A 70,746-nucleotide genomic window follows, 5' to 3' on the forward strand; every position below is an offset into this window, starting at 1 on the left:
CCATAAATTTTAAAATTAGGAGGAAGAGTATAAGTTTAATGGATTGGTGACAAAACTTGATTTCCTTCTTTTCTAAAAATAGATTCTAGAGTGGGTCGTCCTTTCAATAATATCTCAATGTTCAAACTAGGACCAACTTGACTTCCATGAGATGTGGCGGAACTTGATTTCCACCTTTTCCAGGGGCAGATGGTGGAGTGGACCCTCCCTTCGGTAACATCCCAATGTTTAAACCAGGACCAACTTGACTTACTTGAGATGGTGGCGGAACTTGATTTATACCTTTTCTAGGGGTAAATGGTGGAGTGGGCTCTCCCTTCGGTAATATCCCGAAGTTCAAACCGTGACTAACTTGACGTACGTTTTTCAGGGGCAGATGGTGGAGTGGGCTCTCCCTTCGGTAATATCCCAAAGTTCAAACCGTGACCAACTTGAAGCGATGATGGTGGCGTATTTATACGTTTTCTAGGGGCAGATGGTGGAGTGGGCTCTCCCTTCGGTAATATCCCAAAGTTCAAACCCTGACCAACTTGACGCGGTGGTGGTGGCGTATTTATTCATTTTCTAAGGGCAGATGGTGGAGTGGTCTCTCCCTTCAGTAATATCCCAAAGTTCAAACCGTAACCAACTTGATGCGGTGGTGGTGGCGTATTTATACGTTTTTTAGGGGCAGATGGTGGAGTGGGTTCTCCCTTCGGTAATATCCCAAAGTTCAAACCGTGACCAACTTGACACGGTGGTGATGGTGTATTTATACGTTTTCCGGGGGCAGATGGTGGAGTGGGCTCTCCCTTCGGTAATATCTCAAAGTTTAAACCGTGACTAACTTGACGCGGTGGTGGTGGCGTATTTATACGTTTTTCGAGGGCAGATAGTGGAGTGGGCTCTCCTTTCGGTAATATCCCAAAGTTCAAACTGTGACCAACTTGACGCGGTGGTGGTGGAGTATTTATACGTTTTTCGAGGGCAGATGGTGGAGTGGGCTCTCCCTTCGATAATATCCCAAAGTTCAAACCGTGACCAACTTGATGCGGTGGTGGTGGCGTATTTATACGTTTTTCGGGGGCAGATGGTGGAGTGGGCTCTGCCTTCAGTAATATCCCAAAGTTCAAATCGTGACTAACTTCACGCGGTGGTGGTGGCGTATTTATACGTTTTCCGAGGGCACATGGTGGAGTGGGCTCTCCCTTCGGTAATATCTCAAAGTTCAAACCGTGACCAACTTGACACGATGGTGGTGGCGTATTTGTACGTTTTCCAGGAGCAGATGGTGGAGTGGGCTCTCCCTTCGGTAATATTCCAAAGTTCAAACCGTGACCAACTTGAAGCGGTGGTGGTGGCGTATTTATACATTTTCCAGGGGTAGATGGTGGAGTGGGCTCTCCCTTCGGTAATATCCCAAAGTTCAAACCGTGACCAACTTGAAGCGGTGGTGGTGCCGTATTTATACGTTTTCTAGGGGCAGATGGTGGAGTGGGCTCTCCCTTTGGTAATATCCCAAAGTTCAAACCCTGACCAACTTGACGCGGTGGTAGTGGCGTATTTATACGTTTTCTAGGGGCAGATGGTGGAGTGGGCTCTCCCTTCAGTAATATCTCAAAGTTCAAACCGTGACCAACTTGACGCGGTGGTGGTGACGTATTTTTACGTTTTCCAGGGGCTCTCCCTTTGGTAATATCCCAAAGTTCAAACCCTGACCAACTTGACGCGGTGGTGGTGGCATATTTATACGTTTTCTAGGGTCAGATGGTGGAATGGGCTCTCCCTTCAGTAATATCCCAAAGTTCAAACCGTGACCAACTTGACGCGGTGGTGGTGGCGTATTTTTACGTTTTCCAGGGGCAGATGGTGGAGTGGGCTCTCCCTTCGGTAACATCCCAAAGTTCAAACCGTGACCAATTTGAAGCGGTGGTGGTGGCGTATTTATACGTTTTCCGGGGGAAGATGGTGGAGTGGGCTCTCCCTTCGGTAATATCCTAAAGTTCAAACCGTGACCAACTTGACGCAGTGGTGGTGGTGTATTTATACGTTTTTCGGGGGCAGATGGTGGAGTGGGCTCTCCCCTTCAGTAATATCCCAAAGTTCAAACCGTGACCAACTTGACGCGGTGGTGGTGGCATATTTATACGTTTTCCGAGGGCAGATGGTGGAGTGGGCTCTCCCTTCGGTAATATCCCAAAGTTCAAACCGTGACCAACTTGACGCGGTGGTGGTGGTGTATTTATACGTTTTTCGGGGGCAGATGGTGGAGTGGGCTCTCCCTTCGGTAATATCCCAAAGTTCAAACTGTGACCAACTTGACGCGGTGGTGGTGGCGTATTTATACGTTTTCCGAGGGCAGATGGTGGAGTTGGCTCTCCCTTCGGTAATATCCCAAAGTTCAAACCGTGACCAACTTGATGCAGTGGTGGTGGCGTATTTATACGTTTTCCAGAGGCAGATGGTGGAGTGGGTTCTCCTTTCGGTAATATCCCAAAGTTCAAACCGTAACCAACATTACTCGAATGAGGTAAACGAGGAGCATGGTTTATCCCATTGCCAAACCCTGAAGGAGAAAGAGGGGTGTTCTTGGGCAAAACTTCGAAACTAGGTTGTTGTGTTTGGTAAAGTTTTGCAGTGCTCGAGGAAATAACAAAGCTTAGAATTAGAATTACAAGCAGATAGGCAGACTTCGTGAATTCCTATATTCTTATTTGCTTCAAAAATTAAAATAGTTAAATCTAATTTCTTAATTGCCTCTATAATTTGATGACTTCTTTTGTCCTCTTAAATAGGTGTCTTATTGATCTTATATTTGGAAGCAAATCCAATTCAGAATCTCAACATTAATAATATTGCAGCAAATTGTTTTTATTGTAGATTTTCTTTCACTTTTTGAAATGATCAGTTTATAGATAAGTTTGATTTCCTATTTGGGAAACTTTCTCTCTACTAATTATGAAAAAAATCTATGCCTAAATGTTCACAATTAATTATAAACTAGTTACCATTATTCAACTAATTTCAATTAGTCACTAGTGTAGTGATAAACAACTTGTATTATTTAAGTTTTTATTGCAAATTTCGTGTTCGAATTTGGACAATCTCTTCATCCTACACTTAATTTTTTTTTAAAATCAACTGATGAAACAAAGTCAAATTGAAAATTGAGAACCTAGTTAATTTGACATCATACTAAAAGTATTTATGGGTCGAGTTTAAGTTAAGATTTATGCATGATATTAGCATATTTTATACTTACTCATACTTGGCTCAATTCAAAATATGAGCATAAAATTTTATCCAGATTTGCCCATATGATTAACCCAAACTCGTTTTAGGCTTGGTATATAATTTTTTAATTTTTACAAAAAAATGTTATTTCTAATTTTGCATAATATAGTTTTATACAATTTTGTCTTTTAATAAAATTTTAAGTATAGACATCTTAGAATATTTTTAATGTTTACACTATAGTATTGTATATTATTATAAAATTTAATTTTATGTTATATAAATTACATAATATAAAAAATAATACAATATAACTAGAAAAAAGTTAGGTTGAACCTCGAAATGTTATAGCCTAAGTTTGAATTTTAAATAGGTCTAATTATTTTTATAAACTTGTTTTTGAGCTTAATATTTTTATTTAAATTCTTCCAGATATTAGAAAATATTTTGTTGATATAGTGTACAAGGAAGAGTGAGGAGGAGTAAGGAGGAGTAGGTGGTGATGCTAAGAAGGTCGATTCACCTAGGAAGGTGGAGAGCCGAAAATGGACAAGGGGATATGCTGACTGTTAAGAAAGAGGGTGATTAATCAAAGTATAGGCTTAGGCTTAAAAGGTCAATCATTTCTTCATCGTTGGAAGGGTATTTATAGGAGGGATTCTCTTGTCCTATAGTGCAACGTGAGAGGCCATTGTAATGGATAATGGACGTACTGGCATAGTATATGTGAGGTTTGGATGTAGCGGTCCTAAATAGTACGAGATTGTTGTTATTCCCTAGTAGGGAATGGAGTGTGTTCATACTTGAAAGAGTGTTTGTACCTAAAAAGCGAGTGCTTGATGAGTTAACCTCCAAAGCATGTGGTCTTGTGAAGGAGCGGATGGTTAAGGCCGCCTTCGAGAGGAAGCGAGTGGTCAAGACCATCTTCGAGGAGGAACAGGTGATCAAAAGGGCCTAATGATGAAGGGGAGGTCTACTGGTTGATTTCCAAGTCTTATTACATTGACACATGTCTAAGCGCTAGAAGGATATAACAAATTTCGAGTTGGAGTGAATAATCTGTCACTTTAACTACATTACATCCTTTTATCAACCAGTGATTATAGGTTTTTCGTTTTAAGAGGGGAGAGCTATGCCTGAATATAATTCTACACAAGAAAAAATTAACCAATTTAGTTAATTAATGATTTTATTTTGAACCCTATTCAGGTAGAAATCAACTAAAAAGAAAAGCTTAAACGCGATTTCTTTACCACTCCATACGTGACTCATCAATACTAATATTATATTCTTTTTTAACGTTTCACAACTACAAATATAATACAAATACGAATATATATTTGACTAATTACAACATAGAATCTAGAGTTGTCCATGAGCCGGGCCGAGTCAAGTAAAAAAATTAAACATGTTTTCTAGGCCCGAGCCTGACCCGACCTGAAAAATTGATTTAAAATTTTACCCAAACTCTGCCCTAATAAAAATGCTAAAACTTAAGTCCAGCTCACTTGTATTAAATTTTTTTATATAAATATACATTCAAAAAATATAATACATCAAATACACTAGAAAAATTAAAATAAATGTTTCCTAACAAATAATTTTTTTTAAAATACTTAAATAACACTAAGATAGAAAAATTAATAATAAAACAAGATTTATACAATATCCAAATAATAACAATAAAATAGTAGTAATATAATAACGAAATGATAGCAAAACAATGAAAAACAATAAAAAAAACAGCAGCAATTTTTTTTTTTAAAATTCGGACCAACACTGGACCAAAAAAGCCAAGGCTCAACCCGTTTAGAAAAAAAGAGACTTATTTTTTGTTTAAGCCCATTTTCTGAGACTATATTTTTGTCAAAACTCTCCTACTTTTCAAGTGACTAGTACAGCCCAAGAACAAGTCTAATAGAATCCAACCAATATAAAACACAATAGGCAAAACAAAATCCACAATTAATATATGCAAATAATGAATTAAGATCCACACATTATAATTATAGATAATATAACTCAAACCCGAGCATTCAAAGTTGGAAACCTCAACTTTTATTACTATACCAAGGACTCATTCACACTAACATTACATTGTGTAAAGAAAAGTATTGTTTAATTAAATGAAAATTGAAAGATATTTCAAAGTATTAACTGTAAAACTTTCTTTTAAGAATGGTGGAATTAAAGGTACAGAAATAAAAATTAAAGACAATGAGCTCACATATAAAAAAAGAAAGAAAAAAAAAACATAAAAGGTATATATATTTTGCTGAGTAAAAGGGGTTTTTTTCTTTCTTTTTAGAACTTGTGTTTTTTCAACCTTTATAAATAAGGTCCCTTCTCAATCCCCTTCTCAATCTTCTTGTGATCCTTCAGGCGAATCATCACCTTCATCATCACTATGTTTCTTTGATTTCTGTCGATTCTTTTTCATCGATGCTTTTTTACTGCTGCTGCTCCTATGGCGTGAAGAACCACTTTCTTTCATTTTGCTACTCTTTCGACTCATTGATGTCAATTTCTTGCTGCTTTTATGTCCTAAGGATGACCCTTTTTGTCCACTTTCATCACCGGATGAACCCTCGGATACGCCGCTGCCGCTTTGTTGGCTCGACGAAGCTGCTGATTTCCCATCGTCGCTTTCGTATTCTTCGTCTGATGAAGTTTTGTTCGATTTTTTACGGCTCAATGAATGTGATTTTCTGCTATCATTGTCTATTGAAAACAATGACCTTCCACTACTCTTTTGGCTAAGTGTACGATCTCCATTTCGACTTTTTTGTTGCGTTAAACCTCCATCGGCACTGCTGCTTCGTGCGGAAGAACCGCCATCATCTTCGTCTTCAGATCCCTCTTCGGCGATGGAAGGTGTGACGTTGCTGTCGGCTGCCTTCGTCTTCCCTGCAGCATCGGCACCGTCTAAGAAGTTGAGCTTGGTGGAGATGCAGTTTAATTTGGAAGAAATGGAAGCGGGAAGAGTGGCCGGAATATTGTTTTCTTCGGTGGCGATGGATAGGAAACTTAAGACGGAGGCTAAATCACTGATTAATGGCCTAGCAGCAGCTTCTTCTTGGACACACATGGCTGCTATTGCTACTGCTTGATTTAATCCTCTTTCTGGGAATCGTTTCTCGAGTAATGGATCTGCCATTTGTGAGAAATGTTTTGGCTCTTTGAATATTGGTTGCGCCTAAATTCGAAAATTCCATTCAATCAATTTAATTAATAAATAACAATTAACAATTTAATTATTAAAAAATTCTAAATTTAAGTGTCAAATCTTAAATAACTTAGATTGACAAATATCTCCGACTCAAAATCACAACTTAGCTTCAAGTGTCAAGATTTAAATGACCTAATTAACAAATAGTCAAATCCAAAATAATCTGAATCTAAAATAATTTGAATAAAAATCTTGACTTAAAGCTGAAAAAGCAAGAACATTTAAAAGCCAAATTGACCTACTCCAACTTGCGTAGTTGATAAATCTAGTAAATTGTAAAATGGCTTGAGCCATACATAAAACAATTTGAATTTGAAATTACTTAGATTTAAAATAATCTCAACCAAATGATTGATCAAAATTTAAAATTATTTATATAAGTAACCTAAAATGACATGAAATAACCGAATAAGCAAACTTAAATAGCTAAAATTTGAAATGACTCAAACTCAAAATAAGCTGAACTTAAAATTTTTTGAATTTAAAATTGACCCAAACCCTAAATAACATGTACTAATAATCTAAGATAACATCGACCTAACTGATAAACTCAAATAACAAAACCCTGAAATGGCTAGAAACCAAAATAAATCAAACCCTAAACCACTTGAAATTGAAATTAACTCGAACTAAAAATGATTTCTAACATCTGAAAATTTTAAAACCCAAATTAATCTGCAACTCAACGTGCCAAATTCAAAAAGAAACAAGCAAATCCTTAGCTAGGTACTTACCCAAGCAACTAAGTCTTGCTGGTCCTCAGGCATGGAAGGATCAATAGGTTTTCTTCCACTGATAAGCTCAAGAAGGATAACTCCGAAACTATAGACATCGGTCATTAACGTGGCGGTACCCGATTTCGTATATTCTGGAGCATTGTATCCATGGTTATCCATCATCCTCGATTGCATCGGCATCTTGCTATCGGCCGAAGACCCGAGCTTGTCCAGCCCAACGTTGGAGAGTTTAGGGTTGAAGTTATCATCCAACAAAACTTTAGAGGACTTGAGGTCACGGTATATTATAGGAGGTTTAGTCTTTTCATGCAAATATTGTAGACCTTGTGCTGCTCCATATGCTATTTTCATTCGGGTTACCCAATCTAATGGCTGCCCTCCAGGTTTAATATCTACATTTTAGTTCCAATTACACAAATGTTAATTACAACAAAAAGATACGGAAAAAAAAAGTTAATTCCGCTTTAAAAACATCTATATTGTATCAATTAAGTCTTTTCAATAATCTATACATTAGATTCATCCTTAGATGTCTACTAAAATTGTCTACTAAAATTCAAGGGCATAGTTGGGGGCAATTAGGGCCTTTGCCCCTCTTGGCTAAAGGGGAAATTTCTTTTAATCCTCTCTAAAAATATTCAAACAATCAATTTAAGTTTTTTTAGCCTTTAATTAAATGAAAATTTTATAATTTTATCTCAACTCTCTAGATTTAATTTCTAATTTCATTCCGGTTTAAATTTGACATGCAGTATATTTAAAATATGTGAGGTCAAATTCTACTATACCCTTGTCTAGTTTACAATTTTATCCAAATATTTTCAAAAACATTCTACATTCAATCCGATTTAACATCTAAACTACTAACTAAGTTTATGGAAGGACATCGTTAATACCATAACAATACTTGGATCACTTATTCGGAACATTTTAAACTTAGGATCAAATGAAAGTCTAGACGATAATTCAATGAATATTTAGTGCAATTAACCCGAAAATGTTTTAGCATGAAAATGGAAGAGGAACCCCAAAAGTTCAATATGTACATACCATGAAGATGTTCTTGTACTGAACCCCCTGACATGTATTCATAAACCAAAAGCCTTTGGTCTCCATCAGCACAATACCCAATGACACTAACCAGATTTGGATGCTGTAAGAGACTGAGTTGCCCAACTTCAACAAAGAACTCATTGCTCCCTTCCATTGCATTCCTATCAAGTTGTTTCACAGCAACCTCCTATATGTCCAAAATTTCCAATCAATTAAAAATAAAAAAAAGATCTTTAGCAGCAAACGAGACGGTGTTTTACGTGTGCATGTATCTGATACATATTCAAACATGATATGATATAATATGATAAAATAAACACATAAAGAGAGGACCTGGCCGGTAGCCTGAATAGTTCCCTTGTAAACTTTGCCGAGACCGCCTTCACCCAATAGACATTCTTGCCGGAAATTCTTGGTGGCAGAGGCTAGCTCACGGAAGTTGAATGCTTTAATGGAGCTATTGTTGTCATACTCGGCTGGGGTACTAGGTGCCTCCTTATTTTCTGTCTCAGCTGTATGAGTCATTGAATTAGTTTATAATTTTACGGTTTTTACGAAGATTAAATCGTAATTTCTTCATTTTAAGATTTAAATACAATTTTATCATATATTAACTTATAATTCTATAAATTTTTACAAAATTTCCATCTTAAAGGGTTAAGCCCTCTACCTACCCCGTCAACTCCCCTACGGGGATGGCTATGTCCAGGAACAAAGCGTAGCAAGTGCTTTGGCTTCATGAGTTAAATGGTAGAATTCTATTTTTACTCCCTATTAAAATTCAATAATTCAATTTAATCCTTTTTTAAAAGTAAACAATTTTAATTTAAATTATTTTTAAATATTAATTTCATTATAGATTTTTATAATATGCACTCGAACTCATGTCCTTCTATACTAATAATAATATCAATGTTAATCAAATTAAAACTCAATCAGCTTAGTTTAAATCATTTTAACCCTTCAAATCCTTTTAAATTTTATCTCAACATCCAACACAAATTTTCTTACTTCACCTCTAACCGCCTCATTACTTTAATATTCAAATTTTTTTATTTGCCTTACTAGCTTTAGGTTAAGTTTTTTTTTTAGCTTCTTTTCGATCAAATCAATATTCATACAATCACCTTTAAAAGGTAATATCTAAAAAGAGGGCATACCGGTTACAGTTGGTTGAGGGGGCTGGTCAATGTTAACGTCGACATGCTCCCTTCTGCTACTACCTTCCTTCTTACTTTTTTGCGACGAGAAACATGGGAAGCAATTCATCTTATTATACCTTTAGCGAAAGAGCAGGGAAACGCGAGTTCGGTACGTCGAGAAAAATAAAAAACTATAATTGCATCCAAACTAGCTTATAAATATATCGATAAATTAAATTAAATTAAATCAAATCAAATCAATCAATGAATCGAAATTCCTAATTGAAGAGAATAAAATCGAACCTGCCGGGGACATGAAGGGGTAGGGTGGGGTGGGTAGCCTTCAACTAATTGAAGGACCCCTATTGGGAGCAGGGGGTTTTGCAACCAGGGAAAACAACAAAAGATCATGAGAACCCATGGTTTCGGAAAATAACCAAATTATAAAAAAAACCAAAAAAGGCAGAAACAAAATATTGTAGGTATTTTCCTCAAAGTTCTCGGAGAAAATTGGGGAGAATTGAGTGGTTCATTTTCTTTGAAATATATATTCAGATTCACAATTTCTGTTTTCTTTTTTAAAGCGTTTTAGGGCAATGGACCAAAATTTTTCTCTTGTAAATCCAGCTTATTAGATTGTTATTATTTTTATTCATTTGTTGAACCTTTCTATAACCATTTTTCTTTTGTAGAAAATTACAATTAAAACAGCTTTTTAACTTAGATTGGGAAGCCAGCTGAGTCTTCGCTTGATTGGTATGGATATTGTTGCCGATACAGGAGGATGTTGGTTCAAGTACGCTGAAGTGCATTATCCTCCTATTTATGGGTTGGGAAGTGATTATGGGTAGTTTTAGGTATTATGTCAAAAAGAGCAGATATGATCAAAACTTATAATGAGATTAACCATCGTTGTCAATGAAGGAAGATGTGAGTTTGAATGCGCTGAAGCACATTATCTTCCTATTTATGGGTTGGGAAGGGGCTATGAGTAGTTCTAGGCATTGTGTCAAAAAGAGTAGATATAATCAGAATTTATAATGAGATTGTTCAAAAAAATTATATTAAGAGAAAATTTCTTAATATATAATTTATGGAATAATAAAAATTTTAGTTTAATGTTTGCATCTTTTATCAATTTGACCCTTATTCTTTTTTTTTAAGTTAAATTTAGCAGTCTAAAAAGAGTCGGATTTGACCATCAACCTTTCAAAAAGAGTTGAATTATTATATATTTTACGAAAATACTGACTAAAATATTAATTTTTAACATGGTAGCCCTCATGACAACCCACGCATATTTCATTCTAGTTTTTAAATATTTTTATGATTTTTTATTTTTTTATTTTTATAATTTTTAAATTATTTGTTGATGTGACATATAAAACAAATAATGTTATATAAGCATGAAGTGCACATGGATTGCCATACAAGTTACCACACCAAAATCGTTAAAAGAATAATGTTTTAGTCAATATTTCTTTTTAAAAAAAAGCGATTTGATTCTTTTGAAATGATAATGGATAAACTTAACTAAAAAAAATAATAAGAATAAAATCGGCAATAGGTGTGAATGTTTAGGACTAAATTTATCATTATATCTTAATTTATTTCTTTGATACATTTTATAAATATATTGATTTTTAATTTTTAAGATTTAATTTTAATAACAAAAGAAAATTTTGTAATTTCAATCGTTTTTGTTTTAAGACCTTGGATAATAGATTTATATATTATGAGCTCATAGACATATAAACCTTATAAGGTGAATATATAAAATTAACCATGATAGTTTTTTTTTCTCTCAAAACTAGGGTATCTACTATCAGTAGTAGTGATTAATCCACTTGTCATGAGCAAGGACGAAGCCAAAAAATTTTTTTAAGAGGTCGAAATTAAATTTTAATTTTTATGATAGTAAAAATGCAATTTCACCATTTTAATAGCCTATATCTTTATCATTTTTAAAGGATTAAATCAATTTTTTATCATTTTTAGAAGTTCAAAGTACAATTTACTTTTACTAATTTAAAATTTTAAAAATTTTAAAAGACTTAAATGAAATTTTTTTTATTTAACTGGGAGCGGGACCCCTGCTAACCCCCTAACTATGCCCTTAATTGTGAGTGCTCTAAAAAAAAAAATAACTGGTCATGAAATATGCTCTATTCACGTGGATAGAGAGCAAACCTCGATCTTATATTTCATCCAACCTCTTTTATCTCAACAAATTATGCTTCCAACTTTAAACATTCTTCTATATATCTCATAAAACCAACAAACGTTATCACTTATTCTGATAACCTTCAAGCTAAAATTAATAAAAAAAATCAACTAGTTCCGAACCTAAAATTCTTAATAATAAAACATTAATATTTATTGAGTTTTAGCTTAGTTGGCATTATAACAATTGCAAGATTCTGGTTGTCGGAATGGCGGGATGCAAGATTCCCAGTCTCTTCGTGGTCTTCCATGTTTTCCTCAGCAGGGAGTCTCCTTTGTCTTTTGTCTCTTTTGCTCCGATTAAGTCCCTAGTGCTTTCCGTGGAGCATCTCCACTGCTTGACCTTCGATGGCTTGTGATGGATGCTGATTGTTGTCGTTGTTCTCATTGGCCGTGTCCCCTCCTCAATCGATGGTTTCGGTAAACTCCACGGTGGCGCTGTTGCTTTTTTTCTGGCTTTGACACTTTGTTGCTAACAGGCTTGCAGGCAGTGGGTATGACAGCCATGGTCTCTTCCCCTCTTTAGACCTAATTTGGGCCCTTGTTTTTCTTATTTTGGGCTTTTTGGCCTGGTTTGAGCCCTTGTTTGTATATTTCTGGGCTTGATTTGGGCCTATGCATGTACTCTGCTTCGATGAAATATTCCAACCCAACCATGTTCAAAGTGTTGCAACAAAATCAAAATCTTCATTATACCTTACTTCTTGGGACTTTTGTAATAAAAGGATTTCCACCTTTGTTTCTTGTAGCATCTAACAAATGCTTTATTAGATTCATCATTTTTTATTAGGTGATGAGAAGCCGATTGAATTGAGTAAAAAATTTCGAATTAACGAGTCTTATTTTATCACTTTAATTTGATTTGAATTTTTTTGAATCAAGCAGTATGAAATAAAATTCAAGCCGAGTCGAATCGAGCTATTAAAAAAACTAAACATGTCAAATTAAAATATTGTGATAAGCTTAAATCGTTAATTAACTTATTTGGGTCTCATAATTATTATTTTATAAAATTTTAAAATTTTTATTTATATATTCTTTAGATTTTTAAAATTTTTATATTCTTTTAAAATAATATATTTTTAAAATTTTTATAAAATTTTGAATTTTAAAATTATTTTGATTATTTTGTAATTTTTGTTGAGAGTGTGGTTAATTTGTTCAATTTCAAAATTGACAAAGACCAAAGGGGTATTTACACTAATTTGTTATTCAAGTTATTCGAACTGTAAAATTCAACTCGACTCAAACTCAAAACTCAAATTACTTATTTAAGTTGACTTAAAAAAAATCAAATATCTTAATTCGATTAACTCGAAATTTGATTTTTTTTCAAATCGAATCAAGTTTTGCTCACATTTACTTAAAATGTCAACAAGTTGAATATTTATAATGTTGTAAATTTTGAATTCAAATTCAAAATATGCTTTAAAACATATTCTGTTTGTTGTTCGTATTAAATTCAAGTATTATTATTCAAATCAAAATTTATTTAATTGAATTATTTATTAGATATATGAATCTACTAAATATTCAAATTCAGGAAGCTCAAAAAATTTTAAAATAAAACACTTTCAAATAATGAATATTTAAATTTGAATCTATTAGCCAATTAATTTCAAATAATGAATATTTAAATTTGAATCTATTAGCCAATTAAGTAAGACGAAATTGGCATAAATATTATGTTGAAGCGCATTATCCACTTATATATGAATTGAGAATGGGCTATAACTAGTTGAAATCTACCCAATCTATTACCATCTCTATTTGGCAACCTTTTCTCTCTTAATCCTGTATAAATGTAAAGATAATCGATTAAAGATGTAGATAAAAATAAATATAATTTATTATGAAATATTTTAAAATTTAAAATTAAATTAATTCAAAATAATTAAATGTTCAGCCTTTGAGAGAGGCATAGCGAAAGGTGGCAGAGAAGGCCTTCTCTTAGGTTAGTTTACCATTATTTTTTAAAAAAGTTTTCGAGATAAAAAGCACTTTTCACAAAAGTTAAAATTTTTATTTATATTTTTTGTTAAAAAAGTGCTTTTACAAATTTTTTTTGGAAAAGTATCTTGTTTAGTAATTTTTTTATCTCAAACAGTATTTTTGTCTCAAAAGTATTTCTTAAAGGCAATACTAAATTAGTCCTTAGTTATAGGGAAACTTTTCATAGCTCCTACCAAATTTAAAAAAAAAACAATTTATTTTTCTTTTGATTAAATGGAAAAATTATAAATTGAATTTTTTGAAAAATTAGTAATTTAATATGAGGATTTTATATAAGATTTTAGTTTTTATCCTCCAAATTTTATAATTTTATCTCTATCTTTTATACAAAATTTTTACTTCACCCCTCTTTGAGGTTTGTTTAAAACTTTATATTTGTGTAAAAATATATAAAATATTTTGACAAAATAAATTTTTTTCTAAAAATTATATAATATTCTCAATAAAAATCCTTACTTGCTATGTAAAGTACATGAAAGTTTAGATCACATTGAATGTTCATTTTGTTGTATTCAATATGTTAGTCAATAAAGTCGTTTTATTATTTATTTAAAATTATATTAAATAATAGTTTCTATTAATATTTATATACCTTTTATAAACTTATATAAAAAATTAGTAATTAAATAATAGTCCAACTATGTCGGATTAAATTGATAATATATTGAATTTAGAATGAAATTATTGTAAGATTTCATTAATTATGGGTTGTAAGAGGGTCAAAGGAGAATTCGGCTAACATGAATTGGGTTTAATTGTGATAAATGTGTAAGTTTCGATTTTAAGGACTAAATTGAATAAAAGGTAAAAATTTAGAGTATTAACGTAAAATATTGTTAAAGAGTCAAATACATGTATTTAGATATTTTAAGGTATTTAAAATGGTTAATTGAGTTAAATTATTATGTAGATCAAGAAATGAATCAACAGATCGATAATTGCGGAAAATGGAAAGTCGTCGAGTGGTCCTCAGTGTGGTGTTTATTGCTATTTTGGTTAGGTAAGTTCGTATTAGGTTATTTCTATTTAATAACTTTTTGGAATTAAATTATGTATGTGTATAAATGTATAAGTGTTGGTATGCTTTATTGACGTAAGAACTGATATGGAATTAAGGGACTGAGTTGCAAAATATATAAATTTTACATGTTAGAAATGAATTATGTCATTACAAGGTATGCAAATGTTCAATGTTGAATATGGTGTTATGTTATAAAGATAAAAAGATTATGGGAAAAGAGTTAAAGCGCATGTGAGCTTAGTGAATGATTGGGATACAAAAGACATGTCATTAGGGTTTATCAGGCACTATGTGCAGGTGATTCCAATTATCAGGTAATTTTTACCGGTGCTACAATTATCAGGCAATTTGTGTCGATGTTATATTTATTGCGTATCATATACTGGTGGTGGATACCATATCGATGGCTAAAATCTAGCATTTGTTGCAGATTCTCTACAGCTTGTGTGAACAGCATTGAATAATGGTTAATGTCCCAATTGCCAGCTTGTGTGAGCATAATTTCCCCGTGTATCCAAAGTTAATTTACTAAAGTCTCCAAGCAAAACAAGTTAATGAATTGAAAGGAAATGGATTATTGTGGCATGGAATATTATTCATTGATTGAATGTGAATTGGTAAGTGTAATATGTTATTTAAATGTTTTGATGCTAATAAGTGTTCATGACTAACCACTTGGTATGGTAGGAAACATGAAACATGGCCAGAAAATACTAGGTTGTGTGTTTATCGAAACATGAAACATGGCTAGAAATACTAGGTTGTGTGTTTATCTCAATTAGTATTTTTATAAATGACAGGTATGTCATGTTTAAATTATATGAACTTATTAAGCTTTAAGTAAACTTAACTCAATTTGTTTTCTTCCTTGTAGATTGCTAGATTCGTGCTGTCAATTAGATCGTCTTTGGAGATCACACTATTTATCAACTCTTTCGATAGTTATTTACTCATTTTGGCCCAATTATAAGTGACAGGTAAATAGGTTTATGACATTATATATGTATAAGTACTTTGGTTAAGTTTTGTGCCATCTTGATTTTGAATTATGTATTTGGATGTAAACTTTAAAGGTTGTTTTGGTTGGTCGTGGTGTTTGATAGTAAAAGCATCATATGATGCCTATAATGTATCTTACTTGATGAATGTGTCATTTGTGAAGTTATGTTTGTTTTGGTGAATGAATAGACATGAAATGTAGGTATGTTTATACATGAATGATTGATGATTAATGCTTGAATTATGGTGCCAAATGTGGCATATGGGTTAGGCACTCGGGTTGAATGATTTATTTTGTGTTTTGGTATGTTTTTGGTGTTTTTTAACAGGTTGGTCAAGGGTTCATTGTATAACTTGAGACTTAAGTGAACCTAGGTTGTGTTTTCTTATTTTGGAAGGCATTTTAGGCATACACGGATGTATGTCATACACCGGTGCAGGGCACAACCATGTGATCTATTGAATTTAGGTGCAGGTTGATCCACATGGTCATAGTCTGTTACACGGCCTGGCAACATAGCCATGTGACTCAGGGTTACATGGCATCAATTTGTTATACGATTTGGGGACACAACTGTGTGATAGCACCACACGGCCTCAGCCTTGTCACATGGCCGTGTCATTCCTATTTTCACTTTTTACCGATCTTTTCGTAAAAGTTTCAAATTAGTCCATATTTGATTTCGATTTGGTTTAAGAGCTTTGTAAGCTCGATTAAGGCTCGATTTAGGTTGTAAATCACATTATAATGATGTTTTTGAATGCTTGATGTTTTAACTTGCTTTTAATTGGAAATTAAAGATGATAAATGTTAACTGTCGTAATACTCTATAACTCAGGTCCGATGGTTGGACTGGGTATAGGGTGTTACACAATAATACTACTATCAAAGCCTTTTTTTTCCTTGATAAAAATATTATTATCAAAGTTAATCTTATACTTTTGGAGCCAAATACTTTATTAAAAGAAGGGAAATTATTTAGTACACTACCAATGAAGTTTTTAGACTTCACAAGCAGAGTCAAGGGTTGACAAGTGTTCCATAGGGGTATGGTAAAATATTTTAAAAAAGAGACATGTCAAAATTTCAAAATTGCTTGTGAAATAAAATAAGTACATTACCAATGTAGAAACTAACCCCTAAAAAGAAGTTAGATAGAAAAAAAAGTAAATAAATTTTAATATTGAAAAATTTAATATTTAGGGATAAAGCAGCATTTAGTCCTTAAGCTTGACATTTTTTAAATTTGGTCCTTAAACTATTTTACTCTTTAATTCCTAAACTTGACAAATTTCCCCAAATTTTAACATTCTAATATTGTGTCACATCATTACCTAAAAATTATCATTTTTATATAAAAAAATCCATGTGATGATGTGACACAATCTCAAATTGTCACATCATCACATGGACCAAAATCGGGAAAATTTACCACGTTCAAAACTAATATGAACAAAAAAAATTTAGGGGCTAAATTGAAAATTTAACAAATTTAAGGATTAATTGTTGCCTTATCCCATATTTTTGTAAAAAAATCCTTTTAAAGTAGAACAAAGCATGGCCACTTGCTTCCCCAAAAACAATTCACTAATTTTTTTTTCTTTGGTTAATATATGCCTATAGTCTTTGTACTTTTCAAAAATTAAGTATTTAGTCCTTATTCTTATATTTTTAAGAATTTAATTTTTACTTTTCAAATTTTAAAATTTAAGTTCAACTGTTAATATTATTATTATTATTTATTAAATTCAAGTTCATTACAATATTTTTTAATTATATGACTACCAAAAGAGTTCTTTTTTTTATTTCAAAATGTCACAAGAACCAATTTAACAAAAAAATTAATAAGATTAACAATTGGACTTGAAATCTGAAATTTGAAAAGGAGAGGAATTAAATTTCTAAAAACATAAGTATAAGGACTAAATTCCCATTTTTCAAAAAGTACAAGGGCTACAGGCAAATTTTAACCTTTTTTCTTTTCTTCTCTCAAATCTCATTCACGGTATCCCGCAAATCACCCGATTAAATCCAAAAGAACAAATAAATAATTTTTTTTCCAAAATTCGTGCTTTGTGAGCCACTAATTCAGTCAGCGTTTTGTGAGAGATCACCGCAATGGCCTTTTGTTTCATTATCTTTGTTTCAATCCCTCCTTATCTTCCGCCTCTTTTCCCTCTTATAAGTCTTCCCCCTCACCATTTTCTTTTGGTTTCTAGAAAAAAAAAAAAAAACCCAGATTTTGCTTTGATTTCTGAAGTGAATTTAGCACAAAAAAATGATGATGAAAACCCTTTTTGACTCTTTTTAATGTTGTATATTGAATTATTATCGGTTTTACAGAAAACCCGATATGTTCTTATAGAACAGTTTGTTGTAATTGAAAAACAAAAAGTGAAGAGAAAAAAAAAATTCAATTTTGGATTGAATAAGTCAAAACCCAGTTCAGGTAATTGAAAATTAGAAGTACCCTTTATTCCAGAAAGATTAATAATCCATCACTAAATGATGAATTTTCATTTTTCTTTTCTTTTACAGCTTTCTCGGTAAACAAACATGGCATCGGTGTTTTTATACCATGTAGTGGGTGATCTAACGGTGGGGAAGCCAGAATTGGAAGAATTTTATGAGACAGAAACGATTGGATCAGCTATAAGAGCAATAAGAGAGTCAACAGAGTGTGGGATAACAGTTTGGAAAAGAAAAACTCATATGGGAATGGCGGAAAACAATGATACGAGACAACAAAGATTTGTGGGTATTTTAACTTCACTTGATGTTGTGTCTTTTTTAGCTAAACCTCAATGTTTGGAAGACCAGGACAAAGCTATGAAAACACTTGTGTCTGATGTTGTTGTCCCTGACAATGCTCTCTTGAAGATTGTTGATCCTGGTATTAGGTTAGCTCATTGCCCCTTCTATGTATATTTGATCTATTTGCTCAAGCATGTGTAGTTTCAAATTATTGTAGACATGCTTGTTATGCTTTGTTTATTAATGTTGTGATGATAATGGATTGATTGTTATGCTTGGGACTGAAATTTTATTAAAAGGAGTTTACTTTTTGATTTAACATACTGACTCCTAATACAGAGACCTGCATGATACTTTTACCTGTCAAATACTTTTCTTGCTGTTGACTTATATGCACTTGTAGGAGAAAGATTTTACGATATTGATCTCTTTTGTCCGGTTTACCTATGATGCAGAGTTGATGAATCTTGTTTAGGATCATTTTGGTAGCTAGTTTAAGGTTTTGAGCAGTTGTGTTGAATATCGGTAGTAAGGACATATTTCTAGTTTTATTGCAGGCCAGCGGTGTTCTCTAATGGCATTGCTAACTCTTTTGTTGTTGGTCTAGATTGATAGATGCATTGGAGATGATGAAACAAGGTGTGAGGCGACTTCTTGTTCTGAAGAGCACGGTATGGAAAGGAATGAGCAAGAGATTCTCGATCCTTTATAATGGCAAGTGGCTCAAGAATGTGGACAACAGTAGTTGCAATAACCTCAGTATTAATGTCAGTGCCCCTTCATCTGCTGCGTCTTCTGCTTCCTCTTCCTCATCATCCACCCCACCCTTCATGCGCAACAAGTTTTGCTGTTTGTCGAGAGAAGACATAATCCGTTTCCTCATCGGTTGCCTCGGTGCTCTAGCGCCACTCCCCCTGTCTTCGATCTCCTCACTTGGAGCTATTAACCACAACTATAGCTCCATTGACGCTTCCCTCCCAGCTGCCGAAGCAACGCAAAAAAATCTGGGTGATCCCAGCGCGTTTGCCATTATGGAGAGCACACCAGATGGTCGGCATAGAATTTTAGGAGAAATCTCAGTCTCTAAACTATGGAAATGTGATTATATAGCCGCAGCATGGGCTTTAGCCAACCTTTCTGCCGGACAATTCATTATGGGGATCGAGGATAATGTGAGTTCAAGATGGCTCGCCGATTTCAATAATAATTCCCTAGACAATGGTGTTGAATCAACAAGGCCAAGGAAAATCAGTAGTATGAGCAGTGGGTACAGTCCAGTGTCCCCAACTTTCGGAGTCGGTCGGGGCACGTATAGGGGCAGAAGTGCACCCTTGACATGTAAAACCACAAGTTCGTTGGCCGCGGTTATGGCTCAAATGCTATCTCATAGAGCAACCCATGTTTGGGTGACTGAAGGTGAAGATGATGATGATGTTTTAGTAGGGGTGGTGGGTTATGCCAACATTTTGGTTGCGGTCACCTCCAAACCACCTAGTCTCTCCGCTCTCACACCTCGATCTATCATAGAGCTTCGCCTGGAAAATCATCATTGAATTCCCAAACTCTACCTCTTTTTACCATTTTCCTTTTTTATTCTGTTTTATTTATTTATTTTAGTTCCATTGCTGTTCCTGACTTTAGCACCCATGTTTGCCTTCTTATGCAGCACATTTTGCTTTATGAGGTTTAAGAGAGTTATCTGTATTTTTCTAGTTCTATAGTGCCATTTTCTTAAAGAAAAGATGTCCATAAATATATCATATCTAAGGTTTTCAAAATTAGACGGGTGGTCAAATTGATTAAGTCATCGATCTGGTTTAATGAGTTCAATTGGTACATTTGAATTGATTAAATAAATCATTAAAATAAAATAAAATAATCTAATTCAACCGATTGATCAAACCGGTTTTTAGATTAATTCAACTAGTCTAATACCTTTTTACATATTGATATTCTAGTTGGTTTTCAGTTCAATTCAAACAGCCATGATTATTACCGAGGAAAAAAAAATCAAGAAATAGAAAACTGATTCAAATTGATTATGTTAGAATGGTTTTGGTTCATAAGTTAAAAAATCGAGATTATTCAAACTAAATTAAAATTTATTTTTTAATTCAAAATTAATTTATAAAAAAATTAATGAAAGTTACTTTGAAACTTCCTAAATAATTTCAAAAGCTATAAAACAAGACTATTTTAATAAAATAAAATCTCAAAACCCAAAATTAGTATGGAAAAATCGGACCCGAATTATCACACTGATAATTCGAACCGAATTTTGCCCTAATTACAACGTCAAATAATATAATAGTTCATTGTTTTAACTCCACAAAAGCTTTTAAAGAAATTATCTTATATGCCGTAGAGATTGTCCAACACTCGAACTTGAAACTAGTATTAATTGAAGACTCAAACAAATCAATAAATAATGACAACACAAATAAAATTAATAAACCTACAGATAGTTAGACCTACCTATTTAATTAAGTAAATTTGATACTACCTTATAAATAATTACCACCACACATTTATTTAAACTAATTTCTAATGTCACATGCGCCGCATGTGATATTCCTCATTTAATATTTAATTAATTTTTAAATGTTATATTTTTAATTACATTAATTAGCATAGAATAATATTTCTCATTTTAATTATTGAATATAATTAAAATATATTAATTTTTAATACAAATATTATAATAGAAAAATTTAAATAATAATTAAATTATTTTAAACATATTTAACATAAAATAGTTTTACTTTATGTAATTAACACAAAGTAATATTATTCTAAATAATAATTAATTAACATAATTAAGTGATAATTAAGATGCTTAGAATTCTATTCAATTAATAACTCTATTTTACATCAATAAAATTAACACATTCTTTTTAAAAATAAAATTAGCACAATTTTTGTTTACATAAAAAATTTTTAAAGTAATAATTATAATTATAATAACTTTTTTCTATGCTTAAAGTTCTATTCAAGTAATAACTTTATTTTAAAATTACCACCACTTTTTAATTAATAATTGTAATTTAAATTGTAATTTTTTAATTTGTAATTATCACGACTTCTATTAAATTATAATTATTTAAAATGTATAATTATCACAACTTCTATTTTATTTTAACTTTAAATATTATAATTAATTTTAAAATTTGAAATTAATAATATGATGAAAAGAAAAGGGCATTCTCATCAGTTTAAAAAATTTCCAAACTCGTTCTTTTATATATATTATACATTAAGATTGAGCTGAAAATTAAAAAAAAAAAAAAAAGCCAAACAACATGCAATGTAGTATAATAGTACCGATAGAGAAACCCAACTCTTGATTTAGTAGGTGAGGTTGTCCAGTAATCAAACTTGCAATACCAATGTGAACCGAAGACTTGAACAAATTAATAGAAAAATAGACGACAGTAATACAATTAATAAACTTGAAGATAGTCAAACTTACCCTTTTAATTGAATAAATTTGATAGCATATAAATAATTACCACCCACATTTATTCAAATTAAGATTGAGCCAAGGAAAAAGGAAAGTCCCCCAAAATTATGAGGCATTAAGATGAACAACATACAATGTAATACAATAGTAGTGATAGAAAATCCCAGCTCTTGGTCTAGCAACATTGGATGTTCTTCTCAAAAGCTTACATCGTGGGTTAAATTATAAGGACAATTCTGTTTGTGACTTGTGAGCTGATAATGATTTGCTTCTACTAATAGTGATAGTGAAATTAGTAGGTGGCAATGCAGCTAATGGTTCATTGTTCGTTGTCTTTCAAGAAATTCTTGAACCAAAATGCAGAAGATTTGGGATGGCGTGTTAGGCCATTTTTGTAGTCAACATATACCAAACCAAAGCGCTTGGTGTAGCCATGAGACCATTCAAAGTTGTCCAATAATGACCATGCACAATATCCCCTCACATCTACTCCATCCCTGTAAATTTCATTAATTTCTCAATGATTTTTCTAGTATAAATTCAGAGTGCCCCAAATCACATTGGATTTAAAACGAATCTCTATCGGGTCGGGAGCGTTAAAGGTAAAGTCCTCTCAATAATTGCATAAATCAAGGTTCGAATTAGTGTTCTCATGGGAGACGAAGCTACTGTCACCTTAATCAATATAATCAATAGCTTATTGATATTTTTAGGGTTTCCCTTAAAGAAATCAAGTTATACTTACTTGATTGCTTGAGCAACAGAAGCAAGGTATCCTTTGTAAAACTCAATCCTTTTTTTGTCCTCAAGCATTTCAGGGAGTGGGACATTTTCATTCATTTCATCATCCATACCTATATATATTTCAAAAAGCATTCAAGTTATTAATACTAGTCACATCTGATAATTTTTATTCAGATTCAAAAATTCGACTCAATTAATTTAAATCTAAATTCAATCTATTTTAATTTGATATTAAATGTCTAATAACCCGAACCCACCCAATTTGAATCCAAAAATGATTTCAATCAAGTGTTAAACTCGAATGACCCAAAATCAAAACAACTCAAACTCAAAACGATCCAACTCCAAAATAATCTAAAAACATTAAAACTTGAATTATTTCGATCATGATTGACTTAACTTCAAACCAATCCCCTAGTCTAAATTGTTGCAGGCCCTTGACAAAGTCCAAGTATGTTTCAAGTCAATTGCATACCATTCTCCATGATATATATTGGTGGGTTGTTGTATGTTTGAGATATGTAATTGAGAACCTTCCGCATCCCCCAAGGAACAATATAGAGCCATTCCGATGCAGCCTGCCATGATAGATAATTTAGTTTATTTGATAAAATATATATTTATAATATGTAAAATATCTTAATAAATAAATTTCTTTGTTATCAAGTAATAGAGAGTAAGGTTACAAAAACTGAATAAAATTATCTCCTCTGAGTTCAGTTAATTCGTACCTTTTCACCGATTATTTCACCATCTTCCCATTCCACTGCCAAACATATAATTAAAATCATGAGCTAAAGATCATATATCATGTAAGGACGAAGAGAGGGGACATGCAGGGGCTTGGTCACCTAAAATTGTAATATTCTATTTTAAACCCTCGAAATCTATAAATTTATCTATGATAAAATTTTAGTAAAAATGTATTTTGACACGCATAAAAATTGTGTCGTAGTTGATGATATTACCAATTTTGGCAACCTGTTGTGCTTTCTCAAAATGACCTTCTTCGACACTATCTTTGGCATGTGAAACCAACCTCGACGTATACTGGTTTAACCCTATGAAGTCCGTGGAGCTCTCGAGTAACTCCTTGTCTTCCTCTGTGAACTGCGGAAGCTGGTCGCCGAGCCGGTCACGCATGGATTCGGGATAGTCTCCGAAATACAAGGGGTGCAAGAACCTGTAGTATACTTCATATTCAAAACTAAATTTTCGTAAAACAAAGTAATGAGTGAGTGTGAGGGAAAGGTATACCATCCAAGCTGAAATTCGACCCGTCTTTGTGCAGCACATTGATCTTCGATTTTATCTGAATTAGCTTCGGCCCATTCACAGTCCACCACTAGCCCTATCTGTCCCCCTTGCTTATCCTATAAAAAGAAAGAGGTGCAACCAACTCTTATAAACTAGAACAAATTCAAATATAACCATTCTTGACGTTAAGATTTTGGAGAGGACTAAAATAAAATTTTAAAAAATTTTGAAGGATTTAACGAGAATTTTAAAAAATTTTGATAGGTCTAGTTAAAACTTTAAAAAATTTTAAAGGCTTAATCAGAATTGACAAAACTTTTAAAGGGATCTAATTAAAAATTTTAAGAAGTTTGAAAAGTTTACTAAGAAATTCAATTTTTGGGGGGTAACTAAATTTTTTAGAATGAATTTAAGGGTCTGAAATTTCAAAAATTTTAGGGACCCTCATTACCATCCGCCTTTGGTTTGTTGGTACAGTATTGAACTCTTAATTTCGTAACCATAGATAAAATCGGAAAAAACAAAAAAGAAAAATATGTATAATCAGAGGCATATCTAGGGTAGGTAGGAGGCGCTTCTAAAATAGAAAATTTTTATTTAGGTCTTTTAAAATTTTTAAAATTTTAAATTAGTGAAGATAAAATTTTACTTTGTCCTCTAAAAATGATAAAAATTTAATTTAATCCTTTAAAATTTATAAAAATATAAACTATTCAAATTGTAAAATTATATTTTTACTATAATAAAAATTACAACTTAATTTCAACTCCTACAAAAATAAGATCAAGATATGAGGAGCAAAAACGTCCACATGAGGGATGAGTTTAAAGAGGGCTTTGGCTTCCAAAATTAAAAATTTTAAATATAATATTTTTTATAAATGATGGAATTATAAGTTAATATATAAAAATTACACTTTGCCCCAAAAGAAAAAAGAAATTCTATTTAATCCCTCAAAAATGATGAAATCAATATATCATAAAATTATATTTTGACCTCTCAAAAATTTATAATTTTATTCTAATCTCCACGAATTTTTTTGTTTTTTTAATCTGGTCCATCCTATCAAAAGGAAAGTTGATTGTATCGTTTAAAATAGATAGTTTTAAATGCAAAATTGATCCTCAAACTATTCCTTTTTTTCACATAGATACCCAATATTGTACCTTGTACTTGCTATGATATATGGAAACAGCAGCAGCATGTGCCAAAATCATATGGTGTGCGGCCAAATATGTTTCAATTGATGAATTGTGATTTCTCCCAGGGGCAGATCTTCCTGTATCATACCCTCCCACAGCAATATGCAATGGTTCATTTATTGTACCCCAGTTCTTCACCCTATCACCAAAATGTTCAAAGCAAGTATCTGCAAATTTTGCAAAGTAGTACCTACACATTCCCTCCACATTAAAAAAATAAATTAGCTTGTTTAACCTTTTCATAAATGTTGCAAATACCATTATACTTACACAATTTGCTTGTTTAACCACCCTCCTATTGACTCATGGAGATGCAAGGGAAGATCCCAATGGTATAATGTCACAAAGGGCTCAATACCCTCTTCAAGAAGGGCATCAATCACATTGTTGTAAAATGCAATTCCTTCGTCGTTAACTTTGGTTCCCAAACCATCTGCCACCACATACGAATACTTTAATATATCGGGATAATTATTTGATACGTTGTACGGTAAAATTATGTATGTACCTGGAAAAATACGAGGCCATGATATGGAAAATCTGTAAGCTTTGAACCCTAACTCGGATATAAGCTCTATATCTTCCTGTATGTTGTGTGACCATTAATTGTGGATTTAAGGAAGATTGAAAATATACTGAGAGCTGATATTAAAGACATAATTCTTGGAATGCAAGCCATCGATTTCCAGTTTGGTTGATTAGTCCAGTTTTAATTACATGAATTATTAAGAAGTCATAAAATTTTTAATTACATTTGATTCAATCAATACTTTTACTTGGTTTATACTTGTTTGCAGGTTAATCAATTCTTTATCTTATTTTAAACTAATATATCAATCAATTTATGATTCAATTGGTCCGGTCTGGTTTCAACCACCTTGTTGAAATGCACCATGGAATGCATTTGACAACCCTATGTAATACTAACCTTGTACCGGTGATAATGATCCACTGCAACATCAGCATTGCTTCCATCAATTATTTTTCCTAATAAAACAAGAAAAATAAGATACCTTATTTATATATATATAGTATTGAAGATAATTCAAGGTTATTATTATGGGTGAGAATGGTAAGAAATGAGGCTTTTAATCATATTATTCTGATATACCTTCAATGTGACAGAAAGCATCCCATATGCTTTTACCTCTGCCACCTTCGTTCACACCTCCTTCAATCTGAAAGAAAGAAAAAACCAAAGTAATGGAAGCTAAATTCCAATAGAAATAATATAAAATAATAATTTTTTGTGTTCCGAGTTCAGATGTTTGAGTTTAAGGTTTGAGTTGTTACATAGATCATTTTAAGAATAAGCGACTTTAAATTATTTGTTTGTTTGATTTGTTTCGAGTTCAACCCATTTCGACTAATAATTGATTTTTCATGATCAAAACCGGAAAATTAAAGAAGAAGAGAAGAAAACCTGATAGGAAGAGGTAGAAACACCGAAGACAAAGTGAGGAGGGAAATCAGCTCGACAAACTTGTTTTTTAGTGTTGGAATCATCATGTTCTACGTCTTCCTTTAAAACATGCTTCTTCTTAGCCATATTCTTTTTGTTGTTGTTGTTGTGTTACTCACTGAGAGAGAGGCACTCTCCCATGCTTATATAATATAAGCCAGGCTGAGATCACTCTACTACTGTTGCTTAACAGTGTTAGAAATAATGACATTCTCCTTTTATTTATTTATTTATCATGTAAACTAAACAGCTAATGTTACTAAATTATTAATAAATTTAAGTGATTAAATGTAAACTTATAAAAAATTACCCTAAAAATAGTGACATTATCCATTTATTTATTAATTTTTTTATAAAGCATCTTTTAGATTTTTAAACATAACTCAAAAGTCTTAGCTTTGTTTATAATTTTATATATAGTAATGAAACAAATAGTAGCATATTATTCAAAAATATTTTAAAATAAACTTAAATATATTCATTTTAACAATATATCATCAATTAATAATTAACATATAATTTTATAAATTGTGAATACATTAAATATAAATACACAAATTTATGCTTATATTGTAATTTGATAATGGGTCTTTTAACTATCAAATGTTGGTGTAGCGGTAAGGCACATTGCACTTACAAAAATAACATACGATTTAAGTTTTGGAGACAATATTATTAAAAGAGGTAACTATGAACCTCAAATATGAATTATATAACAAGCATAAAAAGTATAAAAAGAAAAAAAAGAGAGATAAACAAATATTTTTAAGAGTCTAAGACCATGGATGATGATCAAAGAAAAAATATCCTAAATCTTAGATTCTTATAAATATATATATATATATATATATATATATATATATATATATATATATAGATAGATAGATAACTTTTATCACCTTTTATATATTCAATTGTTTAAAATTAAATTTTAAAGTATAACTTTATTTATTGTTAATATTATTAATAAATTTTATAACTTCTAGGTGGATTTGATTTAAGGTATCGTACATTTTCAAAGACACCGTAAATTTTCGAATACCATTTTATTTCAATTTTAAAGTTTTAAATCAATAATTTTATATTCGTAACAATATTCTGATTTGATGATATAAGAAGTAATTTCAATACTACATATTTCATAAGTAATGTGAAATGTTGGAAATAATATTGATTTTACGACATTTTTAGTTCTTGTATGTTATTTATTCTTTGAGTTTGACTTCTTGACAAAATTAAAATATCTTTATCTAGGGATAGCTTGATATATCATTTAATATTTAAATTTTATAATTTATTTTTAATGTGGTATATTTACATTATTTCCGTCTAATTTGATATTTTTATGTTTAATTCGGTTTTAAAAATAAAAATTCTATTATTCATTGATAAGTTCAACTTTTTTTTTAAATTATGAAAGCATATTTTAAAGTATCTCATAAGTAAATTTGCTTTGATATGCCATTGGTGCATATATAGAAGATGACTTTGATTTTATTTTATTAAGTGGGCTCTTCTCCTTCAAAAGTGATGTTTTGAAGGGAAAAAAAGAAAGAAAGTGAAGGAATTTTCTTTTTCAAGCTCTAGCATCTAATTCTTATTCTCTTTTAACCCAGCTTTGCATCTATAAATGTTTTGCATTATCTGTTTAGATTCTTTAAATGGAAGAATAAATATCTAAAATAATTTTGTTTGGAATCTCGGAATAGTTGAATGCTGCACAATGAGATGAACGTGGGAACTTTTGTTTGTATATTTATAGTACAAGTATCATAAATGCCTTTATACTAAAAGTCGGATTGTATTTTATTCTTTTTATTCAAAAAATGAGTAAATTAACCCTTATACCTTAGATCAGAAAATAATATTTCGATCATTCTGTTAAAAAATTCATCTATTTTCACTGTTAAAAACTAATTCATTTACGTCAGAATGAGATATACGTAACATACAACATGTTATTATTTGGTTGTTTTATTAGCCATGCTAGTTTTTAACAGTAGAAATAGATAGAATTTTTAACAAAAAGGACTCATTTGCTCTTTATTCCAAATGTACAGGAATTAATTTGCCCATTTTTTAGTAGAGAAAACAAAATATAATCTGACACCTAGTACCCTTAAAATGGAAATTTTACCATTTTGGCCCTTTAAATTTTTAAAAATTTTAAATTAATAAAGGTAAAATTAAACTTTGACCCCTCCTAAAAATGATAAAAATTTGATTCAATCTTTTAAAAATTATAAAGATATAGACAATTTAATTTCGACCTCTAAATTTTTTTTTCTGACTTCGTCTCTACCTCATACAGGGGCCTCCAACCTTTTTTTACCATACATTTTATACCTTTTATAAAAGTTGTTCTCAAATGTAGGAGAAAGCTCAATTTGATCTTTAGGGAGCTTTGTGTGATGAGAGCTAACCCTAAGCATCTATACTAATATTAAGTGCTTGGGTTTGGTGTAATAAGTTAAGTCACCCTAACACCGTCATCAAATTAATAATAAAATTTATATTTTATCCACGCCTTTATATAAATAAAGGCCATTTTCATGATGAGTCTTCCAAATATAGCATTGTAAGTTGAGGGATGGTTAACTACTAAGAATTCCACCATTTCAATTGTTTTGTGCTGTCCATCATCCAGCATATCTAGTAGAACAATTGATTCTTTAACCTTTATACGTTGGTTAGAGAACTTATTAGGTAAGGCTTACCTTCTTTACTGTGAATCATTTAATATCATCTGCCAGAATGTTTGCCAATGAAAACCTATCACTACCACTTCTGTTACGGGATGGCTAAGCTACATATTGTCTATCGCATCTTTTAAATGGACACAACCCTCAGCTCCATGACTAGGGGCATTCTAAAATTTTCATCTATGTTTCGACTGACTTCTAACATGAATAGGTTTCATTTGCGAGGGTGCTTCTAATATTCATTAGCTTTTTATTTGACTAAGAATGTAAGCTGGCAAGGTAGGAAGAGTGGTGTAAGTCTTAAACCTGTTATAAAGGGCTTTGTCAATTTGTCTTCGCTGAGGATGTTGCTATGTTTCTTCTCTCACTAGCCTCCACCGTTGTGGAGAATTGATGGGGCTAGGAAAGTTCCCCCCCCCCCCGGAAAATGTATGCTTGCATTGTGGTTTCTTTTGTGGTGGTCATGTAGTGGTAGGTGTCCTTTATGTGGAATACTGTAATTTCTCTGCGCAGGCTCAACATATGACTTGTATATTTGGGTATTGACCCCTTGAATTTCCTCAATTTCAGAAAATCTATGTGCCTTTTCATACAAGGATAGCAACTTATCCAGCGGGTCATTTATCAACGGGTACCCTCAAGTAGTCATGACCTACCACTTCAATGAATGTTTGATTTGCTCAATCATTTGTTGCACCTTTAGACTTCATGGTTGTAGAGCTAAACCTACGAGCAAACTCCTTTAGAGGTTCGCCTTCTTTCTACTTGATAGAGAAAAGGTGCGTCGAACTCTGTTTTAGTGTCTTGTTGACAAAAAATCAACTCACGAATAGATTCGGTAACTGATCAAAAGAATGGATGGATCCCTTTGGTAGAGACAAATACCAAGCTCTTGCAGCATCTTTTAGAGTCATTGAAAGGGCACCACACTTCACTTCATCAAAGGGGTTTATAAGTTCACGTGATTATTGCAATATGTCAAGTGGTCTTTAGGGTCACCCTATCCATTATACATCACCTTAGGTAGCTTGATACTGAGATGTGCTGGTATAAAATTAAATACAGATTAAATCTAAATTTTCCAATGCAATATACTTGTGAGAGCACTTCATTTTTTTTGGTTAAGGATCTATTGTTTTGAGTACAGATATTGTAAAAGCAAACTCAAGTGAGTTATTTGGTTTACATCTTAAATTTTAGGGAAAAGTCTTGGAGGAGAGTGATCATGTTTAAAGTATAGGTATAAAGTTACTATTTGACAAATGAGTAGGACTTAAATCACAACCTATACTTGATGAAGTATAGTATATTGATGATTTGGGCAAGGCCCGCCAAGCATAGGAAGATTCTAAGTTGCACAAACAAGTTCTTGACGTTCATCTTTATTTTACCTGAAGTAGTTACTTGGTACAGTTACAACTTACCTTATATCTAGACTTGTATATTATTTGCAAAAATCAACCAACTTTCAAGTCGAGTTACCTATTCAAACCCAAATGTTCACCCAAAATATGGAGAGTTTAGATAAAAGTACAAGCCCCAAAAATGGGCTTAGACAAAAAAAAATTACTCATTTAAATTATGGTTCAAGCTTAGGCTTCAACATTCAAGGTTTAAGCTTAGCTTGACCTGACCGATTTTATACTTCTATAATATATATTTATTTTATTTTTATATATTATGTAATTTATATCACATAAAATTAAATATATAATCATAAAATGCTATGTAAACATTGAAAATCATGTTAAGTTGTCAAATTTTAAAATTTTAATAAAATAATAATATATGTTTTAAAAATAATATGAGTAGCGCTAAAATGAGATTATGTTAATAATTTATAAATGTAAACGAGTTTAGACAAAATTTTAATATTATATTTCAATTGAATCAAATTTAAACAAACATAAAATGTACCAATATCATACATAAACCCGACCCAAACCTATCTTCCTAATAGAGAAAGAAAGATGATTTGATGATGCCTTATCTCCTAAGTTGGATATTGGTTTGTAAGACAAATTAAAAATTGGGCTTGGGTGTGCTGTTTTAGGGTATCAGCTATTGGATAATTCATTGGACTAAATAAGCCCATCTTTATTGATCATTGGGTTTAATTGGGTTCAACCTAAATACAGAAAAAAAGCAAAATATTCTATTTTGTTTTTTTTTTGGATTTTAAGTATTTAAAGGTTATGTATTTATTTATTCTTCAGGTCTATTTTATGAATTTATGTTTGAGGTTTGCAGTTTTCTCCTTCAAGTGATTTCTTTAATTTTCTTATTACATATAAAAAGGTTGAATCAATTGATTCCTATTCAACCGGTGGTCTAGTTAGATTTATGGTTCCATATTATATGTATATACTTCAACTTGACAATTTATACTAACTTGGTATTTAAATTATTTTTTTGGACCTAACTAGTACCTAAAATTTAGAAATCGTAAGCCAACATGATAATTTTTTTAGGTATCTGACTAACACTATTAAAATACGATGATGTGGCTCTAACGACTAATAGAATTGTGACACGTGGCAAAAAAATAAAATATTTTTTTTATCACGTGTCCAAATGTGAGGCTATCGCATGTCATCATGTAATTGATTGTCAATGCCACATCAACACCTCGTCAGTATATTTTAACAATATTAGTTAGGTACCTACAAAAATACTAAGTTAACTTACGATTTTCAAATTTAGATACCATCTAGGTCACAAAAATATTTAATTACCAAGTTTAAATATATTTATATATATTAACTAAAGAAAAAATAGTGACACAAATGTGTTGAAAAATTTATTTAATACTTAAATTTGAGTGTAATTATTTATAATTATATGTGTTATATTTGATTAATCATTATAATTAATGAATTTCATTTAATTGAGTGTAATTGAGCGCTCTAATTATTATTTTTAATTCATAGTGAAGGTGAGAATTGAATAATTATGTGGGTAATTATAAATTTACGCTCAAATCTAGTTATTTTATAATTTTTAGGCACTTGTATGATTATATAACCAGTGTGATGATCTTAATTCTCACCTGTGTAATTGGATATTAAAATTACACTCAATGAACATAGGAGAACTGGTGATGGTACAAGGTTCAAGTATGACACGATTGGTGAGTGGGAGAAGCGCCTCTTTCACGGATTATGGGAGATGCCGTTGAGCAGTCCTCCTCTTTGATGGTGTCTGATATTATTTCAAATAGTAGAGGGTGGGACCTTCAGCCAATTGAAACATTGCTTTCGGGATTTCTTTTCCCTTCCTTTCTCACAATGGTTAAAGCAATATCGTTGTTCGACAATGACGTCGTCTTACTTGCTTCCGTGGGGTGTTGTTTTCAGCATGGTTTTATGGAGCCTTTGGAAGTGCCGGCATGGAAGGATGTTCAAGGGAGAATCCACCACCCCTATCAACGTGCTGTTTTATGTTTGGAATTTTACCCAAGATATTGTTCAGGCACGCCACACGTTGGTTTCCCACGTCCACCATGGGCCAAGGTGGGTTCAAGGGCAACTCCCATCGGCAGCCTACTATATTCTGAATACGGATTGGGCTTGGCGCACAACAACAGGTGTGGCGTCTACCGGTGGCCTTCTGAGGGACGCTAACGGAGATTGGCTGCATGGTTTCATGAACAAAGTTGGACTGAGTGATACAGTACATGCAAAATTGAGGGGGGTTCGAGAAGGCCTTCAGTTGGCCAAACCATTGGCATTTCAAACCTCATTGTCGAGCTCGACGCCCTTCTGGTAGTTCGACTGTTAACTTGTCCCTTCGACGCTAATCATTTGAAAATATATGTTACGAACTGTTTAGCTTTGATAAGTGAAGGGTGAGTCACCGACATACGCCATATTTTGCAAGAGGGAAATAGATACACAGATCAGCTGGCGAATTTAGCCCAAGAGTCCTCCGGGGAGTTGATATTGCTGGCAGACTCGTCGGGGGGTCTCATTCCATTGCTGTAAGCTGATTTATCGGGTCACGGCTGCTTGCTGCTTGCACCTTTAGCTTGTTTGTTGTTCTTATGTACCAAAAAAATTTCAATAAACCCACTAACAACAAAAGTTATTTAATATAATTACATCTAAATTCAATTATTAATACACATACTTTAAAAATAATAATAACTTTCGAGACACATTTTGAGTATATTTGGACAAACTTTACTTATGGAGAGACTCTTAAAATTCAAATTTGAATTTCTACTATTTGTGTAACACCCCCTACCCGTATTCCGAGCCTAAAATAGGGTACGAGGCATTACCAAACTTAATATGATCAATCATATAAAAAAAATCAGCCATAAATTTTTTTCTAAATTAAAAACTTTCATACATATGTTTAATGTCCCTTATATAGGCCTACGGGGCCCAAAACATACATTCAGGGTGATTCGGGACCAAACCGTAAACATATGAAACTTTTGCAACACTTAGAAAATTTTCACACTTTGGAGAGTCACACGCTCGTGTTTTCAACCAGTGTAACTCTCTGTTTATAACTTCATCACCCTTGTCAGTCGTACACTTCATATAAATACAAGAAACGTGTATAGACTTAATTCTCATTCAATTTCTCATATATATACACAATTTCACGTTATGTAATCATACAACATATATCAGCCATATCTCTCGTAATCTAAATATATTTTCATAACAACTTATCTTGATTTCGACTATTTCATATTTAAGCTTAAATAACCAAAGTATTTGAAATATCATCTTTATGCAAATAGTACACATGAGGTATATAATTCTATAATTATGAATAAATACATTTATCAAACATTTTCCATATTCATATATCAATGTCTCATGTCTCCATATATCAATAACCGTTATTTTCATGAATTCCGAGTTCAATTTCATAATTATTTGTCTCGTGTTTAATTTATTCCATATCAAAATTTTATTCATTAAAACATTTGAATTATTAATACATATGGACAGTACATTCAAGATGAACAATTATATAATCACAAATGAATTCATTTATCAACCAAGTTCTATACTCGTATCTTATCAACTCGTATTCCCTTGTATCACATAATTCCATGTAACACTTACCAAACTTTGTCAAATTAGTGAACGTCTTACGAAATTGAGTATTTCGTTTTCTCGATGCCATAGTTCAACTATGGTCTTACACATCTTCACATAATGATGCCATAGCCCAGCTATGGTCTTACACATATTCATATATCGATGCTATAGTCCAGCTATGGTCTTACACAAATCACATATCTCACTGATGCCATATCCCAGATAAGGTCTTATACAGTAGCATATATCACACCGATGCCATATCCCAGATATGGTCTTATACGGAAATCACTTGTCACTTGTCACTTGTAGCCGCTACCACTATTCATCGATCGTAGCCGGAGCTACCACTTTTCATTGATCAGGTAGCCGGAGCTACCACTTTTCACTGATCAGGTAGCCAGAGCTATCACTTTTCACTGATTAGGTAGCTGAAGCTACCACTTTTCACTTGTCATTTGTCATTGATCAGATAAGTGTAGCCGAAGCTATCACTTATCACTTTCACTTTTCCTTGATCAGATAAGTGTAGCCGAAGCTATCACTTATCACTTGTTGCCATGGTCCAACCATGGTCTTTTCCTTCAATTCATCTTGTCACTGAACTGAAATGCTCAATTTGATCATTTATTCAATTTTCATGCTTTTTCATTATTCACTGTACAAACCCAATTTTGCCAAACCCAAATACATTTCAAACCCTTACTAACCCAAGCCTGTTTACAATATTTCAGCCCAATTAGCCTAACCCAAGTACTACTAGCCCAATACCCTAAATTAACCTAGCCCAGCAGCCCAAAACAAATCAGCAGAGAGGAAACCCTAATTCCACTTGTTCTGACACCAGCCATCAGCCCCATACCACTGGCACCCCAGCTCTCCATGCCACCATGTCGGCCACCTGCTCTTCTGTACCACCATGCCTCCGTCACCTTCACCCATTCCCTGCAGGACCAGAAAGAAGACAAGACAATAAATATTAAATACAATTTTGTAAAGGCTATAAAAGCCTATTTGGCTTTCTGTAAAAGGGTCGGCCATTTTTCCATGAATACAAAGATAGATTTTTACAAAAATACAAGTAGTGAGTTGAGGGAAGTCAAAAGAAGCAAGAATAATATCAAATAGGGCAACCAAAACACGAAAATCGTAACCTAAACCTAAGGTGATTGTGAATCTATTCTTGTTTTATTTTTGTTCTATTTTCCCATATATATATATATATATATATATATATATATATATATACTAAAATATATAAAATAATAATATAATACAAAAATAAAAAAATCAGATTTTTACCTTTTCCATCATCAGGTGGCAAGGCGCTGCCACGGCGGACCTCCGACAATGTGTCCGTGGCCGGCCCGTGGCCGAGCTCCCCCTCCTCTCTCTTCTTTCCCGCTCCTCTTTCTCTCCTCCTCTTCTTTTTTTTTTTTCTCTCTGCTTTAAATGAAAAAACAAAAAACTTGGTTTATATAAGGGTCCAAACGCACTGCTTTGGACCTCCCTTGAAGCTAAACGATGCCGTTTAGGGCTTGGTCGGTCGACCCGACCCGTCCGCCAGTGGTCCGTGTTTTAGCGGAAGGGCTAATTGCGATCACCCTTCCGCATTTTTGCTATTTTACAATCGTGTTTTTAATATTTTAATTTGGCCCCGAGTTTTGCCTGCTCATCAATTTAGTCCTCCGTGTCATGCTGCTGCTTTTGGTAATAGAGAATATTGCACTTTTGGTCCTCGTTGTTTTCACGCGTGTCCATTTTAGTCCTTTATTTCTTTATTTCTTTTAAATTCATACTCAAATTTCGTTCTTATTCGATTTAATCCTTTTTCGCTTATTTTCCTTTTTACATATTACTAATATTGTTACTATTATTTTTATTAATATATTAATTATTTTTTAAAGTATTATTATTACTAATGATTGTTATTTCTAGTTTTAGCATTATTATCAATATTAATATATGTATATTATATATGTATATATTCATACATTTATATAGTACTATTTTAATTACTTTATTTTAATATTATTGTTATATCATATTTGTTTTATATATTTCATTATTATTTTTAATATTATTATTAACATTATTAGATGTTATTTATTCCTAATATGTATATTATGTAAATGTCTTAATATTATATTATATGTATTTTTTATATATGTTATGTATATAAGTTTTTAATATTATATTTTATACATATTTTTAATATTATTAGTTATATTTTTATATACTATTACATGTATACTTCTAATATTATATCGTATATTTCTAATACCATCATTTATATATATATATATATGTGTACTAGTATACGATAGCGTATAAAATAGCTTTCCTATTATTATTATCATTTCTAAAGGTATATACGTAGTATATATGTTCTTTATAAGTTATATATCTATTTTTCAATAATATTACTTGTTATGTATATTTTATACACTTCCATATACATATCTTCAATACTATCGTAAATACTCTTATTCCTATTATTATGTATATACTTTAACATTAATAGATATACATTTTGTCACTTCATGTATAGTTCAAATAATATATATGATATCTTTCTAACGTTATCATTGCTTATATAGATGTGTTTGACGTACATGTTCTTAATGTTTTTATGTATGTATATTCATTATTTTCTCGTATTTGATGCTATAATTACATTTAATCTTGTATGCATTATTAGTATTTTCCGTCAATATCATTGTAATATTTGTTATTTGTTTCAAATATGTTTATAGTTCTTCCATTTATTTTGTTTATTTCATATCAGCTTGCTTCACATTATTTCGAAAAATTATCCATGTTTTCTTATTTACTTCAATAATCAAGGTAATATATCGAATTAACACTAAGTCATCGATTTCATCGCTATGTTGGGTGAACATCAATCGACTCGTGTTAAAACGGTATACCCTTCTCAAAAAAATCAAAAATTGAAAACTTCTCGTCTTTTTTTATCAAGTCACGACTAAATATTACATTGGACTCGTAATTTTGAAAATCAAGACAACACGTGTTTATGAGATACCAATTTTGGGCGTTGCGAGGGTGCTAATACCTTCCTCGCTCGTAACTGACTCCCGAACCCTATCTTTCTTTGGATTTTAACGTGGACTTAAATTCATTTCTTTTCATTTCAAAAAATAAATTTATAAGGTGTCCGATCACACCTATAAAAAGGATCGGTGGCGACTCCCCTTTTATTTCAAAATCGAACTTCAGTTTCCAAACTTTTTAGATCGCCACAATTAGCGACCCGAAAGCTAATTTTTTACGTCGCTACATTCACGATTTTATCATCAATACATATGAAATAACACATCATTAAATTCATAAAATTAACAAATAATTACTAAAATTTAGCCATATAAACTCACAAGTTCAATTTTTGTATTATAACGATAATCATAATTTCATAATAAATATACCAAATAAAACATTATATCATTTTTAATCCAACACTTATCGATTATAATCGGGCATGTGATCAATTTATACACGAGTCATTCATATATTTTTGTATATTTTCCTCCTCCTCCTCTCCATCCACATCCTTAGTATAAACAACACACTTGTAGGTAACATTATCCATAATTTTCACTATCTACTTATGTGAATATTCAAGCTGTCCATCTGTGTCATAGTCACTAAATTATTTTTATCTTGAGCTAAAAAACTCCAAATTAAGATATATAAATTTTCTCAGAAACTAGACTCATATTTATTTTTACCATAAAAATTTCATAATTTTTGGTTGGGCCAATTAATACATTTTATTCCTTGAATTCTCCCCTATTTTGCTGTCTGACAGTTCCGACCCTTCTTCACTAAAAATTAATTATCTTCTCATACAAGATTCTAATGATGTCCTTGTTTGTTTATCTTGAAAATAGACTCATTCAGGATTCTAAACATATAAATTTAAGTCTCTAATTATTTTTATCCAATTTTTTATGATTTTCCAAATTCAGAACAGGGGAACACGAAATCATTCTGACCTTGTCTCACAAAAGTTATTGTATCTCATGATATACAATTCCATTGCTTACATGATTTCTTTTTTAAGAAACTAGACTCAATAAGCTTTAATTTCATGTTTTATTCATACTCTAATTAGATTTCTACAATTTTTGGTGATTTTTCAAAGTTGAACTACTGTTGCTGCCCAAAACAGTTTTAGTGCAAAATGTTGATTTCCATTTTACCCCAAATTTTACAATTCATACAATTCAGTCCTTGCTCAATTAACCCCTCAATTAAGATAATTTTCTCAATTAATACTTTTTATAGACATTATAAGTTATTTCATAACTATTGAAGTTCATAATTTCCACATAAAACTCTAACTTCAAACTTTTTTACAATTAGGTCCCAAACATTCACTTTCTATTCAATTCTTTCAATTAAATCAGAATATAAACAATTTAAAGCTCTAATTCCATGCAAAATCATCATATACTTCCAGCAATCATCCATAAAAACTTCAAAAATTAGACATGGAATCAAAAACCAATGAAATAGTAAGTTGGACCCACTTGTAAAAGTCCAAAAACATAAAAATGTCAAGGAGAAAACAAGAATTAAATTACATGAAGCTAGAGTATGAAAACCAGCTTGAACCCTCCTCCATGGCTGTTTTTCAGCTGATGAATATGAAGAGAAATGAAGATAATTCTAGATATTCCAATTTAGTTCCATTTTTATTTAGCCAATTTTGTCAATTTTTCGATTTTGCCCTTATTTCACCCATTTCCTGATTTTTCTCAGCTATTGCCGCCCAAAATATCTCCTTTGGGCTTATTTTCACTTTAAGTCTTTCCTCATTTGACAATTGAGCTATTTAATCCTTTTAGCAACTTTTACACCCTTTTCAATTTAGTCCTTTTTATTTAATTAACCACCCAAACGTCAAAATTTTCTGACTAAATTTTATTACTACCTCACCAACACTCCATAAATATTTATAAAAATATTTATGGCTCGATTGATGAAGTTGAGGTCTCGATACCTCATTCTCGACCCAATTTACCTAATTAATTCTTTTAAATCACCAAATTCACTAATTCAAAAATGCTTTTATATTCACATTTGACTCATAGATATTAATTTATTAAATTTTCAACTCACCCGTCGGATTTAGTGATCTCAAATCTCTATTCCCGATACCACTGAAAATTAGGCTGTTACAATTTGACAAATCGACTATCTTTTACAATGACTAAGAGAGAACCACTAAACAACTAGATCGTATCTCCCTTTTGCAAAAGTGATTTGGTGTAAACAAAAAAGACCTCCCTAAAATGAGTATTTACAAATTTAAGCTGTATCAAATACTTGCATAAATAAATAAAACTACAAATGTTTGCATAGAAAGTTTGAGTATGAGAAGAATGAATGAATAGATCTTGAAATATAAGCTTTTGTGTAGGTATCAATACCCATATGTCAGTTATTTTTGAGGATAAACCTGATTAAGCAACGGATAAGAAAAATAACAAAGAAATTGAAAAGAACATATGTGAAAAAATCCCTCTGAAGAGAATAAAAAACCACGGGTAAAAATAATTTCACTAAATCAGCAAAAACGAAGAGTACAAATATGGAGATAAAAACTAAATCCCGAAACCCGAAAATAAGAACCCTCAAAACTTAAACACAAAATTCCTTGAAAACTTGAAAAAGTTAATATTTGAATGTGTTATGGGTTAATCTTTTTAGGGTTGAAAAAATGTCTATTTATAAGCTAAATTCGTAGGTCAAATAATCTTAAAATAATCTATACTAATCAGAGTTCGACTAAAACAAATACTAAGAATTTAGCTAGGAAAAGAAAATCGAAAAAATTGTATGACACATCGCCATGTCTTTTCTTGTGTCATTGCAACGTTGTTTCTGCTTCTCCCCTGTTTTCGTCATCCCATCGTTGTGATATAAAAAAATTGATAAATTAAAATTAACAAGTAATGTTTACATTTATTATTATTTTTGAACAATCTCATTATAGGTTCTAATCATATCTGCTTTTTTTTAGATAATGCTTAGAACTACATATAGCACCTCCTTAACCATTAAATAGGAGGATAATATGCTTCAACACACTCGAACACACATCTTCCTGCATTGACAATAATATCCATACCAATTGAGTTAAGACTCAATCCACATTTATTATTTTATTTCTAACACTACTATTTTTATTATATATTATTTTATCAAATAAAAATTAAAATGTTTATTTTAAAATTATTTATCCAAAAACTAAAATTACAATTTCTAAAATCTTAAATGGATCCAAAATTTTCATCATTTAAATGTGTCCTAATTAATTTTTGTATCATGAAATTAAATAACACTAATTTACTTAAAAATCATTTTATTAGGATTATTTATGTCTTAAAATAAAATATATAAGAAAATCACCTCTGTTACTTAAAAATTTATTATTTATTTAAATGGTATATTTTTACATATTACTTTTCTTTTTACCCTTAGTAATGTGATATATATAACTTATAATAAATATCTTTATATAATTCATAATTTATGTCCACCACAACCAATGAGAGATTAGTTAATATGGCAAGTTGAAACCTTGGGAATTTTGATATTATTAAGTTTAAGTCTCATTAAGGGAGTAGTGAAGGGCAAGCAGAGGTTTTGGCCCTTTTCGATCAATAGTATAATTGTAGTTGTATTGTCTTTTAAATGTCAATTATTCAATTTAATCTATTTTTATTTGTATTTAATTGAGATAATTACAATTTTGACCCTTTTTAAAGTTTAAAAATTTAATTTAAGATATTTTAGTATAATTTTTTAGCTTTGCCTCATTTTTTTTTTAAATTTTATCTCAACTCCTTCACATAAATTTTATTTTTTTACAATTTACTTCTAATTGTATTATTATATTATTTAAGGTAAATTACATCAATAATCACCTAACTTTTATTCCAATAATAAAATAATCACTCAACTTCCAATTCAATCACTAAACTTTATGAAAGTAACAAATCGGTGACTAACGGACATTTTCAGTTACAATGTAATGAAAAGTTGAGATGGCCCATTAACTAACCACGTTAACTAGCCGATTGTTGATTTGAGTTTTCTCTTTCATTTTCTCTTTCATTTTCTCGGCATCCAAATAATGGAGATTGGAGAGTTTAGCCCTTTGGGCCGTGGCTTCCTCTGACTTCTCTTCGACCTCTTCTTTTTTACCTAATCTCTTCTCTCATCTCCTTCTCATTTTTGACGGCCAGCTTTTTCTGTTTCCTGCGATCCGTTCCAACCCTAAACCCTCGGCCAAACAAAAGTTGTGCCTTGTGAGGGAGTTTGGTGTGATGCGGATAACGACGGTTCTTGGATTGCTTGCTATAGCAAATTCTTGTATTGGGATGCACCAAGTTAGTAACACAAATGCAGGAAAAGATTTTGATTTTTGGAAAAGGATTTCGGAGGAGGGCTTAGCATAATGAGAATCAAATTTATTGTTGGTAGTGTCGTTAGAACGGCAGAGGTCTTCAAAGCAACGCTTCTATATGGCTTGTTGTTCTTCAAGGCATTGGAGCCTAAGTTGTTCTTCTCCACTTCTTCTACAATTGATATGAACAAGTTAGTGGGACAAATTACAGAAAGAAAAATGCAAAACCCTAGAAATAAAGAGAACGAGGGGGAACGAGGAGAGACCAACTTTGAGACTTAACCTTAGCCTCGTTGAGGCGTTCACTAAATTCGTAGAGCTTCTCAATTTGCTTGGATTCCTCGGAAGTGTCAATCATCTGGTGGATTTAAAGATGGAGATAACTCAAAAGATTGAAAATTCAATAATATTAACATAACAAAAAATTGAAAGGGAAAAAAAAAACAACACATTTTATTAAGTTTTCCTAGTATTTTATGCTCTGTTTGGTTACTGAGAAACTGAGAGGGAAAAATATAGTGGTATTAGAAGAGTGTAAAAAGTGAAAGGAGGAAAACGCTGAGAGAATACTAGAAGAAAACTACGTACGAGGGCATTTTTTTCTTTAAAAAATTGATTAAAGAAAGGAACCAACAAATCCAACATGGGAAGTATATGTATATGTCTGACGTGGCTAGCTAATAAGCCATGTTACCTGTTCTGTAAGCATGTAACAGAGAATATAAATAGGTGATTAATTTATCAATTTTCAATAATTGACAATTAATTTATTATTTTTTAAAAATTTAGTCACCGGATTAAATGTTAAATAACTGTTTTAATTATTATTGCACGTAAATCAGTATTTGTATACTAGGAAAATGTGAAGTCCCTAAGAAAAATTATGGCTCGTAGACACATCATTTCATGCAAGCAAACAAGAATCATCGAAAATATCGACATTATTATAATATTTAGGACTCCCAACAACTGTCAACAATTATTAACCTCTTTGTTCTATTCATAAATTAATAAATAAATAACTTCTTTGTTTTTCCGCCCTCAATCTTTCCCATTTCCTTTAAACAATTTTTATTATAAATTGTGATCGTATCTATTTTTAACATAATATTTAAAATTATTTATAATTTTTTTAAACCTATAAATAAAAGAATAATGTATTTTAATTTACTCAAATTTATATCTTTTATATTAACAATAATATTTATGCCAATCAAATTAATATTTAATCTACCTATTTACACAAATTTTATGTATTGCCAATAGAAAATATTTCTTTTTAGTATTAATTTATTTTGCATGCGATTTAATTCAATATCAAAAGGCATTGACTTCAACTACAATTATTCATACGTTAGAATTCTCAATTATAATTGTAGGTTCCACATGATCTTTTGTTGGATTCTATTATATTTAAAGTTTTTGATTGATTGATTGCAGTATAATATTTTATAAAAAATTTTACTAAAATAGTTTAACTACACTCAAATTTGAAAGTTTAATTTTTATTTAATTATTTTTATTTAATTTTTATAATGTTTGATTAATAACTTGATTATGAAATTAAACCAGGTTGATGCGTTTCTTAGAATAATTTAGAACTTATAGTTATTAAAATTAGTCTAAAAGTTTTTTTTTTTAATTAGGAAGGAATAACCCTTACCAACTAATCAACAGAAAGCTTAGCAAAATCTCGTCCTAAATAATCTACTAATTTATTTATCTTATTTGACTCGGAGTTTAAAACAAAATTTCTCTTATACATGGAACAATTCAAGTGAGATTCAACTTAGATTCAATTTTTTATTTACTCGATAAATCTGAGTATTCCGAGAGAGAGCACCACAGCTCCTCTTTTTTCGATAATCTATACATCTCTTGTGAACAACTATCTCTCGAGCACAAATAGAAAAAAAAAATAGAGCACCTAACAATATATCTTCACGAATACGGAGGGATATCAATGACATCTTGTGGAGGTTGATCGAACAAACGCACATCCCCATTTCAGACAAACTAGACTTCACCAACCAATCAGCTACGAATATTCTTTCCTTTGAAACATGAACGAAGCTCCAACAACAATCCCTACGCAATGCTCGTTGTATGGCGTCAATGAAGTAGAAATACGGATGTCGGTTTTTAGCACCATTCAGAACAATCTCTGCAGCCGTCGATGAATCCGATTCAATGATAATATTTGGAATACCCTTCCTCCATGCAATCCCAGTCCCATGGAAAATTCCCCGCAACTCGGCAACAGTAATACTACAAAACTCCCACAAAATGCAGAGAATCCGACTACCCAATTCCCATACCAATCAGGAATGACGCCTCCAGAACCTGCTCTCGCCCATGACTGATCCCAACTCCCATCCACGTTTAGTTTAAAACAGTCACTGCCCTGCTTTTCCCAATGAACCAAAATACTCCGTGGCACACGGGAACAACTATCTATATCACCAAAGCCATCTCGAGATTCAGACAGGACCTCTCCGGAGAAGGTACTCTAGCATTTCTCCAGTTCCAACTGAGCCAACACACTGTGGAGGCCAACTCCAATCACCAAATCTAACATTCTTCCAAGTGATTAGATGATAATGCCATCAATCATCAAACATAACCTTAAAGAACTGGGATGCCACAGCCGGACTCAATAACCTGGTCCAAACATCCTTCACCGAGGGGCAAGTCCGAAGAATATGATCCCTACTCTCCCTAACCTGCCAACATAAGTTACAGCTTGGGTCATTAGCTAAATTACGAGCCACGCGATTCTCATTCCACATAAGTCCATCCTTCCATGCCAGCCTAACCCTATTTTATATATGCTAAACAAGAAGAATAAAATAAGGCCTTTGATAAAAATAAATAAATGTTATATTTATTTTAATTCAAATCAATTTAAATTTAATTATAATATGATATGATTAATAGTGAAGTATATTATAGAATAATTAAATTAAATAAGTTAATAATGAGTCCATAATTACAGGTTAATAATTAAAGAAATATTTTAGTACGCAAAGATATATTCTAGAACTCAATATTTTTATATATGTTCCCGAATTTTCTTTTATATAATATATATTTTGTCAAAAATATATATGATATATGATTTGATATAATTTAATAATTTATTTTAAAATTTCATATTCAAATAATTAATTAAAAATATCACCAAAAAATCCTTTCAGAAAAACAAAAGTTTGATTAAAAAATTTATATTAGTATTTTAGCATGATGAGTTATTTTTAAGAAAAATCTAGGTGTTTATTTTAACTTAAATAGTTATGATATTAGCAGGAATAAAACCAATATATTTTTTTTAGGTCGAAATTAAGTTATATATTTTATTAGAGTTAAAAGTATAATTTTATCATTTTATTAGTTTATATCTTTATAATTTTTAATAGATTAAATTAAAATTTTATTATTTAAGTAATTAAAGTACAAATTATCATGCACTAACTTAATTTTATAAAAATTAAAAGCCTAGTAGGAGTTTCGATTTTAAGGGGCCAAGGCCTTGCTAGTCCTTGATGATGCCCCGGATATTAGTTGTTTGTACTAACCAATCTCAGTTCATGTCAAGTTTTCAATTCAAATTTATTTTAGGTTAAATTTTATTATGTGTGAGTTTTGTCCATATTTATTTTGATTTAAGTCCAAATAAATTTCGACTATAAATCCAATCACATTTTGTAATATTGATTCTACTTGTAATTTTTGAATATATTAATTGTAATTATTACACTTATAATTTATTTAAAAACATAAAATCAAATTATTCTAAATTAAAATATAAAATTAAGTCTCAAATAAATAATTAAAGCTAGACTATAATTATTTTTTTATAAACTACTTAATTTTGGTGTTTTCATTTTAACAATCCAATCATTAAATTTCTAACAGGGTTGAGTGTATAGGCAACATCATATTTATAATTCATTTTGATCACCCAACTTCTAGGGCACTTACATTTTGGTCATCCAAAATAATATCCTTTTTAAAATATTGAGAGGTAAAAAATTAAGAATTAAAGTAAAAACCAATAGAAACTAAAATATGCATTAAAAGTTATCAAACTGTACTTGTTTATCCCTTCGTCGAAATTTTTATTTTTCTTCAATATTGAAATTTTAAATTTCAAAACATCAAATTAATTAAATAATTTATCGAAAATTTTATATCCTTTAATTGTGTCAATCGGTTTATTAATATAATATTGAAATTAATTAATTTAATTTTCTTATAAAATTTAAAACTTTATTTTATGTTTCCAAATAATTCATAATGAAATCAACTCAATTAACTAATATTTAATAATTGTCTCTAAACCCAAAATTATTTTTTATTAGATGATCTTGAATATTTTATATTAAGCTAAAATAAAATAAAAAACATTACAATTAATTTAATTAATTAATTTCAACGTTATAGTAACAAATCGATTGACATTATCAAGAGATAAAAATTTTTCAACAATTTTTAATTGATTTGACGTTTTAAAATTTAAATTTTCAATATTGAAAAAATTAGAATTTTATGCGATGGGATAAACCAGTACAATTTGATAACTTTTAATGCATTCTTTTAGTTTTTACCACTTTTCACTTTAATACTTAATTTTTTATCTCAAACAATACTTAAAAATATATTATTTTGAGTAACCAAAATGAAAGCTTAAACATTATGTGGCGTGTACAGTCAATTGTTTGGCTGACTAAAATAAAAACATTCTAAAAGTTAAGTGATGAAATTCTAAATATTTCATTTTGAGTGATCAAAATGAAAACACCTTAAAATTAGGTGACCAACTGAAGAATTTACCAACTTCATTTTCTTGTTTTATTTTCCCAAGAAAAGCTACCCCACCACGTCATTGGGGGATTCCTTATATGTAAACGGTATCTCTTGTGTCCAAGAAACAAAATCACAAAGAAATTTCAAGAAACTGCTCTCTCTGTCTTAACGCTATAATCATAGAAGAAAAATGGGTTTGAAGGTTTGATTTCCTTTCTGTTCTTTTTTTTTTCTTTTCATTTTAACTCCATTCATAATCTAATTTGTTATTTATTTTCTGGGTTTTTTTATCCTGTTTGTATGTTTTGGTGATTCATTCGTTCAATCGAAACTTTTTGATTAATTTGTTTATTTTGATCGATTTTATGATTCTTTTTTCTGTCTGATTAATTGCTTCCTTTTGATTATCTTCACAATAATGTTAATTAATGTTAAAAAATTTGATCTGAAGTAGATTACTCCCATATCTGGAAATGTATTTCAATTGATTCTACTGAATTTTTAATCCACAAATCTATGGATCTTGTTGAGTATTCTCGATTTTTGTCGAGAAAAGTTTGTGAATTGTTGTCTGTTGAGAGCGGCTATCCCTCAACACGTCTGGAGTTGTCTTTGGGTTTTTGTCTCCTAACTCTGCCATACAACGCAGACGACGCTTTATAGACTTCTTTTGGCTAGAGTCGGGAGACAAAATCCTCTCGGAGCAATTCCGAACGTGGCGGATGACACTTTGTAGACTTCTCTCGATAAAATCGAGAATCCTCTATCCGATCTCTCTTTGCTTTGTACAAAGCTTAAATCTTGCTTGAAACATCTCTTATTTCTACTACTCTTTGTACAAGTACTCACACTCTGCTTATATTTGTGTTCCATAAAAACAAAATCAAACAAGATTTTACTTAGAAGCCTCGCGGATTTCGAACTGATTACTAAACAAAAACATTGGGGTTTTCCTTTTAGCTATCATTTCACTTCAATCTTCATCAAATTTTGATGTTTTAGTACGATAATCTTGTACCTTGATTGTTGACTGTATAGGAGGAATTCGAGGAGTATGCGGAGAAAGCTAAGACCCTTCCCGAAAACACTACCAACGACGACAAGCTCATTCTCTATGGACTCTACAAGCAAGCTACTGTTGGACCAGTGAACACCAGTTAGTATACACACATATAGATATAGATATAGATATAGATATAGTCACCATGTAATAAAGGGACTAATTGGTTTTATCATTTCCGCTGTTCAAAGGCCGTCCTGGAATGTTCAACATGAAGGAAAAGTACAAGTGGGATGCATGGAAGGCTGTTGAAGGTAAGCTTATATTCGAATCAATATTCGATTATTGTTTCATTTCCTTTGAAAATCCATTAATGAACCGGAATTGGGCTTTGGGTTTTTGATAGGGAAATCGAAGGAGGAAGCAATGAACGATTATATCACTAAGGTAAAACAGCTGCAAGAGGCTGCTGCTGCATCTTCTTGACGTGTGTGTGAGAATAGAAAATGGTGTAATTTTCAAGCCCTTTGATACCTATGGGTTTGAAAAGGTCTAAAACTATGAATAAGCAATGTACTATGTTTTATTGCTATTAAGTTATATTAATGAATTATGGTTTATTTAAAGTCAGATGTGTAAGTTTTTATTTTACTTATAGTATGAATGTGTTCAAACTAATCGATGTTTATGGTGTTTTGTGCTAATACAAAACTACCTAAATACCTAAATTTAGAATAAGACAATGCAATGGTATAAGTTTCGAGCCTAAGACCGTATGTATTTTCGTATGTTGGTGCAAGTTCCGAGTCTAAGACTGCACGTATTTTGTATCAAGTATTTCGAGTCTAAGGCTGCACGTATTCTGGATTAGGGATGTCAAATGTTGGTTGATGGTTATCTGTTTTTGTTGTTTAGCTAATAACAGTTCTGAAATTAAGTATTCATGAAAGTAGTATGGATTGGTGGTGGGAAGATGGAGTTTGGTTGATTTCCAGTTGTTAAGAATTTTTTCCGTTTATTTAATAATTTTGTTTTGGTAAATTACTCACTTGGTTTTATTTAAATTTTGCAATTTTATCATCCAACTTTTAGAGAATTTTTATTTTATTTAGAGAATTTTATTTTAGTCATCCAAACGTTAAATCTCTAACAATGTTAAATTAATTTTGATATTATAATGTAAACATGAAAGTATAAATCAAATTTGACATTATAAAAAAAAATAGTGGTCAAAATAAAACGTTCTAAAAATTGAATGATTGATACGTCGATTGTTTTTATTCTTAAGCTTATAAAAATTTTATGTACATGTTTGATCTTGTAGGAACATATAATATTTATTGTAGTTAATTTTAACATTAAAATAAACAGGAAATTTGAAAAGAAAAATTACTTTATAATTTCAATAATAACTCAATTAAAAATATCGTCAAAGCTCTTTAAGATATTCAAGACTCATCTAAAATTAAGTTGTTGATCGCCTTGTTAAGATGACTACAAAAAAGAGTATAAATGTGCAGGTGTTTGATGACATCCAAAGGAGTTAATAGTTGTTCTTCAGACTGATAAAGTAGCAAATTATTCAGTTATTTTCGTTTAATATAGATAGCTAGTTTATTCACTAAAAAAAAGGTTATTAACAAGGGTGTAATAATAATATGTATTGTACTCTTAATTAAATAACATGTTTAAATTTTTTCTTTAAAGACGACATTATTAGGAGGAGCATTTATGAACTCAAAATATAAATCGTAAAACAAATATGAAAAAGATCATGAATTTGACATTGGTCACTTATGGAATGATTTTTACTCTCATTAATCCCAAGCATTTTGACTAGAAGAGGTCTAATGTCAACCTTAAAAGACACATAATTATAAGAGAGTGTAATTATTAACACGAGCGTAGCCAGCGGGCTAGCCCCCCTAAAATGGAAAATTTTATTTTAGGCCCTTGAAATTTTTTAAAAATTTTAAATTAGTAAAGGTAAAATTACATTTTGGCCCCCCCTAAAATTATAAAATTCAATTTAATCTTTTACAAATTATAAAAATATAAACTATAAAAAATTAAAATTTCATCCGGCCCCCCTAAAAATATTTTCTGGCTTCGCCTCTGATTATTAATACAACAAGTCTCTTATAAATGTAGAAATTACATTTTTCGCCCTTTTTTTTTTTTAAAAGTGTTAAGTTTACGTATTATTTTTTTTATATCATGTTTAGTAATATAGCTATAATTACACAACTATATAATTGAAAAGGAATAAAAAAAAAGTTTGGAAGTCATCACTACTAATTATTCAGTTTAATTCTCCTAATTCTCACCATCCTCTTAAGAATTGGATAAAATAATTGGAGTGCTTAAGTTATATACAATTATGCAGGATTTATTAATTATAATGCTCTTTTAAACATGCCATACATATGTAATTACAAACAACCAAATTTAAATCTAAATACGGATGACTTCTTAAAATGTCATTATATAATTCTCATAGGTAATCATACAATGAAATTTTCCTCCTCTTATCTCTGGTGAAAATTGAAGAAAGTGATTGGAATGTTCTAATTACGTTCAATTCAGTAAGAAACACTAATTACAATAATTATTTAAATATGTCACACATATTTAGGTAAAAGTATTATAGAGATCTTTGTACTAGTAGTTAGATTGCATTTTATACCATTTACTCAAAAAATAAGCAAATTAGTCTTTATATGTTAGATCAAAGAGCTAACTGGTCCTTTTTGTTACAAATTTTATCAATTTCTACTATTAAAAACTGGCATGGCTGACGAAATAATCGAATAGTTATACTTGGCATACCACGTGTATCTTATGCTGACATACATGGACCGGTTTTTTATAGTAAAAATGGATGAAATTTTTAACTGAAAAACTAATTTGCTCGTTAGTTTGATGTATAATTTACTTTTTTTTAAAGTAGAAAAACAAATTACAATGCCACTTTTAATACAACGACTTCTATAATACTTTTACCATATATTTAATTTACAAATATAATTACATTCAAATTTAATCACAGAATCACTTTTCAAACATACACTTAGTGTGATTATGTAGCTAGAATTAGGTGGACGAAAAAGGCAACTCTAATATTCTCAAGATGATGCCAACGTATATATATCGACAATGATTGGACCATAAGCATCAAATAGCATCAAGGACCATGCCCTTAGTGTGATTATGTTCTATTAGTAGTGATTGGACCATGGAGAATCTAAAAGCTATGGTGCTCCACAATCAAAGAACCTCAACAATTTTAGTGCAACACAACATAATTGATCAAAAGACCCTCATAGTCCATTCCAACTATTACTATTACCACCCAACATTGTTCTCTATATTTTCAACAAACACAAATATTCCTTTCGTGTTGCGAACGAAAATATGACAGTAATTTTTTTAGGGTAAACTGAGATAGAAATGATAGTTCAGATATCAAAATAAGATAAATAAAATAAAATAAAGATCAAATTATAACTTAAACCTATCGATAAAGTAGAATGGATTGTAAAATCAGGGGTGAATTTGAAAATTATCAAAAATTTATACAAACAAATTTCGTATAAAAATTTGAAGACAAATTAAAATTTTATATGTTATTCTTCTTTAAAAGTCTTCACAACTTTAGGTTAAAGAGAGAAAAGAAAAGAAAATCGAAACTAAAAGTGAGAAATCACAAACTTTGAATTTTTTCATTTCTTTTCATTTTCCAAGATTCTTTTTTTAAAGTTTGAAATTGTTTTCAAATATATAAAATTTTAGGAAGTTGTTTTCCTTTTTTTTTCTCTTTTTGAAAGATTCCAAAATATTTTTAATATAACAAATGGCTTTTAGAATAATTTCTCATAATATTATCGCATTATTTATAAATTAGAATTTTGGATGATAATTGTCCTTATATTTTTACTTTTAAATTGATTTAAAACGAGCTGTTATCACCCTTATTGATACACGGTATTAACAGGAGAAGCCCCCCTCTTAAACGGAGTGTCTAAGGTTACTTGAATCATGGGTATTTTGAGTTAGATAATCGGATTGAATTTCGAGACAGATTATTATATATTTTATTATAATTGTATAACAACCCTTAATCAATATCTTTATTTATTAAGATATATTATAAAATATTTCAACATGATTATTAATAGGACATGCGTCAAGTTGATAAAATTTCGAAACTTCTCAAATTAAAATAAACGAGGCGGACATAAATGTTTAACATAATTAATTCTAAGAGTTCCAAACTGAAAAATAGGAAATTTAATTTTAATTTTTAAATTACAAAATAAATTTCAAACTTTTCCTAGTAAATTTATAACAATTCACTAATGTAAGTCGATGCAAATTGTGTAAAAAGAATTAATGTATGGAAAAAAATAAGGCATAATGTCAAATTTAGTCCTCAATGTTTATATTCATTGTCAATTTAGCTATTATTCTTTTTTTAAAGTAAATTTGACCCTTAACCTTTTAAAAAAACAATTTGACCATAAATCTTTCAAAAAGAGTTAAATTGTTGATGTTTTTAATAGAAATATTTTCAAAAGAGTTAATTTATTGTTTTTTAATAGAAATATTGACTAAAACGTTAATTTTTAAACATGGTAGCTCGAATGACAATCCACATGTATTTCACGTTGCTTTTTATGAACTTTTGTATTTTTTAAATTTTAAATATTTTTATTTTTATATTTTTAAAATTATTTGTTGACATGACATATAAAAGACAAATAATGATATGTCAGCATAAAAGTACATGTGGAGTGCCATGCAGGTTGCCACACCAACATCGTCAATATTTTCGTTAAAAAAATAATTTGACTCTTTTTTGGAAAGTTGAGAGTCAAAATTAACTAAAAAAATAACAATGGTCAAATTAACAATAGATGCAAACGTTGAGGGTCAAATTTGATATTATACCAAAAATGAAAGACTTGACTGTTTCTTAAGTGGACTTGAGGGTTAAAAATTCAACGTTCAATGTATCAAATAATTACACATTATATATATATATATATATATATATATATATATATCTTTTATATATTTTATATATTAAAGTTTTGTGAATATATTATCTATTTGTATTATGCACGGGCGAAATTAGAAATTTTAACGAGCCAATTTAATTTTTGAAATATCAAAATATAAATTTTATTATGTATTAATTTATAATTTCATCATTTTTAAAGGATTAAATAAAAAATTTATTTTGTCAAAGCATAATTTTATTATGTATTAATTTATAATTTGATCATTTATAAAAGATTAAAATTATAATTTTTCATTTTGAGGACCAAAGCTCCTGTTTGCCCTTGTATTCGCCCTCATTATACATACTAAATAATTATATATACCTAAATTATGTTAATGATTAATTTATAAATATAAAATAATATGATATTGAATCGAAAACTCATTAATAAAAATAAAATAAGGTGGAACAGTATAAAACATGTGGAGTTACACATATATATCCAACATGTATGAACGTGAATATTTTCAACATCAATGCAAACAAAAAACAGAATGGATAAGACAAGCCAATATCCATATAACTATCTCGTTTCGTTACCATCCTTATTAAATGTTAGAAATAACATGAAAAAGGTTACATCGTAACAATGCGACATTCATAACATAACATAAATGGATGATTATGTAAAAATCTACTTTGAAATAACCACAAGAATAAAAGTAAATCAAAGAGTTTCTACTGTAAATAACATAATAGCAATAGAAAAAGAGTACATAATTTATTCATAGTAATGAAAACCCCAAGTAACCAACAAGGGCTTGAAATTACACCAGTTTCATTGGTCATACACACACACATCAAGAACTTCCAGCAGCCTCAAACAGTTGTTTTACTTTGGTGATGTAATCCCCCATTGCTTCCTCCTTTGATTTCCCTGTCAAAATGCCAAAAAACCCAAAGTCAAATCATAGTTTTAGTTCATATATTTCGAAACCCTCTGCTATCTGATAGTCACATTAAAGCCCCCAATTAAATTCAAAGTCGAAACTGATTCAACCCCCTAAACAAGAAATAAAGCTCTTCTAAAGTTGCTTTCTTTCTCCACAAGATTCCAACACAATATTGGTAAAAATATTGTGGAGGTCCCCATATGAGAAGTCAAATTGCATTTTATCATTTCTACTAAAAAAGAGCAAATTAATCTTTGTAAGTTAAATCAAAAAACAAACCAATCATTTGTATCAAAAATTTCATCCTTAAAAAATGGTATGGCTGTGGCTGATGAAATAATCCAACAATGACACGTGACGTGCCACATGTACATCATGTTAATGTATATAGACCAGTTTTTAATTATAAAAATGGATGGAATTTTTTTAAAAGAATGACCAATATGCCCATTTTTAAGTAAAATAGACAAAATACAATTCAACTCCTAGTACACGAGGCTCCATTGTACTTTTACCCCTACAATACCTTACTTAAAAGGACATCGGATTGAACAACTAGTTATTACATACCTTCAACAGCCTTCCATGCATCCCACTTGTACTTTTCCCTCATGTTGAACATTCCAGGACGGCCTTTTTTATAGACAAAAATACAAAACACCATGAATCCCTTTACTATATAGTGACTAAAAGAATATGATTAAATGAGTTATATATATATATACTAACTGGTATTCACTGGTCCAACAGTAGCTTGCTTGTACAGTCCATAGAGAATGAGCATGTCATCATTCGAAGGGGCGGCCGGGAGGGTCTTAACTTTCTCGGCATGGTCCTCGAATTCCTCCTACAGTCAACAACAATCAAAGGGATTAGATTGAAGTGAAACAATAACATACATGCAGTGACCTAATTACGGTTTTAATCTCTTCATTATACTGAAATTCGAGATTTATAATTAGCAAATCTGAACTGATAACACCCTGAGTAGCTGCAGATCACATTCAAACAATAACAAATTTACATACACTTAATAGAAGAGGCTAAAACCATAACCATAATTAGATCATATCTAGTTAGACATTTGGATTTAGGGGTTAGTTTAGAAATTCAAAAATCCCCAATTAGACGTATCAGTAGATTCAAGTTGATTGGCGTTAGATCTGGGATCCGATGCCTGTAATTGTAATTCATTCACAAAAAAACTTCCAGATCTAAAGGTAATCTACTTCAATTGACTTCATATTAAACCTAAAATTCTCCCCCCCCCCAAAAAAAAAAAATGCAGATGCAGTTCTTTGGGGTGAATGAATGAATAGATAATCAGAACATAAAACCATAAACACAAGTAAACTAATTAATTAGATTAGATTAGATTATGAATGAAAGTGAAAGGAAAAAGTAAAGAAAATCAGACCTTCAAACCCATAATTTTGTGAGCGATGGATTAAAAGATGGGTGAAACTATGGGAAAGAGAGAAAGAGAGAACAGCAGCTTCTTGCTTTCAGTGTGTTTCAATGGATCCAAACTAGCATGTTATTTATAACTGTAAACCACTGCCCATTAACACGTGGTGGGTAGACTTTGAAATTAAGTGTACTTATACAATTTATTACTATAAATTATCAAGAAGATGAGGATTGAATCCAACTCCATTGATATTGGTATTGTTATCAATGTAAAAAGATAGAGATTTGAGTATTTTAAAGTGCATTATTCTTTCATTTAAGAGTTTGGGAGAGACTATAGATAATTCTAAGTATTCTAAGGGATGAGGTAACAAATATTAGATTCGTGCCAAATAGGTGTGAAATAATTAATGTGACAAATTTATAAGAAAAAAAACAATATTAAAATTAAACATGTACTTAAATTAAGGTTAAAATATGTTGTTTTTGTATTTTTAGAAATTAGAAATTTAATTTTGTAATTGTATTTTGAGGAATGTAGTTCCTTTACTTTTCAATTTTCAAAATTTAAATATTATTGTTTCATTTTAGTTATATTTTTTATCGTAGAAATAATTTATCGAGATCTTTTTATTTTCATCAATTTAGGTACTTGAACCTCTTTTAGAATATTATCATTAGTTATTTATTGATCTTCTTCATTAGTACTTGCCTTTATAATACAACTATCTCGAGTGTTTACTCATTTTCTTTTACTAGCAGTTTTACCTCTGGAACAAACTGGTTTACTATGCTTTAGGCGAGACCTACTTTCACTTGCACTAGTAAATTGTCCTACAAGGGCCTTGATTCGATTCGGAGTATTTTCAGTTGGTATATAAGATTAAAAACATCTGATAATTTATTTACAGTATTTTACAAATGGGCTACCTTTTAAACTTCTAGTTCACATTGATTTGGTTAAAGATTTATATGAGATGATAATGATGCATTCCCTTTAATTTCCTTTACCAACTTGTTACTTTTTCCCCACAAATGTTGGGAACATTGCTTCATCAAAACAACAATCAACTAATCATGCTATAAATAGGTTTCTTGTCATTGGTTCAAACTATTTAACAATAGAAGGGATTCGTAGCCAACATATATTTCCAGCTTTCTTTAAGAGCTCGTCTTTGTGCGTTGCAATGGGACAACTGGAAGATATATTGCACATTCAAATATTATAAGATAGGAAATGTTTAGTTCTTGATTAAAACTCAATTGCAATGGGAAGAATGTATGATAACTTATTAGTCTGATGCATACAAGTACTGCAACATGTAAAACAGCATATCCCCAGGTTGAAACATAAAGCTTAGTCCTCCTAAGTTATGGTCTAGCAATTAATTGAAGGTGTTTAACAAATTATTCTACTAAACCATTTTGAATATGAACATGGGCAACAAGCCTTTCAATTAATATTCCAATAGACATACAATACTCGTTAAAAGCCTAAGATACAAACTCACCGGTATTATCAAGACAAAATTGTCTAGATTGCATAAATTTAATTATTTGCACAAGTAATTTCGCAAATGTCAAGTTACAAGTTTACAATAAACACGCATGGGACCATCTTGTAAATGAATTTATCAAAATCAGGAAATACTTAAATGATCCACATGATAAGTTAATAGCCCCACATGTATAAACTTGAATGCATTTCAAAAATGCAAATGACTCCAAATCAATTTTAACCAATGTTGGCATGGTACTTAATTTACCTTGAAAACAAGCAACATATGAAAAATTTCGAGTTAAAAAATCTTTTGATTCTTCAATGAATGATCATGTGAGTTCTTAATAATTTGCTAAATAATAAATAAATTTGGATCTGTATTCTTCTAGTTTATTGCAACATGTGTTTCAATTATATTAATAATTGTTTGTTATAATTTTCATTTCTAGTCTCAACATAATATCTATTTCGACGACTTTTTTAATACGTAGATAAAAACGATACATATCTCTAATAAGTTTTTTCTCCGGATAATAATATTATAACTCTTCTAGAGCTTTGATATGATATTAATATTTGCATCACACATTAATAGAGATGCTTCAACGAGGATTTACAAGGCTAGACTATTCAACCTTATACAAGAAAGGACGACTACTTTTAAGCAAAATAGTGATAATAACATATTTTTAAAAAAATTAGAAGGAAAGAGTGAGAAAAAAAATATAGATGAATAAGTAATATAATTTTTTAAATAAAAAGACACAAATTCAAAGAATTAGCCACAATAAAATTGATGGGAATCTATATTAATTATGGCTTAGTGAATATCTTCTTCAAATAAAAATCAAGTATGATTAAATAGGTCTTCAAAAATCGAAAAATTATTAAGATTACTATGAACAATTTTAACCATGCAATTTGCTAATTTGTTATACTCTTACGGGTCATGTTGAAACTTATGTTACCAGTCTTGCAATAAACGAAGCTCAGAAAAATTGTTATCACCCATATAAATAGATTGTCACTTTCTGTCACAATTTTACGAAACTTTCTTTCCAAGATAAACTGAGTCGTCAGGTACACCGACCTTCATAGCAAAATCAAACTGCCAGCCTCCTGTTGAATCCCGAAGAATACTACCAATAGCAGCATTAAAATACCGTAACGAGATTGTCCCAACGGTATTTATAACACAAAAAGTAAAAATAATAATAATAATAATAATAATAACGATCAAACTTACAAAATTAAAGAAATAATGAATAAATAGTGATAATTAAGAAAAGATGAAGAAATTACTCATCTTCAACAAACATACACAATAATTACATTATTATTTATAATAAAATATTTTTTTCCTTTTTTAAGACACATATTTCTCTACATCGAGATGAGTTGCAGAGATTAAAGATAAATGGCGGAGAAAACAATGAAGAATAAAATACCCAAAAAATCAATGAAGGGTATATTTAATGCGTCGTTGGGACTAATTAAATTGTATAATACTTTAATGGATATCTATTGAGTGGATGGCAGCTGCTTATAATTTCGACCCCATTTCCATTTATTTTCTAATGAATTTTAAAATTATAAATTTATTTTTTATTTTTTAAATTCTTAATATATTTATTATAACAAATTCAGTAAGTAATCTTCACGTTCTATAGACCCATTAAATGAATTTTGATTTAATATATAATGCTACTTGAAACTTATGATTTTGGATAATTATCAAATTTTAATTTTGATTAGTTAAAAGAGAAAAAATATGTAAAAATATATTTATCAAACGGTTATATTAATTAGTTCATGTTTTGATTACAATATTAATGCAGGAAAATGTCAGTTCGAATGCGTTGAAGCACATTATCTTCCTATTTACGGATTGAGGAGGGATTATAGGTAGTTCTAGATATTATGTCAAAAATAGCATATATGATTAGAATCTATAATGAGATTGTTAAAAAATTAATTGTTTATCTTACATGACATTTCGAGTTCAAATTACATTATAATTAAATTTTATTGATTTATTATATGAAAAGATAAAATACCTTCAAAAATATAACTTATTTTGTATATGAAAGAGTGTTTTGGTAATTTCATATTTAAATTCATGCTCAATTGATTCATAATATCAACTCAATAAAATACTTCAAATAAGTATAATAGTATAGATAGATGTAGCAGCGAAGCCAAGGGACTAGCAAGGGACTCCCCCTCGCCCCCTAAATTAAAATTTTCACTTTTTTATATTTTATAATTTATAAAATTTTAAATTAGTATATAATAAAATTACACTTAGTTCTCGATAAAAATTTAATTTAATCTTTTAAATATTATAAAATATACTATTAAAATGATAAAATTATATTTTATTAATATACAAATATATAACTTACTTCCATCCCTCCCAAGATTTTTTATACTTCACCCTAAATAGATAATATATCAATAAATGAATTTTAATTAAAAATAAAAGAAAGCATTATTATATAATTTTTATTTGATAAAGACACGTCACACCAACTATTTTAAAAAATGAATAAATTTAATATTTTTATATTAGATAATTTTTATATATGTAATAAATAAACAATATTGTATTGGTGTCGTTGTTAAAAATGTGAAAGATTAAATCAAAATTATACAATAATATTATAATATACACAATTTTAATTCATTGATCAAAATAAAAAATAATAATAATAAACTAATCATCCAAACTTTTTTTAGGGCACTTTTATTTTGGGACTAAAATGAAATTCCTACAATTTCGTCAGTCAAATTTTAGTGTGCTCCTATTGTAGTCACCCACGTATTAAATCTCTAATGATGATTAACTGTACATGTCATATTATATTTACACTTTTATTTTGGTCACTTAACTTTTAGGTCGCTTTCATTTTGATCAGCCAAAAAGATATTTTTAAGTATTGATCAAAAAAAAAGAATTAAAGTGAAAAATAATAAAACTAAAATAATGCATTAAAATTGTCAAATAGTATATATTTACCCTCTTGCAGAAAGTTTTAAGTTTTTTCAATATTAAAATATTAAATTTCAAAACATCAAAATTAATTAAATAAATTATTAAAAACTTTTATCCCTTAATAGTTTTAGTCAATTTACAACTATAATACTGAAATTAATTAATTTCATCTACTAAAATTTTAAATTTTATTTAATGTTCTCAAATTAAAATCAACTCACATAATTCATATTTAACAAAAATCTCATAGTTTTCACTTCTTTACCTAAAATAAAAAAGAAATAATTAATTTAATTAATTAAAAGAATTTTCCTTTGAAGATTTGACATCATATAATAATAAAAATTATGTTTTGTAAATAGTTATTAAATATGAGTTATTTAATTTTTTTTGTTAAAGATAATTCAAAAACCTATTTTAAAATTTAAAAGATTAAATTAATTAATTTAAATCGTTGACATTATCAAATAATAAAAAAATCAACAATTTATTTAAATTATTTGATGTTTAGATATTTAAGTTTTCAATATTAAATTTTTTAAAAAATTCAAAATTAAGATAAAGAAGCACAATTTGACAATTTCATGTATTATTTTAAATTCTACCATTTTTAACTTTAATCCTTAATATTTTTTACCTCAATCAAAACTTAACTTAAAAAGAGATTTTTTGATAACTGAAATGAAAACCATCTAAAAGTTGAATGACAAAAGAAAATGTAAATATGATATAATATGTATAATTAACTAGTGTTAAAAATTTAACACCCTAAAATGATGACCAAAGTAAAAGCCCTAAAAGTTTGGATTACCAACTAGGGACCTTGTCATGAGATTGGCAGATGAACCGGAAAATTACAAACTTGTCAATCAATGCTCTAAAGATCAAACCACCAATTTTTTTTATTTAACAGACACCATTGTGATTCGTGAGTCTGACAATATTAAATAAATAAATAAAATATACTAAAAATTTTATAAACCGATTCAACCATCTGCTTTGTCCTGGTTTCTCTGTTTTTACCTATTCCAAGCAATTCACTCAAAGGCCAAACTATGCCTGAACCAATATAGTGAACGATTTTCGGTTCAATCGGCTAGTCCTGTCTGGTTCCAACAATACAAGTGTCAATATATAAATTCAAATATGCTGTTAAGTCCCTATACTTTCAAAAATTTTGATATTTAGTCCTGTACTTAAAAATTAAAAATTAAGCCCTCTTACTTTTTTTTTATTTAAAAATTTCAGTCAAATCATTAAAACACTATTAGTATTTCCCGTCAAAAATTTATCAACTTGGCACGATTAAGCCATCTCATATGATTGACAAAAACTTAACATGTTAACAAATTTTGACGAAAACTACCGACGACATCAATCAGACTATAATTTTTAAATAGGAAAAAGTAAAGAGTACTTAATTTTCAACTTTTTAAGTTCATGGACTAAATCGCAAATTTTATTAAAATACAAAGACAAACAGCATTTGTTAACCAATATATATAAAAGTTTATAATTCCACAAACATGATTATGTCGTGAAGCATAAAACAGCCACGATATGAATGCATGAATTGCTATAGATCTAAATGAAATCTTAAGAAAGAACCACCTCAAAACCAAGCGTAATTTAATATAGCCGCATGGATCTATCTAATACTACCGAAACATACAGCCATTATATAACTTAACAGTGTGTGTAAAGCAAAAAAAAAAAAAAAACCAATTTTACAATAAAATAAAAATAAATAAATAGAAATTAGGTTTTCAAAAGGTTGGATTTGGACATTTAAAAATTGTTAAATCTTTTCGAATCAGGCAAATCCATCCCTAAACTATTAGACTTATTATAACATAAAGGCTTCAATTAGAAACTAGAAACTAAGTTATGAAAAAGATTAGCAGTCAAACTGACCGTGGCTTGTTATGCATATGCTGTCTGTTTTTGGTCTCATGATGGCATTTCAATATCACCTCCACAGAATTTCCATGATCCATCATCTTGCCTTCTAAGGATATATCGGATCTTATATGTGCTGCCAAAATCGATAAAAAACCGAATACATCTCAGTTCGATGAAACAATTTCGAGTTCTAGAGTTGATGGTAATGCATTGGCAGGTAAAATGTAGAAAATTTTCCCTCAGCGTGATTTTTGAAAGAAAATTTTTTACAAGTACAAATACAATCCAAGTACAAGTAGGAGTAACTACAAAGTATAATGCACATATGGACGAATAACTGAAAATGATCCGGACTAAAAACCTACACATGCATAATTGTGCATGGTAGGACCCAAACTTGGGCAGTCAGGATTCAAGAACTCGGGCCTCAGCCTTTGCCAAGACTTCGACCCCTCAGCACGTTTTTAAGCAGTGTAAAACTGTGGTAAAAAGATCTCCCCAGTCCCTCTCAATTTCAAAATATAGCAAATTAGTCCCTCTCAAAAAAATCGGAGCAATTTAATCCCAGTCAAATTCAAATGTAATCAATTAAGGACAATTAATCACATCGTTAATGTTTTCTGTCAATTCTACATAACTTTGATTGGTATAATAATAAATTGAGCCCTTAAAGTTCACACATTCCGTCAATTTGGTAATAATTTAACAATTTTAGCCTGCAACATTTATGTTAATGTGTAAATAGTGAGGCTAAATTTGTTGAATTTTTTAAAATCTAGACCAAATTGACAAAACATGTAAACATCAAGAGCTAAATTTGTTGTTATACCAATCAAAATTAATACAATTGACTGAAGACATTATTGTCGTGATTAATTGTCCTTAATTGCTTGCTTTCGAAGCTGACAAGGATTAAATTGTTCTGATTTTTTTGAGAGGGATCAATTTGCTCAATTTCGAAATTAAGAAAGACTAGAGAGGTCTTTTTACCTAAAGTGCAACTATTATACATTCTGAGCTCTGAAAATAGAGTAACCCAACGTGTATTTGCTTACCTGTAATAATTAGGATTCTTTGGCTGAGACTCATCGACAAGCTCTGCTGCTTCCTCTAGGAGAGCCTCAATTTCAGCAATCTCCCCCCTGTGAATATCCAATAGAACGTCTGCTCGCAGAATGGTCAATTGCAGCAAAACAAATCTCCAATAACAACATCTAGTTTTCGCCATGTCAGCCAAAGCTTGCCACTGCAGACCACAATAATGTCAACAAAAGGAATTCAAAGGTTTTACACATCATGAATTCATAGTTAGTGTCTTGCAGATGTTTAGTTTTGAAAATCGAAAAATCTCAGAAATGATTGAATCTTGATTTTATTTTGGTTTTGATTTTCCAAATGTTTAGTTCAGACAACATTCATTAAATTTTTTAGACTGATCAAGCTCCCCCAAATTTTGACTAACACGTGATGTTCCTTTTCACCACATGAGGGAAATAAAATCAAAGAATAATTTCAGTATTTCCTTGCAGCTATTGAAATAGGCAGCTAAATCGCAGACAATTTGCTATCATCAATAATATCTAAAATCAGTTTCTCCAGAAGGAATGTTCTTATTTTCCAAAGAGTACACAAGTGGCACTAACTGATCAACGGTAGACACTCCTTTTAACATATGTTGCTTGGACCTAGATGTAAGTGTGGAGTATGGGTCTGTGTCCGACACAGGTATGGTTAGGTTTTTCTAAGTTGTTCCATGTATTTGGAGGATCCTTTCATGTTCTCATGTCCAGGTGTCAAACAGGAGAACCGGACAGGGGTACTTCAACAAAAATTAAGAGCCTGAGCAACAGAGTTTTGACCTTTCTTATCCTCCCTTCTGAGGTTCGGGTGGTCAGGCAAGGATACAAGGGAAAGTTCATGTATCATCTTATTGTTAACATAACAAAAGCATGAAATTAAATGAGACCCTTCAATAGATTTTACCTGAATTAACATTGACTCATCAAGGGCTTCAGAGAGGGTATCAACCTGATGGTTAGGTCCAAGAGCTTCAGCTTTAATTGCTTGCCATTGCCTGACAAGAGCTTCAGCTTCTTCCACAGACATTTGCTTTGTGTCAACTTCCGTGATTGAAGTTGACAGGCTAGCAGGAAGGCAGGAAGTTCTTGAATTCCTAGCTTCAGAAGGGTTCATGAATTGAACCTTAGCCAAATCCAAAAGTTTCTTTATCTTTACACCAATACCAACTGCCTTGATACGAGGAGAGCCTACATTATAATCCAAGAAAGAATCTCCCTTACTGGTAAGGGAACTTGTGTTCATATGTGGTTTACTGGAGGCCCATATTGACATACGCCTGACCCCACTTAAGTTCATTCCAGATAACTTACAGCTAGTTAAAACAATGCACCCTAATATAGCAACAAAAGTTACCCTTTCGGTGACATTACTTTGCGAAAACCAGCTTTCCCAAGTTTTATTCTGGTTTACTCCAAATTTTCTTTCCAACTGAACAGAAGGTGGACTGACATTGCTTCCACCGCTATCGTCACCCATTACCAAAGGACTCTGCAAATCAGTTGGTCCTAATTGCTTAACAGCTGACACAATATGTAGAGAAGATTTCATACGGGGAAGGGAATCCTCAAAATCTCTCCTCTCCGATGCAAGAGCAGTAGGTAGTGATCTATGGCCTAGATTTGGGATGGTTTGAGGGGAACCTTTAATTTTCTTGCCCCTAGGAGCTCTTCTTTCACCGCCAAAATAGTTGGCCTGCAGACAAGTACATATGTTAGTACATCCTTGTTAATCTGATAACTCAATCATTGTGTTCTTACCAAAGAAGGAGAACAATCTCTTGTATCAGGAAAGAGAGAAAGCACAGCATCCTTCAGCCAAATTTCCTGATTAAAGTCAGAAGTCAGTTTAATATTAGAGAATGCATCAATCTTGATGATAAACAAGAACTTCAAAAGACACGATCCAACTAGTGACTGAATAATGACTATTTTCAAATGCACAACCTCACCAACTTACCTGTCTTCAAACATAAGATAAGGAATGAAGGAAAAATAAATCACCCCGGGTGCAAAAAGGTGTGCTCACTTGAGTGGAGACACTAATTTCTAAAGGAAAATTAATAACTACAGGATAAAAGCATTCCCTGTATTGTGTCTAATAGCTTAAAAAATATTAGAGATTACGCCATTACAGTACCTAATGTGCTCCAAAAGACATGAATTATCACAAGTAATGTCCCTTTTTTGACCATTAATTTTTTATTCCCAAAAATAGAGCAGAAAACGTCCCCTTTTGACCATTGAAACAATAGCTAACAAAAGATGAGAAAAACTTGAGAAACCAAAGGACACTAGAGTCAGGTATGCTTTTTCTCTACCTTTAGCCTAGGAGAAGGAAAAAAGCAAATGCCTAGGCACAAAAGACATGCATCTTATTGAACACACCTTCCTGAAGGGGTGTAAGGAGCTTTGCTTGATTGACACTGCACCTTAGCACCTAGGTATGTGCACTGACAATGTTGTATCTACCTCATGGAATCAGCTACAAGGAACATTGTGTTCTTTTCAAAATCCTAATTAGGGTAATATCATTAAACGCTAAATTGTAAGTTTTCTCCTATCTCTTCATTGGAGTATCCTTCCTGCTTTTTGAAATCAACTTTCTCCATTAAATCATAGATTCCCAACAAAAGCATTTACAGACCTCTGTCCCACATAGCCAAACCACTACTCACACCTCCACGTTTTATGCTTACTACTGTTTCCACATATTCCTGAAGGCCCGTGTGCATTCAGAATCCTCTTTTTTTTTTTTTTTATAAGCTCAAATATCTTTGCAGCATCCTCGTTTAACTATTTCCATCTTTGCTTAACCACCCAAAATTCAATAGCATAAAGCAATTGTGGTGTTATTGCTATCATGCAGAAGTCTGCCTTAAGCTTAAGAGGTATTTGCTGTCACACAAGTAAAATTTCTCCTATGTTTACATGATTGAGCCAAGATACTAAAACAAATCACTTTGCAGTATATATCTTTTTCTCTAATTTTTACACTTGCTTCATTGCCAGTCCTTTACTGAGTGTTCATCTCATAAACTTTCTTGTACATTTACTTAACACTTTTGATTCTATGGTTTCCCTCCATAGCTCAAGCATTAGTCATGGCTCTCATCTCACCCACCAGATTGATATATCATTTAAAAAAGCATATACCAACAAATTGATCAATCACCAAGGAAAATAGATAAGGCTCAAGGCTGACCCTTGGTTAAACTATGCTAGTGAGCAATGCTCCATCACCCCCTCTATTAATCTCTAAACAAGTCACTACATTATATGTAACATTCATTACCTGAAATAACACACCGACTCCCTAATGCTCCTAAAGTTCCTAAGCAAACATAAAATCACAATTTGATAGTCAATCCAAAATAAGTAATAATAAATCAAAAAGGTAACATCCAGAGTCAAAAGAGTAAAAATTAAACATATTTGATCCCCCAACTGTTGAACTTTCTACTCATTGCAATCTTAGATGCATAAGCAGGAAGATGATTTAAGACTTACCAGTGAGGAATTTATACTAGAACTGCTTAGTTTCTCCTTTCCTGTAATAGAATTTTGGGGAGCACGATTTGAAGTTGATTCAAGCTGTTGAAGCTTTTCAATAATCTCAGCCTCACTTCCCTAATAACCAACATATGAGTTATAAAAGTATTTCAATAAAAAAATGCTCCAGCATCCAAAGACACAAAACTTTCAACTTTTACAATATTTAAATGCAACATTAGGTAAAGGGAAGATATAAAATCTATACCTGTCCAAGAAGGAACAAGCAGAAAGCCTCCTCAAGCTTTAGATCAGTACCCTCGGATGTTATCAAACACTCGCATATAGTTTTTGCTTTGATAATCTACAAAATATAGTAAAAAATAACAACAATAACAAAGTATTGATAGAAAACAGTCTCCCACCCAACCACTCCAAAGCAGAACCCCCAAGTTATTATTCAGAGACCAAGCAGAATGGAGAGATACCAGGTCAGTTTGCCTGCTTGAAAATCCAAGAGCAATATGAGCAATCAATGCCATGTAGAAACAGGTAAAATCAATTACAACCCTTTGATTCTGTGATTCAATTGATTTCTTATTCTTCCTTGCCATTGCAAAATTATCCCAGGGAAGAATATCAACTACTTCTGAGGCCAACAGCCGATTAAGAGCTTGGCTCAAGAAGCTTGACCAATCTTGGACCTGGCAAGAAGATTCCACATCAAGCCCCTGTCTGAGCAGTTCGCGCAGGGCAGCAATCGCTCCTCGTCGCCTGTCAGCATTTTCAGGTGATCGAGGCAAGCCTAATAATTCCAATGTGCATGCAGGTGCAAGTTCCTCCAAAGATTCTTCTATCTAAGAACCATAGCAAATAATTAATGTAAACAGAAGGATATTACTAAACCTTCAAGAATAAGGAGAGCACATAATTAGACTGTCTAAATGTGGCACCTATCCTCCGACATTATTGCAGTCATCACTATGCAAAATATATTCAATTCATAGCCATCAGAAGAATTCATTAGAAATTTTGTATTGTTTGGCTCTGTTTACTTTTTTTTTTTTGGTTACAAACAGTATGCTATTAACAATTATCATTGTCATTAGCACAGAAGAAACCAAGAGGATGCCTATTACTGATTAAAGCGAAGCAAGTTGTGGAAATCCTTGAATAAGTAAAATGAAGGCAAAAGCATAAAATAGAAACAACAATTACCTGAGATAACAACATCATTTGTTTAAGAGATTTTGTACTCCTCAGAAGACACTGAGCACGAGCAAGAGCTTCAAATCCTTCAGAGACCTTGTTCTTTTCGAAACCAATCTTTGCGATTGAACACTTCAAGAAAGCACCTATTATAAGAAAAGTGGGCATAGCAAAGTTGATGTTAAAGTTGGTAAAAGATGCTAAGCTCTTCACCTATTTATCTCACCTCAGCAAGTGCCATTGATAAAAGCAAATCATGAATATAGGGCTTAGCATCTGTACGCTGAATAGCTGCCCTCCCAACTTCGAGGACAAGCTCCTCTTCTCCAACCTAATACACAAGAAACCCATACCATATCAGTTCTATCCATCCAAGCAGAAAAAGATGCTTTTGCTACTTACTGTTTATTTCCAAAAGCAAATAAATAAATATGTAAATTTAGATGATATGATTTTTGAATAATAATAAGTTAAAATTTTAACTTTATTAATAACAAAATGTACAATTTTAACTTGATATGCAATAATTACATTTGATTATCTGTTATACTTGTACATTTCTAGCCATTCACTAATGTTTTATGAAAGCCAATTAGCCTATTTAAAATTTTCTTAAACATAACGAGCAAATACAAAATCCCAGGTCTCATTAGCTTATTACCTTTTGCACTGCTTCCTCAAAATTTTAAAGCAAAAGCACAAAATAGAATGTGAAATCATACTTGTTTTATAACGACCAAATGACTAAAATATAACACCAATTCAAACATAGTGGTAACCATGAACACTATTTTCTTAAATTTAAAAACTTCTAGCACTTACTTTTACATTCAAATGCAAATCGAACATTATTTCTCTAAATGTTCAACAATATCACCCAAATACTCTAATTAACAATATCACCTAATTATAATAACTACAAATTAGAGAATCGCACCTCTTGAAGAAGGCAAACAGCAGCAGGCAACCAACGCCATGGAATTCGAAGAGATGATTTCGGCGGAATCTTCTCCTTCACATTTCCAGCGTACTCCGTTTCGAAAAGTAGCTTATCCCTCACATCCATCAGAATCTCCTACAATAAAGAGTGAAACGACACTGAAACAGTAAAAAATATTTAAAAATACAAAAAAAAATCAAACGACTTCTTCGATCGTTTTACCTGACGAGAAACGACAACATCACTAGTATAACCATCATCAACCTCACTGCCCTTCAAATTCATTACCGACTTCACAATCTCATCTTTCTCAGCTTGACTCGAAACGCCGATCAGCTGATAACAACTAACCGGTATGTCAACAACCGCGTTTCCAACGACGGAGGAAGAAGGAGAAGACAAAACAGGCGCCGCGTTGTTGTTGTTCTCCACAATGCCGACGCCACGAGTGTCGATAGCACCGGACTGAAATCGGCTTCTCACGGTAGGAAAACGGTAGCCGTTTGATTTGATTAGGGTTTCAAAACCTGAAACCTCACAGTAACTAGAGCTACGAATGAAGAAACAACAAGAAGAAGACGAAGAAGAAGGAGGAACAATTGGAGCCAACGTCAAATTACTCAGTGCCATTTCCCACTCCAAAAAAAAAATGAAAAAAATTGGAAAAAAAAATTAAAAATGGAAGCTTATTTGTTTACATGAATTAAATTTCTAACGGAATTATTTGAGTGAATTGCTGTGATTTCGTGTTTATGGATTTAGATTGCGTTTGTTTAGCTCAATGGAAAAATTGAAAAAAAAAAAAAAAACACAAAAAATGATGGGTAAAGCTAAAAAGTGTTAATGCCGTCGGTCCGGATAGCGGTCCGATCTTTTTTAAAGGTTAATATTCGTTCGGTTTGGTTAATTTATTATTTTAGAAAATGTTTTATAATTAAATTTAGGGATAAATTGCATTCAGAGTCACTAAACTACTAATAACTTTACGTTTTAGCCACTCAACTTTAAAAAGTTATAAAATTTTCACTAAACTATTTGAAAGTTTTCAATTAAATCATTCGACTATTACGATCGTTGTTTAGTTTAGTTTTTTTCTTTTACATAAAACAACTTTAAACATTATAAATCTGTGAACTAAAGCCTAAAAATCTTTATTTTTTGATTTTCAGCACCAACTGTCAAATCAACTTAAATCTAAGATATATTTTTCTATTCGGTAATAGATATTGATTTACTCCACCTATCATTAAATCATCCTTTGAAGCTCGCTAATCAAATTGTGTGGATGGCTTGAATACCATAGCCATTATGTTAATATCCCCTCCCAAATGGTGGTTGCTCGAATCACTGGTTCCTTCAAGGAAATAGAAATGTGTAACAAGATGGCAGTTGGTGTAGTTCATTCTCGACAATGCCATGGCTTCGCCAACTGCAAGCAATGCCTTTTCAACCTCGATGTTCAGTGCAGTTCATTCTCGAACATTGTTAAACACAAAGCACATGAGCATCCCCTTTTTCGGCAAGGTAAACAAACGCAGTGATTACACCGGTTATGGTTTCAGCTACACTTCGTTACCAAGTACAGCAATGCATAAGCACCACAAACACCCTCTTGATCTCACTTACAGAGATGCCATGGATCGGATATACAACGACATTTGTGAAGAGGACATCAGCCCGAAGCATTGGTTCTACTACTGCAGAGCATGCAACTTTCCAGCGCACCCGAAACGTGCTTCGGTGCAATACCCGTACATCAGGTTCGGAAATACATACACGTATAAACTATATAAAAGGCAAAAAAATCTATAGATATTTAAACACTGTAGATAGAAACCGACATTTAAGATTAAAATTGATTGACGAAAAACTTGATTGATAACACCTTACCCTAAGAAACCATACATGTATGCATGTGTACAAAAAGGAAAAGGACATTGATCTGGTTTTTAACCAGTTAGTATAAAACACTTTCAGTGTTGCATATATAAACTATATATAAAGGCAAAAACAATAAGAAAAATTGAATTGAAAGGAGCAACGGGAGTTGGGTTCTTCAAAAGAATCATGTTTAACTTACAAATCATCATAGGGGGGGATAGAAATACGAGGAAAGGGAAAAGCCAAGGAAGAGAAAGCCGCCAATTGCGGCCACTGTTCGCTGCGAGATCTTGGCCGCCAACATGCTCCCTCCCACCACGGCCAGTGATGTACAGATGGTGTGTCCTATTATGGCTCCCACTGCTACCCCCACTGCATTTTTATGTGTTGCTAGCTGAAACAACAGAAAGAAAATTAGTGATGAAAAGCTTTCTCATAACTCTTTGCACCGATTACAGACCAGTTTTTAAAAAAAAAAGGCTACAACAGTTTCAGTAGAATCAATCATTACAAGTATTGAACTGGATAACTAACTCAACAACTAATTCAATTCGATTGAACTAACTAATCAACCAGAATAAATCTGGAGGAGAACCCACACATTTACAAATGGTGAGACATGAACTTCGGATCCTAAACTTCTCAAGGCCTCAACCTTACCATTGAGCCGATGCTTCATTGACCTCCTTTACTGATTACATACTATTATCAAAGGGTTTTCACATATCAAATAATTTTACTTGTATCCCTCTAAATAAGCCAAAAACCTAAGGTTTTATGGTGTTGTTAACTCTAAAAAAACATAGGGTTATCAACATTCTGGTCTCTGTATATTACTTGAGAGAAAATAATAATGATATGGC

The 70,746-nt window shown here is 31.1% G+C and overlaps 8 protein-coding genes and 1 long non-coding RNA gene across 13 annotated transcripts in view; 2 read left to right on the forward strand and 7 right to left on the reverse strand.

Moving 5' to 3' along the window:
• Positions 1-557: 557 nt before the first annotated feature.
• Positions 558-4,137, reverse strand: LOC108472143 (formin-like protein 20). The gene is made up of 4 exons (XM_017773656.1): positions 4,017-4,137; positions 2,100-2,545; positions 1,703-1,963; positions 558-1,583 (listed from the first exon to the last, which is right to left on the reverse strand). The coding sequence occupies exons 1-4, from the start codon at positions 4,135-4,137 to the stop codon at positions 558-560; spliced, it is 1,854 nt and encodes a 617-aa protein (XP_017629145.1).
• Positions 4,138-5,219: 1,082 nt separating this feature from the next.
• Positions 5,220-9,819, reverse strand: LOC108472142 (probable serine/threonine-protein kinase PBL7). 3 transcript variants are annotated; one of them, XM_053021588.1, is made up of 6 exons: positions 9,678-9,819; positions 9,393-9,565; positions 8,566-8,744; positions 8,230-8,419; positions 7,177-7,571; positions 5,220-6,409 (listed from the first exon to the last, which is right to left on the reverse strand). In XM_053021588.1, exons 2-6 carry the CDS (start codon positions 9,499-9,501, stop codon positions 5,573-5,575), a joined length of 1,710 nt encoding a protein of 569 aa, XP_052877548.1. In that variant the 5' UTR covers positions 9,502-9,565; positions 9,678-9,819; the 3' UTR covers positions 5,220-5,572. The 3 variants fall into 3 exon arrangements, with proteins under 3 accessions (XP_052877548.1, XP_052877549.1, XP_017629144.2); XM_053021589.1 differs by having other exon boundaries at positions 9,393-9,511; positions 9,678-9,813; XM_017773655.2 differs by having other exon boundaries at positions 9,393-9,813.
• Positions 9,820-17,650: 7,831 nt separating this feature from the next.
• On the forward strand, positions 17,651-20,163 carry LOC108474154 (CBS domain-containing protein CBSX6-like). The gene is made up of 3 exons (XM_017776075.2): positions 17,651-18,080; positions 18,170-18,531; positions 18,993-20,163. Exons 2-3 carry the CDS (start codon positions 18,188-18,190, stop codon positions 19,936-19,938), a joined length of 1,290 nt encoding a protein of 429 aa, XP_017631564.1. The 5' UTR covers positions 17,651-18,080; positions 18,170-18,187; the 3' UTR covers positions 19,939-20,163.
• A 1,433-nt stretch (positions 20,164-21,596) lies between these two features.
• On the reverse strand, positions 21,597-26,671 carry LOC108474153 (beta-glucosidase 42-like). Its single transcript, XM_017776074.2, has 12 exons — positions 26,472-26,671; positions 26,160-26,226; positions 25,977-26,035; positions 25,557-25,632; positions 25,319-25,481; positions 25,013-25,238; positions 23,847-23,962; positions 23,558-23,772; positions 23,321-23,355; positions 23,065-23,167; positions 22,591-22,699; positions 21,597-22,342 (listed from the first exon to the last, which is right to left on the reverse strand). The coding sequence occupies exons 1-12, from the start codon at positions 26,595-26,597 to the stop codon at positions 22,165-22,167; spliced, it is 1,473 nt and encodes a 490-aa protein (XP_017631563.1). The 5' UTR covers positions 26,598-26,671; the 3' UTR covers positions 21,597-22,164.
• A 14,490-nt stretch (positions 26,672-41,161) lies between these two features.
• On the reverse strand, positions 41,162-42,402 carry LOC108472799 (uncharacterized). Of its 2 annotated transcripts, none has more exons than XR_001869603.2 (2): positions 41,997-42,402; positions 41,162-41,885 (listed from the first exon to the last, which is right to left on the reverse strand). It is a non-coding gene; the product is annotated as an uncharacterized LOC108472799 (long non-coding RNA). The 2 variants fall into 2 exon arrangements; XR_001869602.2 differs by having other exon boundaries at positions 41,984-42,402.
• A 4,167-nt stretch (positions 42,403-46,569) lies between these two features.
• On the forward strand, positions 46,570-48,145 carry LOC108470993 (acyl-CoA-binding protein-like). Its single transcript, XM_017772541.2, has 4 exons — positions 46,570-46,721; positions 47,558-47,675; positions 47,771-47,833; positions 47,926-48,145. The coding sequence occupies exons 1-4, from the start codon at positions 46,710-46,712 to the stop codon at positions 48,003-48,005; spliced, it is 273 nt and encodes a 90-aa protein (XP_017628030.1). The 5' UTR covers positions 46,570-46,709; the 3' UTR covers positions 48,006-48,145.
• A 5,061-nt stretch (positions 48,146-53,206) lies between these two features.
• LOC108473583 (acyl-CoA-binding protein) lies at positions 53,207-55,043 on the reverse strand. Its single transcript, XM_017775248.2, has 4 exons — positions 54,895-55,043; positions 54,207-54,324; positions 54,048-54,110; positions 53,207-53,461 (listed from the first exon to the last, which is right to left on the reverse strand). Exons 1-4 carry the CDS (start codon positions 54,904-54,906, stop codon positions 53,385-53,387), a joined length of 270 nt encoding a protein of 89 aa, XP_017630737.1. The 5' UTR covers positions 54,907-55,043; the 3' UTR covers positions 53,207-53,384.
• A 5,114-nt stretch (positions 55,044-60,157) lies between these two features.
• Positions 60,158-68,888, reverse strand: LOC108473582 (plastid division protein CDP1, chloroplastic). 2 transcript variants are annotated; one of them, XM_017775247.2, is made up of 12 exons: positions 68,225-68,888; positions 68,000-68,137; positions 67,289-67,393; positions 67,072-67,194; positions 66,342-66,710; positions 66,122-66,217; positions 65,872-65,991; positions 64,123-64,188; positions 63,269-64,057; positions 62,341-62,531; positions 61,298-61,418; positions 60,158-60,485 (listed from the first exon to the last, which is right to left on the reverse strand). In XM_017775247.2, exons 1-11 carry the CDS (start codon positions 68,630-68,632, stop codon positions 61,334-61,336), a joined length of 2,490 nt encoding a protein of 829 aa, XP_017630736.1. In that variant the 5' UTR covers positions 68,633-68,888; the 3' UTR covers positions 60,158-60,485; positions 61,298-61,333. The 2 variants fall into 2 exon arrangements, with proteins under 2 accessions (XP_017630736.1, XP_017630735.1); XM_017775246.2 differs by having other exon boundaries at positions 60,158-60,489.
• Positions 68,889-69,844: 956 nt separating this feature from the next.
• The window catches only part of LOC108470511 (GDT1-like protein 3), a 3,901-nt gene continuing 2,999 nt past the window's right edge, over positions 69,845-70,746 (reverse strand). Inside the window, exon 9 of the mRNA XM_017771855.2 lies at positions 69,845-70,277. Coding sequence (XP_017627344.1) covers positions 70,089-70,277 — 189 coding nt within the window. The 3' untranslated portion in view covers positions 69,845-70,088. The remainder of the gene's footprint in view (positions 70,278-70,746) is intronic.

The sequence above is a fragment of the Gossypium arboreum genome, chromosome 11, assembly GCF_025698485.1.
Source record: "Gossypium arboreum isolate Shixiya-1 chromosome 11, ASM2569848v2, whole genome shotgun sequence".
Lineage (NCBI taxonomy): Eukaryota > Viridiplantae > Streptophyta > Magnoliopsida > Malvales > Malvaceae > Gossypium > Gossypium arboreum.

What these genes read in the sequence shown, in the direction of transcription:
- LOC108474153 (XM_017776074.2), bottom strand. Translation starts at nt 26,597, where the DNA reads ATGGCTAAGAAGAAGCATGTTTTAAAGGAAGACGTAGAACATGATGAT. An exon ending in ATCATTATCACCGGTACAAG is followed by an intron (nt 25,633 to 25,976) that starts GTTAGTATTACA and finishes CACAACATACAG; the next exon opens with GAAGATATAGAGCTTATATC. An exon ending in GTGAAATAATCGGTGAAAAG is followed by an intron (nt 23,168 to 23,320) that starts GTACGAATTAAC and finishes CTATCATGGCAG; the next exon opens with GCTGCATCGGAATGGCTCTA.
- LOC108470993 (XM_017772541.2), top strand. An exon ending in TGTTGGACCAGTGAACACCA is followed by an intron (nt 47,676 to 47,770) that starts GTTAGTATACAC and finishes CGCTGTTCAAAG; the next exon opens with GCCGTCCTGGAATGTTCAAC. An exon ending in TGCATGGAAGGCTGTTGAAG is followed by an intron (nt 47,834 to 47,925) that starts GTAAGCTTATAT and finishes GGTTTTTGATAG; the next exon opens with GGAAATCGAAGGAGGAAGCA.
- LOC108472142 (XM_053021588.1), bottom strand. Translation starts at nt 9,501, where the DNA reads ATGAATTGCTTCCCATGTTTCTCGTCGCAAAAAAGTAAGAAGGAAGGT. An exon ending in CCCTCAACCAACTGTAACCG is followed by an intron (nt 8,745 to 9,392) that starts GTATGCCCTCTT and finishes TGACTCATACAG; the next exon opens with CTGAGACAGAAAATAAGGAG. An exon ending in AGCAAGACTTAGTTGCTTGG is followed by an intron (nt 6,410 to 7,176) that starts GTAAGTACCTAG and finishes TTTCGAATTTAG; the next exon opens with GCGCAACCAATATTCAAAGA.
- LOC108472143 (XM_017773656.1), bottom strand. Translation starts at nt 4,137, where the DNA reads ATGGTCTTGACCACTCGCTTCCTCTCGAAGGCGGCCTTAACCATCCGC. An exon ending in TGCCACCACCACCGCGTCAA is followed by an intron (nt 1,964 to 2,099) that starts GTTGGTCACGGT and finishes ATATTACCGAAG; the next exon opens with GGAGAGCCCACTCCACCATC. An exon ending in TGCCACCACCACCGCGTCAA is followed by an intron (nt 1,584 to 1,702) that starts GTTGGTCAGGGT and finishes ATATTACTGAAG; the next exon opens with GGAGAGCCCACTCCACCATC.
- LOC108473583 (XM_017775248.2), bottom strand. An exon ending in TGTTGGACCAGTGAATACCA is followed by an intron (nt 54,111 to 54,206) that starts GTTAGTATATAT and finishes TCTATAAAAAAG; the next exon opens with GCCGTCCTGGAATGTTCAAC. An exon ending in TGCATGGAAGGCTGTTGAAG is followed by an intron (nt 53,462 to 54,047) that starts GTATGTAATAAC and finishes GCATTTTGACAG; the next exon opens with GGAAATCAAAGGAGGAAGCA.
- LOC108473582 (XM_017775247.2), bottom strand. Translation starts at nt 68,632, where the DNA reads ATGGCACTGAGTAATTTGACGTTGGCTCCAATTGTTCCTCCTTCTTCT. An exon ending in TATCAATGGCACTTGCTGAG is followed by an intron (nt 67,195 to 67,288) that starts GTGAGATAAATA and finishes GCTTTCTTGAAG; the next exon opens with TGTTCAATCGCAAAGATTGG. An exon ending in CTAGTATAAATTCCTCACTG is followed by an intron (nt 64,189 to 65,871) that starts GTAAGTCTTAAA and finishes GACTTTAATCAG; the next exon opens with GAAATTTGGCTGAAGGATGC.
- LOC108474154 (XM_017776075.2), top strand. Translation starts at nt 18,188, where the DNA reads ATGGCATCGGTGTTTTTATACCATGTAGTGGGTGATCTAACGGTGGGG. An exon ending in ATTGTTGATCCTGGTATTAG is followed by an intron (nt 18,532 to 18,992) that starts GTTAGCTCATTG and finishes TTGTTGGTCTAG; the next exon opens with ATTGATAGATGCATTGGAGA.